The following is a 72,089-nucleotide window of genomic DNA, read 5'->3' on the forward strand; positions in this document are numbered from 1 at the left end:
TTCGATGGCGCAAGATATTAGTGCCGGTGCTGCTGCTCATATTTTTACTAGGATAGGTTTTGCTATTGCTAGAGGTGTGGGGGCTCAGATTGTCTCTAGACTTCCCACTAATTTTTTGTAAGTTTTAAAACTTTTAAGTTTTTTTTTTATTATAATAATAATAATAATAATAATAATAATAATAATAATAATAATAATAATAATAATAATAATAATAATAATAATATAAGATGTATCGTATATGTGTGTGAGAAAACAGAACCGAAGTCGAGCTTTTATATAGACTTGGCCAGCAATATGGTGCCATGCGATCGCATGGCTTCCAAGCCTTTCTCCCATGCGATAGCATGGGCAAGATTTCCAGCTCACGATCTTTTAACATTTAGCTTGTCGACATAATATTATATAATATATATAATATATTTAATTTATATAATTAATTATATATTATATTAAATTCACATGCATAGTTGACTTGTAATTTTTGTTCCGATAAGTCGTACGTTTTTACTCGACTTATGTCCCAGTTCCGGTTTCTCGAACGCATTTTCGTACACTTAGAAAACTCGCTTTTTACGTTTCGTGACTCGTACCTTTGTTAAAATATAGTCTTAAATTATCCCTAAACCATACCACTCGAGGTATAACTTATACATTTGAGTGTTTTGGTCATTTACTTCTATAAATCATCGTCTCGCTATTTGTTAATATATATATATATATATATAATACATACGTTTTCATTTTGAAATAGTGTTTTACTGTAGCAATTCACTGTAGCAAAGTCAATTTCACTGTAGCAAATAGTGATTTTTGAAAACACTGTAGCATTTTGGGTACTGTAGCAATTTGAAAATACTGTAGCAAATTAGTGTTTTACTGGTTCATCTTAAACGCTTTAGTTAATTTATCTAAATATCAATCGAATCAATAAACGAATGTTACTATCGTTTACTAAATAACTTGAAATTATATATATGTATATATCTTTTTAATATACATAAATCATTTTTTAAATACACATAAAATTTAATAATAAATATTTCAACTTATCATATATATTCAAATAGATATTTAAACCAATAAGTTTAATGTACGGTATCAAACAATTAATACATTGTTACCTTTTCAAGTTATAGTATATATGTATATATTTACATATAATTGTTCGCGAATCGTTGAAAACAACCGAAGAGTATTTAAATATATAAAAGTAGTTCAAAAATTTTAAGATTCAGTTTTACAGACTTTGCTTATCGTGTCGGAAATGTTAATCATACAAAGATTAAGTTTAAATTTGGTCAGAAATTTCCGGGTCATCACAGCTATGTAGAGTACTTATGTTAATGTTTGCTTTCTTATGTATTTTTATTGTTTGATCCCTCTAAATAGGTTTGACGAATATTTGATTTGTGATGCCATTGCTTCTTTTTTTAATAGATGGTTTTATCCTAACATATCAGATTTAACCCTTTGGTTTCGACTTATGAATGAATGTATTTTACAGAGATGGTATTACAATTTCAAATGGTATTACAGAAATAGAATGGATGTGATAAACTATGATAAACTTTGTATTTCGTATTAGAGTAACCACATATTTTCAGTAAGTGCAGAAGTATAGTTATTTTATTCAAAGTCGTGTAGATATTTTAGAAATTAGTTGCATAGCTATACATCATAGTGAAAGAGTTTGTTGTTTTCGGGTGGTAAAAATACTCATTATATCATGATATTTCATTTCGGAAAGCACCTACTATAGTACATTACGTCTTCATATTGCTGGAAAAAGTTTGCGAGCTGGAAGCTAGGTAACTAAATAAATATAAATAATTAAGTTTATAGCCAAAAACTATTAGGCAGTACATAATCAACTACGCTTCCTGCTTCTCTTTAGTCAAATAAATACAGTAATGTTGACTTTTTGAGCTCGAAGTCCGACTTAATGAGTTAGATATGGTTGAAAAAACCAAACAACTAAAAGAATGTGAAGATAACCGAGGTTTACCTTGGTTTGAAAGGTGACACAGCCCAAGGTAATATATGCCATCCCATTTCGTTATCATACATCTAAAAAATGATATTGGTAAATGGCATTTTGTCCCCGGGGATAGGCCGATTACATTACGATACAAGCAGATTATGGTTTCTTTTCTTCAGCTTCTATTCATCTTCTCATGGTCCCGTGTTTTCTTTATGCTTTGCGACTTCCAGGAGTTTTTGCGACTTGATTTTTTGTGCTGGTAATTCTGTTGTTGTACTTTTAATTTTTATTGTTTCCTTTTTTTTTGTTGCTTGAATTTTCTTTGTTCAGGTATCTTTGAATGACGTCCCTGTTGAACAGCTATTTAACAGTTGTATGGCTTCTCCTCTTATTAATGAGTCGGGTACTCCTATTGTATTGGCTAATCTGAGGGAACATATCTTAAATTGTCATGAACCTATGCCTTTTGCTTCGAGTGCCAGAGGTGCTTCGGATAGTAACGCAAATGTTTCAGGTACTATTATCTGTTTTATTTGGTTACCATTGTCATGATGTTATTTGTGTGTCAATTGTAATTTCATTTTGATGATCTAAGCAGTTACAAATGTTACCTGCAATGATTTTCCTGTCCAACGCTTGATGGAACATCCATTAGAGTATTATAGTGTTTTTTTCTATTGTTGATATTTCCGCGTCATCGATTCCTGTTGTAACTACTCTACCTGCTCCGGCCTCGCCTGTATTGGTTTCGATATCCAACAATCCTTCACTACCAGAATAGAGCGTTTGTTCCAGGTGTTATCATGTTTCTTTTTTTTCTTATTTACTTGCAAAATGTTGATCACTATATTTCACACTATTAAAATGCAGCCACTAACAGTTGCCTTTATTCTACACAAATGATAACGAATATTGAGAATATTCAACAGGCGATTAATTAGGAAGTTGTTGAACAATTTTTGTGTTCTAATGTGCTATGTGAGTACTCTAAATATATATATGTATGTATATATATATATATATATATATATATATATATATATATATATATATATATGTGTGTGTGTGTGTGTGTGTGTGTGTGTGTGTGTGTGTGTGTGTGTGAAGTGGGTATTTTTTTTTGCCAGGTCAGTGTGCGTATGATGGTGAAAAGGTTAAGGGTGGTTGTTTTTCGCTTTAAATTGATAATGGCGGTGGCAACGTTAAGGCAAACCCACCGCCATTCATTGCGATCACGACTTAATTTATATTAAAAAAAAAATTTATTCGTGTAATGTAATCTTTACAATCAGGTACTAAACAATGTCTATCTTTGCCTGATATTATAACAGTAAGCAAACCTGAATAGTAACCTGGTATCGAGCCTTAGTAGGGCGGGCCCGCAATTAGTTGCCGAGCAACCCGGGTTCGATTCAGATGAGGGGGAGGTTTTCTTCAAAATTCCCGCGATTAGTTGCCAAGCAATCCGCGATCGATCCTTGGACTTTCCTACCTAACGTGCGTGGGTGCAAATGAGAGCATTCAATGCCTCACAAGCAGTTAAAAAAAAAAACAGTAAGCAAAAATGTAATTAAATTTTTCACCCCTTTCATAACTTTGAGTTTTTCCCCATTTTGATTCACTGTTGCACTTAACATTTTTTGGTATATTCAGGTTTTTGGTGTAAAAGTTCTGCTACATATCTGCTTTTGGTCTCTCTGTATGCAAATTTCCTTGCACGTGTTGCTTTATAATCTACATAATTTCTACAGTTAAGGCTTATATTTGATATCAATATCTGTATGCTTAAAACTATCATCTCTAACGATTCCATGAGTTTCTAATTGTGATGACCCGGAAATTTCTGACCAAATTTAAACTTTATCTTTAAATGATTTAATGTTTCCGACACGATAAGCAAAGTCTATGAAGTTGAATCTCAAAATTTTAGAACTGTTTTATGTATTAAATTACATTTGACTGCTCTCGACAATTCATGAACAATTATATGTATGTATATATATATATATGTACAAGTAAAAACGACTTTCCTACAGTAAAACACTATTTGCTACAGTAAAACACTATTTGCTACAGTGAAACCGTATTTTGCTACAGTGCTACAGTGAAACGACTTTGCTACAGTAAAACACTATTTGCTACAGTAAACACTATTTGATGTCGACGAACTAGCAAACAAAAACAGGATAAGGCGGCCATGCGATCGCATGACAAAAACACTGAAAATTCATGCGATCGCATGAGGTACTGTAGCATGCCACATACTATAAAAGCTCGATCTGGTCTCCACATATTATTATTATTTATTATATTATTATTATTATTATTATTATTATTATTATTATTATTATTATTATTATTATTATTATTATTAAGATTAATATTATTATTATTAATCTTATTATAATATTATTATTAGTAGTATATATACATAAAATACTACGATGAGGTTATGAGCGTGTCACCTTCAAAATGGGTTTTTGAGCGGGATAGAGCTAAGAAAATTATGGGTTATTGCCAAGGAGGTTATGGGTAATGTTCGAGGGTATATTTGTGAATCAAATCTAGTGTTTATCATCTCTGTTGCGTCTATGTACTTTCCTACAATATTGAATCTCAATATTGATACGTAAGCACTCATATTTTATCTTTTATACATTAATTGTGTATCCATGTCTAGTGCTCGAGTATATATATTTATGCATGCTTGTATGCTAAATTTTGTCGTTAAACAGTTATGATGAATCACGAAGTAAATACATATATTACTGATAAAAGGTATATGATATGCATGTTTTTGGAAAGTTGACGAAAAATCAATAACTTTTCATTTAGATATCGAATAATTTCGATGAATGGATTAAAAGATATGATCAACTGAATTATGATTGACGTTAATTGAAATTGCTTTTGAATCTATAATTAAGATTTAAACAACTTGTTTACGAGATTGATAAAATGGATTTTTGAATATTACCAACCGAGTAAATAACTCCTTATATAAGGTATGTCTCGTTTTGTTGAACTATTGTCAAAATTGACTTTTTGAAACTACTTTGGATAACTTTTGTATGTCAATCTCGAGCATTAGGATTGTGATACACTATGACTAGACCTAGCTTGATAGACATTTATTGACCAACATATATTGTTTAGGTTGAGATCTACGGTTATTTGGTAATCCGAGTTTCAGTCACATTTTGGTGAACGACTTTATATGCTGCTAAGGTGAGTTTCATTGATCCCTTTTTAATTGCTTTTGCAATCTATATTTTTGGGCTGAGAATACATGCACTTTATTTTAAACGCAATGGATACAAGTACATACTAAATTCTACACTGAGTTTGAACCGAAAATCCCTTAGGTTTGGTAACTGTTAACTGCCAGTTATAAGAACTGGTGGGCGCGAGTAGTTGTATATGGATCCATAGGGCTTGATATCCCTGTTCGAGCTAGAGCACTAGCCTTTTAACGGACGTATGCTATTTGAGAAGCGTACACATTGGTTTGCGTGTATTATTAAGATGATTATACAAAGGGTACAAATTATATATACGTTAAGTTTAGTTACCAGGGTGCTCAATTTCGTAGAATATTTTGATAAACGTTTCTGGATTGAACAACTGAAATCTTGTGATCTACCTTTATATACAAATTATGCGCAACATTAAAACTATGAACTCACCAACCTTTGTGTTGACACTTTTAAGCATGTTTATTCTCAGGTTTCTAGAAGCCTTCCGCTATTTGCTTATATGTGATACAAGCTATGTGCATGGAGTCATACATGCTTTATTCAAGAAAATTTTGCATTCACAAAATCATCACCGTGTATCTTATTTTGACTTCATTGTCAACGGATGTATTATGGTAAACTATTATTTATGGTGATTGTCTATATGTAGAAATCATCAAACGTTGAAAACCTTAGAAATTGATATTCATTTATTGTGTACCTTTTGAAAAGAATGCAATGTTTACAAAACGTATCATATAGAGGTCAAATACCTCGCAATGAAATCAATGAATGACGTGTTCGTCCATATGGATTTGGAGCGATCGTCACACTAATCCCATTATGTACATGTGGGTTATTAAAGGTAAAATTTATATCTACTTCTCTACCATGCTTTAAAAAGTTGTAAGGAGTTACAATTTCCAAGAATGCAGTCTCAACCAAACTAGAATCAAGTAAACATAAGGTACATGGCATGCCAGCCATCCCTATCTGAAATGAATACTTACAAGTTGATAGGATACTAAATTACGAAACATAATCTTCAAAACATACCTTCATATGCAGTTATCATCGTATGGTAAAGAGACGACATGGAAAAGAAGTGCATTAGGAGTACAAAGACTCTTGATTCCACGATTTTGTACCGACACACCAAGTTCATGTTTAATGACTATAGGCAATCATGTATATAGACATAGTTTGTATATCAGTATCACATATTATTTAAACAGATTAACTACATAGTTTGTATATCAATATTGAAATGTCCCGTTCTTATTGATTAAAAACGTTCCATATTAATTGATTTCGTTGCGAGGTTTTGACCTCTATATAAGACGTTTTTCAAAGACTGCATTCATTTTTAAAACAAACCATAACCTTTATTTCATAGATAATGGTTTTAAAAAGCTTTACGTAGATTATCAAATGATGATAATCTAAAATATCCTGTTTACACACGACCATTACATAATGGTTTACAATACAAATATGTTACAACAAAATAAGTTTCTTGAATGCAGTTTTTACACAATATCATACAAGCATGGACTCCAAATCTCGTCCTTATTTAAGTATGCGATAGCGAAAGCTCTTAATAATCACCTGAGAATAAACATGCTTAAAACGTCAACAAAAATGTCGGTGAGTTATAGGTTTAACCTATATATATCAAATCATAATAATAGACCACAAGATTTCATATTTCAATACACATCCCATACATAGAGATAAAAATCATTCATATGGTGAACACCTGGTAACCGACATTAACAAGATGCATATATAAGAATATCCCCATCATTCCGGGACACCCTTCGGATATGATATAAATTTCGAAGTACTAAAGCATCCGGTACTTTGGATGGGGTTTGTTAGGCCCAATAGATCTATCTTTAGGATTCGCGTCAATTAGGGTGTCTGTTCCCTAATTCTTAGATTACCAGACTTAATAAAAAGGGGCATATTCGATTTCGATAATTCAACCATAGAATGTAGTTTCACGTACTTGTGTCTATTTTGTAAATCATTTATAAAACCTGCATGTATTCTCATCCCAAAAATATTAGATTTTAAAAGTGGGACTATAACTCACTTTCACAGATTTTTACTTCGTCGGGAAGTAAGACTTGGCCACTGGTTGATTCACGAACCTATAACAATATATACATATATATCAAAGTATGTTCCAAATATATTTACAACACTTTTAATATATTTTGATGTTTTAAGTTTATTAAGTCAGCTGTCCTCGTTAGTAACCTACAACTAGTTGTCCACAGTTAGATGTACAGAAATAAATCGATAAATATTATCTTGAATCAATCCACGACCCAGTGTATACGTATCTTAGTATTGATCACAACTCAAACTATATATATTTTGGAATCAACCTCAACCCTGTATAGCTAACTCCAACATTCACATATAGAGTGTCTATGGTTGTTCCGAAATATATATAGATGTGTCGACATGATAGGTCGAAACATTGTATACATGTCTATGGTATCTCAAGATTACATAATATACAATACAAGATGATTAAGTTATGGTTGGAATAGATTTGTTACCAATTTTCACGTAGCTAAAATGAGAAAAATTATCCAATCTTGTTTTACCCATAACTTCTTCATTTTAAATCCGTTTTGAGTGAATCAAATTGCTATGGTTTCATATTGAACTCTATTTTATGAATATAAACAGAAAAAGTACAGGTTTATAGTCGGAAAAATAAGTTACAAGTCATTTTTGTAAAGGTAGTCATTTCAGTCGAAAGAACGACGTCTAGATGACCATTTTAGAAAACATACTTCCACTTTGAGTTTAACCATAATTTTTGGATATAGTTTCATGTTCATAATAAAAATAATTTTCTCAGAATAACAACTTTTAAATCAAAGTTTATCATAGTTTTTAATTAACTAACCCAAAACAGCCCGCGGTGTTACTACGACGGCGTAAATCTGGTTTTACGATGTTTTTCGTGTTTCCAGGTTTTAAATCATTAAGTTAGCATATCATATAGATATAGAACATGTGTTTAGTTGATTTTAAAAGTCAAGTTAGAAGGATTAACTTTTGTTTGCGAACAAGTTTAGAATTAACTAAACTATGTTCTAGTGATTACAAGTTTAAACCTTCGAATAAGATAGCTTTATATATATGAATTGAATGATGTTATGAACATCATTACTACCTTAAGTTCCTTGGATAAACCTACTGGAAAAGAGAGAAATGGATCTAGCTTCAATGGATCCTTGGATGGCTCGAAGTTCTTGAAGCAGAATCATGACACGAAAACAAGTTCAAGTAAGATCATCACTTGAAATAAGATTGTTATAGTTATAGAAATTGAACCAAAGTTTGAATATGATTATTACCTTGTATTAGAATGATAACCTACTGTAAGAAATAAAGATTTCTTGAGGTTGGATGATCACCTTACAAGATTGGAAGTGAGCTAGCAAACTTGAAAGTATTCTTGATTTTATGTAACTAGAACTTGTAGAATATATGAAGAACACTTAGAACTTGAAGATAGAACTTGAGAGAGATCAATTAGATGAAGAAAATTGAAGAATGAAAGTGTTTGTAGGTGTTTTTGGTCGTTGGTATATGGATTAGATATAAAGGATATGTAATTTTGTTTTCATGTAAATAAGTCATGAATGATTACTCATATTTTTGTAATTTTATGAGATATTTCATGCTAGTTGCCAAATGATGGTTCCCACATGTGTTAGGTGACTCACATGGGCTGCTAAGAGCTGATCATTGGAGTGTATATACCAATAGTACATACATCTAAAAGCTGTGTATTGTACGAGTACGAATACGGGTGCATACGAGTAGAATTGTTAATGAAACTGAACGAGGATGTAATTGTAAGTATTTTTGTTAAGTAGAAGTATTTTGATAAGTGTATTGAAGTCTTTCAAAAGTGTATAAATAAATATTAAAACACTACATGTATATACATTTTAACTGAGTCGTTAAGTCATCGTTAGTCGTTACATGTAAGTGTTGTTTTGAAACCTTTAGGTTAACGATCTTGTTAAATGTTGTTAACCCAATGTTTATAATATCAAATGAGATTTTAAATTATTATATTATCATGTATGAATATCTCTTAATATGATATATATACATTAAATGTCTTTACAACGATAATCGTTACATATATGTCTCGTTTAAAAATCATTAAGTTAGTAGTCTTGTTTTTACATATGTAGTTCATTGTTAATATACTTAATGATATGTTTACTTATCATAGTATCATGTTAACTATATATATATCCATATATATGTCATCATATAGTTTTTACAAGTTTTAACGTTCGTGAATCACCGGTCAACTTGGGTGGTCAATTTTCTATATGAAACATATTTCAATTAATCAAGTCTTAACAAGTTTGATTGCTTAACATGTTGGAAACATTTAATCATGTAAATATCAATCTCAATTAATATATATAAACATGGAAAAGTTCGGGTCACTACAGTACCTACCCGTTAAATAAATTTCGTCCCGAAATTTTAAGCTGTTGAAGGTGTTGACGAATCTTCTGGAAATAGATGCGGGTATTTCTTCTTCATCTGATCTTCACGCTCCCAGGTGAACTCGGGTCCTCTACGAGCATTCCATCAAACCTTAACAATTGGTATCTTGTTTTGCTTAAGTCTTTTAACCTCACGATCCATTATTTCGACGGGTTCTTCGATGAATTGAAGTTTTTCGTTGATTTGGATTTCATCTAACGGAATAGTGAGATCTTCTTTAGCAAAACATTTCTTCAAATTCGAGACGTGGAAAGTGTTATGTACAGCCGCGAGTTGTTGAGGTAACTCTAGTCGGTAAGCTACTGGTCCGACACGATCAATAATCTTGAATGGTCCAATATACCTTGGATTTAATTTCCCTCGTTTACCAAATCGAACAACGCCTTTCCAAGGTGCAACTTTAAGCATGACCATCTCTCCAATTTCAAATTCTATATCTTTTCTTTTAATGTCAGCGTAGCTCTTTTGTCGACTTTGGGCGGTTTTCAACCGTTGTTGAATTTGGATGATCTTCTCGGTAGTTTCTTGTATAATCTCCGGACCCGTAATCTGTCTATCCCCCACTTCACTCCAACAAATCGGAGACCTGCACTTTCTACCATAAAGTGCTTCAAACGGCGCCATCTCAATGCTTGAATGGTAGCTGTTGTTGTAGAAAAATTCTGCTAACGGTAGATGTCGATCCCAACTGTTTCCGAAATCAATAACACATGCTCGTAGCATGTCTTCAAGCGTTTGTATCGTCCTTTCGCTCTGCCCATCAGTTTGTAGATGATAGGCAGTACTCATGTCTAGACGAGTTTCTAATGCTTGCTGTAATGTCTGCCAGAATCTTGAAATAAATCTGCCATCCCTATCAGAGATAATAGAGATTGGTATTCCATGTCTGGAGACGACTTCCTTCAAATACAGTCGTGCTAACTTCTCCATCTTGTCATCTTCTCTTATTGGCAGGAAGTGTGCTGATTTGGTGAGACGATCAACTATTACCCAAATAGTATCAAAACCACTTGCAGTCCTTGGCAATTTAGTGATGAAATCCATGGTAATGTTTTCCCATTTCCATTCCGGGATTTCGGGTTGTTGAAGTAGACCTGATGGTTTCTGATGCTCAGCTTTGACCTTAGAACACGTCAAACATTCTCCTACGTATTTAGCAACATCGGCTTTCATACCCGGCCACCAAAAATGTTTCTTGAGATCCTTGTACATCTTCCCCGTTCCAGGATGTATTGAGTATCTGGTTTTATGAGCTTCTCTAAGTACCATTTCTCTCATATCTCCAAATTTCGGTACCCAAATCCTTTCAGCCCTATACCGGGTTCCGTCTTCCTGAATATTAAGATGCTTCTCCGATCCTTTGGGTATTTCATCCTTTAAATTTTTCTCTTTTAAAACTCCTTGTTGCGCCTCCTTTATTTGAGTAGTAATGTTATTATGAATCATTATATTCATAGATTTTACTCGAATGGGTTCTCTGTCCTTCCTGCTCAAGGCATCGGCTACCACATTTGCCTTCCCCGGGTGGTAACGAATCTCAAAGTCGTAATCATTCAATAATTCAATCCACCTACGCTGCCTCATATTCAGTTGTTTCTGATTAAATATGTGTTGAAGACTTTTGTGGTCGGTATATATAATACTTTTGACCCCATATAAGTAGTGCCTCCAAGTCTTTAATGCAAAAACAACCGCGCCTAATTCCAAATCATTCGTCGTATAATTTTGTTCGTGAATCTTCAATTGTCTAGACGCATAAGCAATCACCTTCGTTCGTTGCATTAATACACAACCGAGACCTTGCTTTGATGTATCACAATAAATCACAAAATCATCATTCCCTTCAGGCAATGACAATATAGGTGCCGTAGTTAGCTTTTTCTTCAATAACTGAAACGCTTTCTCTTGTTCATCATTCCATTCAAATTTCTTCCCTTTATGCGTTAATGCAGTCAAGGGTTTTGCTATTCTGGAAAAGTCTTGGATGAACCTTCTGTAGTAACCAGCTAGTCCTAAAAACTGGCGTATGTATTTCGGAGTTTTCGGGGTTTTCCTCTTTTCAACAGTTTCTATCTTTGCCGGATCCACCTTAATACCTTCTTTGTTCACTATGTGACCGAGGAATTGAACTTCTTCCAACCAAAATGCACACTTTGAAAACTTAGCGTACAATTCTTCCTTCCTCAATACTTCTAACACCTTTCTCAAATGTTCACCGTGTTCTTGGTCATTCTTTGAGTAAATAAGTATGTCATCAATGAAAACAATGACAAACTTATCAAGGTATGGTCCACACACTCGGTTCATAAGGTCCATGAATACAGCTGGTGCATTAGTTAAACCAAACGGCATGACCATAAACTCGTAATGACCGTAACGTGTTCTGAAAGCAGTCTTTGGAATATCAACTTCTTTCACCCGCATTTGATGATACCCGGAACGTAAGTCAATCTTTGAATAAACAGACGAGCCTTGTAGTTGATCAAATAAGTCGTCGATTCTCGGTAGTGGGTAGCGGTTCTTGATGGTAAGTTTGTTCAACTCTCGGTAGTCGATACACAACCTGAATGTACCATCTTTCTTCTTGACAAACAAAACAGGAGCTCCCCACGGTGATGTGCTTGGTCGAATGAAACCACGCTCTAAAATTTCTTGTAATTGGCTTTGCAGTTCTTTCATCTCGCTGGGTGCGAGTCTGTAAGGAGCACGAGCTATTGGTGCAGCTCCTGGTACAAGATCTATTTGAAATTCAACGGATCGATGTGGGGGTAATCCCGGTAATTCTTTCGGAAATACATCGGGAAATTCTTTTGCAATGGGAACATCATTGATGCTCTTTTCTTCAGTTTGTACTTTCTCGACGTGTGCTAGAACAGCATAGCAACCTTTTCTTATTAGTTTTTGTGCCTTCAAATTACTAATAAGATGTAGCTTCGTGTTGCCCTTTTCTCCGTACACCATTAAGGGTTTTCCTTTTTCTCGTATAATGCGAATTGCATTTTTGTAACAAACGATTTCTGCTTTCACTTCTTTCAACCAGTCCATACCGATTATCACATCAAAACTCCCTAACTCTACTGGTATCAAATCAATCTTAAATGTTTCGCTAACCAGTTTAATTTCTCGATTCCGACATATATTATCTGCTGAAATTAATTTACCATTTGCTAATTCGAGTAAAAATTTACTATCCAAAGGCGTCAATGGACAACTTAATTTAGCACAAAAATCTCTACTCATATAGCTTCTATCCGCACCCGAATCAAATAAAACGTAAGCAGATTTATTGTCAATAAGAAACGTACCCGTAACAAGCTCCGGGTCTTCCTGTGCCTCTGCCGCATTAATATTGAAAACTCTTCCGCGGCCTTGTCCATTCGTGTTCTCCTGGTTCGGGCAATTTCTAATAATGTGGCCCGGTTTTCCACATTTATAACAAACTACATTGGCATAACTTGCTCCGACACTACTTGCTCCGCCATTACTCGTTCCGACACCATTTGTTCCTTTCGTTCTATTAACCCCTGGTCCGTAGACCTCACACTTCGCCACGCTATGACCATTTCTTTTACACTTGTTGCAAAATTTGGTGCAAAACCCCGAGTGATACTTTTCACACCTTTGGCATAGCTGCTTCTGATTGTTGTTGTTGTTGCGGTTATTATTGTTGTTGGGATAATTGTTGTAGTTGCTGTTGTTGTTGTTGTTGTTGTTGTTGTTGTTGGGCCATTTGTTGTAGTTGCGATTGATGTTGCGATTGTTGGGGTAATTGTTGCGATTATTGTTGTAATTGCTGTTGTTGTTGTATTGGTGATTCTTATCACCGTTTTCCTCCCACTTTCTTTTGACTTGCTTTACATTGGTCTCTTCAGCAGTATGTTCTTTAATTCTTTCTTCAATCTGGTTCACTAGTTTGTGAGCCATTCTACATGCCTGTTGTATGGAGGCGGGCTCATGTGAACTTATATCTTCTTGGATTCTTTCCGGTAATCCTTTCACAAACGCGTCGATCTTCTCTTCCTCATCTTCGAATGTTCCCGGACACAATAAGCACAATTCTGTGAATCGTCTTTCGTACGTGGTAATATCAAATCCTTGGGTTCGTAACCCTCTAAGTTCTGTCTTGAGCTTATTGACCTCGGTTCTGGGACGGTACTTCTCGTTCATCAAGTGCTTGAATGCTGACCACGGTAGTGCGTACGCATCGTCTTGTCCCACTTGCTCTAGATAGGTATTCCACCATGTTAACGCAGAACCTGTGAAGGTATGCGTAGCGTACTTCACTTTGTCCTCTTCAGTACACTTACTTATGGAAAACACCGATTCGACCTTCTCGGTCCACCGTTTCAATCCGATCGGTCCTTCGGTTCCATCAAATTCCAAAGGTTTGCAGGCAGTGAATTCTTTGTAGGTGCATCCTACACGATTTCCTGTACTGCTAGATCCAAGGTTATTGTTGGTATGTAGCGCAGCCTGTACTGCGGCTATGTTTGAAGCTAGAAAAGTACGGAATTCCTCTTCATTCATATTCACGGTGTGTCGAGTAGTCGGTGCCATTTCCTTCAAAATAGTCAAATGGAACAAGTTAATCATACAGAATATTAAGAGTAGTTAATAGTATTTCGTAGCATAATATGAACTCATTTATAAAAGCTTTTTCTTCATATTAGCGTTTTATAAGTTTAAATTCGGGTAGTACCTACCCGTTAAGTTCATACTTAGTAGCTAATATACAATTCAACTACTACAATTCTATATGAAAAACTGATTATAATAATATTTCGCGTTCAAACTTTTTCACAATATTTTACAAACTTACAATACCGCTTATTTTACATATAGCATGAAATATAGCACACAATAAATTTGATACAAGATGGTTGTGAAGATAATTCTAGCTAGTACACAAGTCGTTCAGCAAAGGCAATAAAGACACGTAATTCATACGTCCAGAAACAAGTCATGCATTCTGGTTTTACTAGGATTACTTCCCATCCTTGGTCTTGTGGAACATAACCGTTATGGCCATTGATAAGACAGCGTGTTGTAACGTCGTCAAAGGGACGAGGGTTACGTAATGTCCAACAGTCCCGTAACAATCTAAAAACCTCATTTCTTACCCCAATTACCGACTCCGTCACTTGTGGGAACGTTTTGTTTAATAGTTGTAGCCCGATGTTCTTGTTCTCACTTTGGTGAGAAGTGAACATTACTAATCCGTAAGCATAACATGCTTCTTTATGTTGCATGTTAGCCGCTTTTTCTAAATCACGAAGTCCAATATTCGGATATATTGAGTCAAAATAATTTCTTAACCCATTGCGTAAAATAGCATTTGGGTTCCCCGCAATATATGCGTCAAAGTAAACACATCGTAACTTATGGATTTCCCAATGTGATATCCCCCATCTTTCGAACGAAAGCCTTTTATAAACCAAGGCATTCTTGGAACGTTCTTCGAATGTCTTACAAACTGATCTCGCCTTAAGTAGTTGTGCCGAAGAATTCTGACCGACTCTAGACAAGATTTCATCAATCATGTCTCCGGGTAGGTCACTTAAAATATTGGGTTGTCTATCCATTTTGTATTTTTATACTGTAAAATAGACAAGAGTTAGATTCATAAAAAAAAATACTTATTAATACAAGCAATTTTTACATATATCATAAAGCATAAGCACACTATATTACATATATTACACCACACGAATACAACTATCTTATTCCGACTCGCGTGTTTCTTCTTCTTCGGTTTTGGTTCGTTTTGCCAAGTTTCTAGGGATATATGATGTTCCCCTAATACGAGCTGTCGTGATCCACATTGGTTTAGAAAAACCTGGTGGTTTAGAGGTTCCCGGGTCATTGTTACAAGTTAAGGACTTCGGGGGTTGACGATACATATAAAGTTCATCGGGGTTGGAATTAGATTTCTCTATTTTTATGCCCTTTCCCTTATTATTTTCTTTTGCCTTTTTAAATTCAGTTGGGGTAATTTCTATAACATCATTGGAATTCTCGTCGGAATCCGATTCATCGGAGAATTGGTAATCCTCCCAATATTTTGCTTCCTTGGTGGAAACACCATTGACCATAATTAACCTTGGTCGGTTGGTTGAGGATTTTCTTTTACTTAACCGTTTTATTATTTCCCCCACCGGTTCTATTTCTTCATCCGGTTCCGATTCTTCTTCCGGTTCCGATTCTTCTTCCGGTTCCGACTCTTCTTCCGGTTCCTCTTCGGGAACTTGTGAATCAGTCCACGAATCATTCCAATTTACATTTGACTCTTCATTATTATTAGGTGAGTCAATGGGACTTGTTCTAGAGGTAGACATCTATCACATAATATCAAACGCGTTAAGAGATTAATATATCACATAATATTCACATGTTAAAAATATATAGTTTCCAACAAAATTTGTTAAGCAATCATTTTTCAAGTAAACACGGTCGAAGTCCAGACTCACTAATGCATCCTAACAAACTCGATAAGACACACTAATGCAAAATTCTGGTTCTCTAAGACCAACGCTCGGATACCAACTGAAATGTCCCGTTCTTATTGATTAAAAACGTTCCATATTAATTGATTTCGTTGCGAGGTTTTGACCTCTATATAAGACGTTTTTCAAAGACTGCATTCATTTTTAAAACAAACCATAACCTTTATTTCATAGATAATGGTTTTAAAAAGCTTTACGTAGATTATCAAATGATGATAATCTAAAATATCCTGTTTACACACGACCATTACATAATGGTTTACAATACAAATATGTTACAACAAAATAAGTTTCTTGAATGCAGTTTTTACACAATATCATACAAGCATGGACTCCAAATCTCGTCCTTATTTAAGTATGCGATAGCGGAAGCTCTTAATAATCACCTGAGAATAAACATGCTTAAAACGTCAACAAAAATGTCGGTGAGTTATAGGTTTAACCTATATATATCAAATCATAATAATAGACCACAAGATTTCATATTTCAATACACATCCCATACATAGAGATAAAAATCATTCATATGGTGAACACCTGGTAACCGACATTAACAAGATGCATATATAAGAATATCCCCATCATTCCGGGACACCCTTCGGATATGATATAAATTTCGAAGTACTAAAGCATCCGGTACTTTGGATGGGGTTTGTTAGGCCCAATAGATCTATCTTTAGGATTCGCGTCAATTAGGGTGTCTGTTCCCTAATTCTTAGATTACCAGACTTAATAAAAAGTGGCATATTCGATTTCGATAATTCAACCATAGAATGTAGTTTCACGTACTTGTGTCTATTTTGTAAATCATTTATAAAACCTGCATGTATTCTCATCCCAAAAATATTAGATTTTAAAAGTGGGACTATAACTCACTTTCACAGATTTTTACTTCGTCGGGAAGTAAGACTTGGCCACTGGTTGATTCACGAACCTATAACAATATATACATATATATCAAAGTATGTTCCAAATATATTTACAACACTTTTAATATATTTTGATGTTTTAAGTTTATTAAGTCAGCTGTCCTCGTTAGTAACCTACAACTAGTTGTCCACAGTTAGATGTACAGAAATAAATCGATAAATATTATCTTGAATCAATCCACGACCCAGTGTATACGTATCTCAGTATTGATCACAACTCAAACTATATATATTTTGGAATCAACCTCAACCCTGTATAGCTAACTCCAACATTCACATATAGAGTGTCTATGGTTGTTCCGAAATATATATAGATGTGTCGACATGATAGGTCGAAACATTGTATACGTGTCTATGGTATCTCAAGATTACATAATATACAATACAAGATGATTAAGTTATGGTTGGAATAGATTTGTTACCAATTTTCACGTAGCTAAAATGAGAAAAATTATCCAATCTTGTTTTACCCATAACTTCTTCATTTTAAATCCGTTTTGAGTGAATCAAATTGCTATGGTTTCATATTGAACTCTATTTTATGAATCTAAATAGAAAAAGTACAGGTTTATAGTCGGAAAAATAAGTTACAAGTCATTTTTGTAAAGGTAGTCATTTCAGTCGAAAGAACGACGTCTAGATGACCATTTTAGAAAACATACTTCCACTTTGAGTTTAACCATAATTTTTGGATATAGTTTCATGTTCATAATAAAAATAATTTTCTCAGAATAACAACTTTTAAATCAAAGTTTATCATAGTTTTTAATTAACTAGCCCAAAACAGCCCGCGGTGTTACTACGACGGCGTAAATCTGGTTTTACGATGTTTTTCGTGTTTCCAGGTTTTAAATCATTAAGTTAGCATATCATATAGATATAGAACATGTGTTTAGTTGATTTTAAAAGTCAAGTTAGAAGGATTAACTTTTGTTTGCGAACAAGTTTAGAATTAACTAAACTATGTTCTAGTGATTACAAGTTTAAACCTTCGAATAAGATAGCTTTATATGTATGAATCGAATGATGTTATGAACATCATTACTACCTTAAGTTTTCTGGATAAAACTACTGAAAATGAGAAAAATGGATCTAGCTTCAAAGGATCCTTGGATGGCTTGAAAGTTCTTGAAGCAGAATCATGACACGAAAACAGTTCAAGTAAGATTTTCACTCGAAATAAGATTGTTAAAGTTGTAGAAATTGAATCAAAGTTTGAATATGAATATTACCTTGAATTAGAAAGATAACCTACTGTAAGAAATAAAGATTTCTTGAGGTTGGATGATCACCTTACAAGATTGGAAGTGAGCTAGCAAACTTGAAAGTATTCTTGATTTTATGTAACTAGAACTTGTAGAATATATGAAGAACACTTAGAACTTGAAGATAGAACTTGAGAGAGATCAATTAGATGAAGAAAATTGAAGAATGAAAGTGTTTGTAGGTGTTTTTGGTCGTTGGTATATGGATTAGATATAAAGGATATGTAATTTTGTTTTCATGTAAATAAGTCATGAATGATTACTCATATTTTTGTAATTTTATGAGATATTTCATGCTAGTTGCCAAATGATGGTTCCCACATGTGTTAGGTGACTCACATGGGCTGCTAAGAGCTGATCATTGGAGTGTATATACCAATAGTACATACATCTAAAAGCTGTGTATTGTACGAGTACGAATACGGGTGCATACGAGTAGAATTGTTAATGAAACTGAACGAGGATGTAATTGTAAGCATTTTTGTTAAGTAGAAGTATTTTGATAAGTGTATTGAAGTCTTTCAAAAGTGTATAAATAAATATTAAAACACTACATGTATATACATTTTAACTGAGTCGTTAAGTCATCGTTAGTCGTTACATGTAAGTGTTGTTTTGAAACCTTTAGGTTAACGATCTTGTTAAATGTTGTTAACCCAATGTTTATAATATCAAATGAGATTTTAAATTATTATATTATCATGTATGAATATCTCTTAATATGATATATATACATTAAATGTCTTTACAACGATAATCGTTACATATATGTCTCGTTTAAAAATCATTAAGTTAGTAGTCTTGTTTTTACATATGTAGTTCATTGTTAATATACTTAATGATATGTTTACTTATCATAGTATCATGTTAACTATATATATATCCATATATATGTCATCATATAGTTTTTACAAGTTTTAACATTCGTGAATCACCGGTCAACTTGGGTGGTCAATTTTCTATATGAAACATATTTCAATTAATCAAGTCTTAACAAGTTTGATTGCTTAACATGTTGGAAACATTTAATCATGTAAATATCAATCTCAATTAATATATATAAACATGGAAAAGTTCGGGTCACTACAAATATCACATTTTATTTAAACAGATTAACTACAGCCACATGCATATCCTTTGGTAAAATGCCCCGGTAACCCTTTATTACATCCTTTTGCAGACTCTAACGTACTCCAGAAATGCTTTTGTAACAATATACATACTCCATTAATCCTTTTGTAACAATATACATACAATATACTCAATTATGATGTAACGCAATGTCCAGCAAAAACCGCTGCATCGCGCGGGCTCCAACTCTAGTTTTATATTATTCGCTAAAACTTTCAAGTTGTAAAATAATTTATTTAATTAACTCTTTAATTTTTAAACAAGACACGATATAGGCATACACAAGTAGGTAATTGCACGAGGCTCATAATCTACAAGCTACGACTCAATTTATTCTAACTTGTATATAAGTTTTTGTTCTATAGATTCATGATACTAACATACTTAAAATTTTTGTACACAAAATATAGTCATTGAACATGAATCACAAAATTTTAGTATATAAAATTTACGGCCCTGAAACTTGTTGGAGGTTTTATTAATTTTTCGTGTGGGGTAAATAATCGATAGCCGGATAAATCACTGAATCGTGGTATCACTTTCCGAAAGTAATTATTCGATCCTTATTGTCTGGGTTACACGAATATCACTTTGGGATAAGACAGAGATTAATTCTTGTTTTTGGCACAAAACAAGAATCCTTTTGCTTAAGAGTATTAAGGTGTTTTCTTTGTATGTGTTTGTATTACTTCTTCTCTTTCACTACTTCCTCATGAATGATAATCCATCTGATAATATAGGCACCCACAATTATTGGTAAAGATATATATAATATCAATTGACCTATTGATAATATATATCTTCCGTAACTTTCACAAGTGGTTTCATGAACTAATAATATCATTTCCATTATCATAAAAAAAGGTTGTTACTTTTCCATAACACTAGTAATACTTTTCATTATCAAATGAAAGTAATTGCAAATATTATTCTTCCACTTATTAAAGCAAAAGGGAAATATGATTACATGAACAATACTTCCATGAAATGGTTACAAGTATTAGAGTAAAAGTGGTTACATAAATAATACTTCCACCATAACACTAGTAATACTTTTCATTATCAAATGGAAGTAATTGTAAGTATTATTCTTCCACTAGGTAGCATGAAAATTCCTTTAGTGAAATTTCAAACTGACTAAATTAGACTTTTTTGCTCAGTTGGTCCCTCTATTATACCCCAAATCGCTGGTTTGGTCCCTCAGTTTTTAATTTGGCAATCAGAGTCCCTTTATTATTTTAATTTTGCAATTGGAGTCTTCCGTCTAACGGACATCCAAATCGAACGTTAACTCCCATCACGTGAGTTACACGTGATGGGTAATATCGGAATTAATTTTAATTCTTGGTACTGAATAAACCCAAACGGGTATGGTCCCCCACTTTTATCCACCGATTTTCACACTCATCCCTCCAAATAGTGTTAACCACGAAGTAAAACCTAAAAGCAAAATTGATTATCAATGGATGATTCAATGGATGATTCATGGACTATTCGTACATCAGAAACTGATCAAAAGGCTATCGACCAATTATACGGTATGTTTTATGCACCCAAAGCTCATAATTCTGTGGAACCCTAAATATTATTAGGTAATTGTTTTGTTAACTTTAATTTTTTACACATTTTTCAGATGTATACCCTGATTTGTTCACGATTGTGTTACATCATGGTGGATATTTTAGAATGGGTAGTGAAGTTGTGTACACAGAAGGTAAAATTGATTACATTGATTTTTTTGACATTGAAAAGTTTTGTTTAGGACAACTGGATTCAGTCATGCAAGAATTAGGTTATGATCCCACCAGGTCTGTGGTATATCGTTTTCTTAAACCCAATACAAACATGGATACTGGGTTAAATCTTTTAAATGATAATGAACATAGGGACTATTTGCTTAGTTGTCTAGAAGATGGTGATGTGATTTATAGGCAAATTGATGTGTATGCTGAACATGAGGATATTAAAGGGAAGAGGTTATGGTCAGAACATGTGTGAGTGTTTCAACAGATGGTTAGTTGATGCACGTGACAAACCCATAGTTACAGCTTTAGAATACATCCGAGAGTATTGCATGAAGAGAATTGTTAATGTAAAGAAAAACATTTCCAAGACTAATGGCCCTTTAACACCTGCAGCCACCAAATTGTTTGAGAAAATCAAATCTGAGGCTCACCAGTGTACTGTCTTATGGGGTAGAGATCAAAGGTACCAAGTGAGTGGAAAAGTTAATCAATATGTTGTGGATATGGAGACTAGATCATGTGCTTGTAGAAAGTGGGAACTAACAGGGATACCTTGTAAGCATGCAATTGCAGTGTTTTATAACATGAGTGAAAATGGTTTGGAAACTGGTGAACCAGAAACATGGGTTCATCCAGTGTATTTGTTAGATACATGGATCAAAACTTACCAATACACCATTGAGCCATTGAATGGGAGAAGCTTATGGCCAAAGGCAGAAGGCATGTTCACTCTGGTATCACCAAAGACTATTTCCACACCTGGTCGTCCAAAAAAGAAAAGAAGGTTGTCCAAAAATGAAGTTGATGTCATTGGTGATAGTGGTAAACTTAGCTCAAAAGGTATGCTCATTTTATTTATTAATTACATCTAGTACCATTTCAATTAATATGGTATTTATTTTGTTAATATTTATAGGCAAGCTAAAGAAGTGTGGCACATGTGGTACTTATGGACACAATAAGAGTACTTGTACAGGTGAGAAGAAAAGAAGTGGGAATGTGGATAACAAGTGGACAAAAAAGACAGTGAAAGTTAAGCTATCTTCAAAGAAGACAATGGTAGTTGGAAAAGGGAAGAAGAAGAAGTGAATGTTGGTGGTGGTTTGTGTTTTAATCATGTGTTTTATGTCTACTTAAAACTTGTTATGTGACTTGGTACAATGTTTGTATTTTATTAAGGTGTGTTGTTGTCTTTTGGTAAGTTTAAGCACATTTGGTAACTGGTACTACGTACTTATGTTGACTTTTGGAATCTATGACATTTGGTAATGCTTGTATGTTTGTCATTTCACTTTAGTTACAATGTATTGTCTGTATGTTTGTCATTTCACTTTAGTTACAATGTATTGTCTTGTGTTTTTGGTTACACTGTATGACTTTGGTTACAATTTATTGTCTACACTTGGAGTCATTGTCTTGTGTTGTAAGGTTACTGATACAGATATAAAACAGATGCAAAATTTAACAAAACAAGCTTCATTCCATTACCATTACCATTTTACAAAGTACATCATACATACACCACAATTTCAATGACTAAAAAAATAAATACCAAACACAATCCAGCTAAATATACACATCATCTTCCAATTCGTCTCTCTTTTTTCTGCATCTTTGAGCTTTTCATCCACTTCCATTTTGGCATTCATAAGTGTAGCTAGGGCATTGATTGTATTTGGAGGATCATACCAAGCAAAGAAGTCGCACCTAGTGATCTGAGCAACAACATAAACAGGAAATGCTAACATCTTGTTAATTATTTCATAAAATTCGAAACAACATAAACAATCTTACCTTTTTTTCACATGTATAGAATCGACGTCCAGGGTTAGATTCAGTGCCAGATATTCGAATTACACAAGGTCGACCACACCAGCATTCCATTGTTATCGATTTGTAGCTCCAATTTCTGATTAATACGTTATGTAAATGAATTAGGGTTTCAAGTGAGAAGAGAGTGAAAAGCGGAGGATGAAAGTGGGGACCTTACCCGTTGGCGTTATTAAATACCAAAAAAAAAAAATTTAATTCCGATAATACCCATCACGTGTAACTCACATGATGAGAGTTAACGTTCGATTTGGATGTCCAGTTGACGGAGGGACTCCAATTGCAAAATTAAAATAATAAAGGGACTCTGATTGCCAAATTAAAAACTGAGGGACCAAACCAGAGATTTGGGGTATAATAGAGGGACCAACTGAGCAAAAAAGTCACTAAATTATGATAGTAAATAATGGAAAATCACTTTTGGATCCGAGTAATCTATCACTTAATGGGTGTACACTCAATACCTCCAAACCCATTTACTATTGTAGATTAAAACCCACAATTACACTAAATTTTTTCCAACAAAACTAACTATTTGTAATATTAGTTCTATATTTATATCAAAGGATCGAACCAATAATTAAGCCAAACTTGTGTTGAGAATCGAACTTTGGTTGACAGTACCTCAAATTGTATCGCACCTCATACCACTCAAGCAGACTTCGTTGGTTATATCAAAGGATCTTTGATTTAGCAATATTAAAGATAACTTATTAATTTTAAAATTGTTAAGTTGTGACTACTTGTTTGACGTTCTAAAAAACTTACGTATTCAATTATTTATAAAAAATTTTTGGCTTAGGGTGTGTCTGGTCGCGCACATTGTTGGAGCTTATGGGAGGTTAAGCTTATTTTTTCCATAAGCATAAGCTAGTAGCATTGTTTGAATGCCATAAGTTCATTTTAATCAATTTGTAACAATAAGCTCCAACTCCAGCTGCTTTTCACTAAACACTTATTAAAAAATAAACTTTAGCTTTCAGCTTCAAAAATAAGCTCCAGCTACAATTTTCAATCACCAGCTCCAGCTCCAGCTCCAGCTATTAACACCAAACACACCATTACTAGATAAGTTTAATCTAAATATATCTTTATGAATTTTACTGTATTATCTTTTTCAATTAAAAAGAACTTTCTAAACAGCAAGATATACATATAACGCTCAAAAACTATATCGGATAACATAAAGTATAGGAATCTCAATTACCCATGACTCATCAAAATCAGAATGGACGAATCAACATCCAGAAGCCACATATGTGTTACACGCGTCAACAAACCAGGACACGTGTCACCTTACCACATCTCATGCATCCCTATATAAACACTAACCTTAATCACCAGCAAATTCATCTCACTCAATACTTCAAAGACAAATTGAATACACGTTTGAAAATCAAACTCACATTGTAGTACCTATTAACAATGGCGTCTCAGAATCAGAGTTACAGAGCTGGAGAAGTCAAAGGTCAAACTGAAGAAAAAACGAGTCAAATGATGGACAAAAGTCGACAGATGAAAGACGAAACCGCCAGTTACTTGTCCGAGAAAACAGGGCAGGCAAAGGACAAGGCCGGGCAGATGAGTCAGTCGACGAAAGAGACGGCGGAGGCCGGAAAATATAAGACCGGTGGAGTGATGCAGAGGACGACGGAGCAAGTGAAGAATATGGCTCAAGGTGCTGCTGACAAGGTCAAAGATACGTTTGGTATGGCTGGCAGCGGTGAGGATGATGATGAGGCGGTGGATGTCGGTGGTCGCACGGCAGCTGGAACCACCACTACCACCACCACTAGGAGCCGGAGGAACAACTTCTAATCGTTTTCTGTTTGTTACTCTTGTTTTCTCTTCTTTTGTTGATTTTAATGGCATTGTGGTTTAATGTTGTTTGCTATGATCCGGGTCGGGTTGACCGACCCAGTGATCCGTTTTAAGTTTACGGCGTCGGGTGGATGTATGGTACATTCATGTAGTTGCCATCGTTTCGTTTTAATTATAAAATAAAATTTTCTTTTTTATAGTCTGTACTTTTAATTGTTGTGAGAGGTTGGAATCAAAAGCAAAGTCAAGATCTTTATTAGATGATTTTAGAAATATACATTTACATCTTGAGGCTTTTAGTTTTTGTTTGAAGGGGATGAAAATTTACTTGAGAGTGAACGGTATGGTAACTTAAGGTCTTAAAACGAGTTAATTATCAATTATCAATTACGTAGTATCTCTTATAAATCATATACGAAGTACGTCATGTCATGTTGTCAATTATTACCACGCCCTAACTGATCGGCTAATATCAATAAAAATAAAAAAATAAACTTAATTAAGGTATACATGTGTGGGTATCCAATTAACAAAGAGTTCACAAAAAGGGTGATTTTAGCTTAGTTTAAAATTGTTAATGCTATTATGGATGTGTTTCGGATGGGTTTGGATGAGTTAGATGGAATCTGTAATCGGTGTTTATTTTTTAAGCTAGAAAGTTTAAAAAGTTGTGAATATTTATAAGAAAAAATATAAGAATTGTAAATAATATATTAAATGATTTTTAGTAATTTTATGTATATAATTACCAATTTTTTTATAAGCTACTAAGTAGTTTAAATAGTAGAGTTTATATTTCAATACGCTATTAATAAAGCTTCAATAATTTTGTATGTTATAATAATTCACATAAGATGGATCTAACGGATATGATTGATTTAATATGATAAATCAAAACATAAAATTATTTTTATTACATAATTCTATCAAGGTGAGTACAAGGAATTTTAACAGCGCTTGTAACGCGATTTGAGGTGCTCCAAGTGTACCTAACACGCGAGTGTACCTAGTTAGTGGCGTGGCGTAACTTGAACTCATAGGGGCGAAATAATGGCGTAACTTGAACTCACAGGGGCGAAACAAGTGATAGAATTTTTTTTTTTGTTCTTATGTGTGTGTTACTTGCATTTAAATTGAGTCAAAACCTTGAAATACTTGTAAAGCATGAACATGGGGTTAGAGACCACACAAGTACCAAATGAATAAGCATGGGAGGTGGTCATGGGGCTCCTCAAAACCGCCACCCCATGTCTTATAATAATCACACTAATTTTTTTTTATAAACATGTAATAAAACTATGCAATTATTAATAATACTTGCAAGTTTTATAAACCCTTTTATAAGGGAATAAAAAAACCGTTACTTTTTAGTAAAAGAAAAAAAAATTAGTAAAAGAAAAAAAATTAGTGTAAATTTTTTTCGTGGGGCAGACACCCTCCTGAGCATGCCTATCTTCCGCCCCTTGTATCTAGCACGCCAGTAACGCGCCATAATGGAGAAGGTGATGAATAGGTGTACGTTGAGTTGGTTTTCGGTTTAATTGGTCTAATCAGTTTGATAATTCGCTTTTTTATATAAAAAAAAAGTTACCAATAATCAAACCAAATTAGCGAAACTAGGAGCGAGGATAAAATAAAATTTATTCCTATATTTATATTTATTTTTCACTTTCGTTTCATTCAAACGTCTAATTATATTTTGACGCATCAGCAATACCATCTTTCAACACTTATTCCACTATGTTGTTTCATCCCACCGTCTTTCCACGTTACTAACATCTTCTAAAAAAACTCCATCAACCTGTCATGTCACCACTACCGCTACACGCAACAAATAGTCTAAGTAGTTCTACTCTACATTTTCTTCGTTATTTTATCCCTTCAAGCATAAATATTATGGTGTATATAGTATTACTTCACTCTCTTGAATGTTTGCGGGTTAATTTCATATACGTTATAACCTTGTGTTATAGTTCATGTGGTAGTGATCTGCCTCTTTTAATGAGAGGTCGGGAGTTCGACTCCCGTAGAGTGCGACATTGCACACAAAGTAGCCATTAACCCTTGAAATCCATATCGAATGGTGCCTTTCGCACATCGCGTTGCGAGGGGCCGTGGGGGAGGGGACCGCCCATGATCTTGGATTGGGTCGTGTCTCCTGAGCGGCAGTAAGGGGCGGATTATGCAATCGCGGGAGATGAATGCATGAGTAGTTTAGTCTCTCTGGATGATCCCATATTGTTATTTAAAAAAAAAAAAAAGAATTCTATACATTATTTCAAAGCTTTAGCATATTTGAGCATATGAAAACAAAAAAAAAACTTAAACTCGTATAAAGTAACATAAATTTGTCATCAAAATAAATAAATAAATAAATAAATCTATGGAACGATTTCATGTAGTTAAGCCGGTTATTGTAAACACAGCCCAATATCTGAAAACTATTGGGCCAAATGTATTGGCCACCTCAGAAAGTCGTGGGTGACGTGTACCCTTCATTTCAACACGCCTATTTAAGTAAAATATAATTACGAATTATTTATTTAAAATATTTAAATAAATACAATACAATCATGTATCCTACGCATTCTCTGTGAGGACTACACGAGGCTGCTGCTTCATCATCTTCTTCTCTTTCAAAAACTAAAATAGTAAATATAAATAATTAATAAATTATAATATAAAAAAGTACATTTTTGACACAAAATTACAGAAATCAGTTCATCGGTGAACAATCAGGTATAATAATATAATATCAACTTTTACTTTCATCAATTAAATTATTTGTTAATTTACTATTTTTCGAATACTGTTAATCACATCGTTTGTTACGAGTTAGATTTTGTTTTTTATGTTTGGATCTAGTAAATTACATGATATGTTAATGCTCTATTAGTTTGTTTTAGTTCCGTTTTGAATATTATTTATAATTCAGAGTAAATAATTGTGTGGTAGAATTTGAGGAAGAACTTTAGCTGGAGGTGGTACCCTAAGGTTATGTTTTGTGGATTTATTTTTAGGTTGTAAATTGTAAAATTGGAAATTGAGCGACATCTGTTAAATCTGGGGACTTTGTGAGCCACTAAGTTGTATTTTTAAGTTAGAGTCTTGATTTATATGCTATGAATACCTTAAATTAGTTTGATTAAAGGTAAAAAGGTAAAAGGTAGAAGGTTCTCCTGTTCGGCCTACCCAGGAGGGCGAGTAATCCGACCCCATACTCTGATGTATGCAGCCGACTCGATGGCTGTTTTCAACCCTTTCCTTTCCTGGCCACCACAAAATATTTTCGTAGACAGGATTTGAACCTGAGACCTCTTGCAAGGAACTAAGGGCCCCAACCAATGGCTATTTGGTGATGGAACCTAGACAGGATTTGTTTGTTTAACCTCTTAATTTATGATTATTCCGTATTTTGGGAGATTGTTATATTTTGGTATAAGCAATTTTCCTTTATGTATCTATATAAATATATAGTTAGTGATGATAGTAGTGGAATTGTTACATTTTAGATATGGCTAGCTAGGTATAGTATATCATCATATACAAATTTGTAAACCAAAACACTAGGGGCTGTTTACTTTTTTCTGTATTAGGAAATGGGTGAGGGGTTTTTGATTCTATGTCTCCTTCTAAGCAGACGAAATTCAAATTAAGTGACAGATAAGTGATAGATGAGTGACAAATAAACAACAATTTTACTTACTGAATTAAGAACCGTAAAAAACGGATCATTAAGCGGAAAATAAACAGGCCCTGCCATTGTAATTGTATGATATTCTTTTATGGATTTGTAATTGTATGATCATCCGAATATATCCACATTTAGATAAATTTCATCTAATAAATCGCTCTTGGTTTTCTTGATAACCAGTGAAGATGCCTAAAGAACGAAGGTCTTCGTCTCTTGACAAGTGTAGGGTGTCGCCGTACACCCGTGGCTACAAAAATGCTGAAAAAGAGAAGACCAAAACCCCCGCTCTACCAATCGGAGATGAATACGAATGGGAAGAAGCTAGATGCCCAATTTGTATCGAGCACCCTCACAATGCTGTTCTTTTACTTTGTTCTTCTCGTGAAAAAGGTTGTCGCCCGTACATGTGCGACACAAGTTCCCGTCATTCAAATTGTCTTGATCAGTTTCAAAAGTCATCTATGAATGCAACCACACAAACAAAGCTTGTTTGCCCTCTTTGCAGGGGACAGATCAACGGGTGGATTTTGGTGGACCCCGCTCGCAAATTCATGGACTCGAAAACTAGAAGTTGTTCATTGGAGACGTGTGATTTCACTGGAAACTATTTACAGTTACGTAAACATGCCAGATGTGAACACCCGTGCGTTCGACCAACAGCTGTAGACCCTGAACGTGAACTCGAGTGGAGAAATTTAGAAGAAGATTTGGAACAACAAGACATGATTAATATGCAGTTTGAATTCGATGATGATGATGGCACCATTTACATGGATGATGTTTCTGAGATTGCTAGCCCAATTTGGGATCATGATTTGGATTTTTTGAACTTTTTTAGTTCATTTGAATCAGAGTTTGATAGTGTTTTTCCTGATGTTGAATGGTCAGATGAAAGTAGTATCTTGTTTGAAAATTGGGATGATGAGTTTATCTTATCATCATTCAATGAGTTGGATAATACAGAATCTGCTAGGTCAAGTGGCCCGGTCCGTACTAGTAACATGATGTCAGCAAGACCAGGAGATAATGGCTCGACCACTAGGCGCAGAAATAGTACACGTCGCAGACCAAGGTCAAATAATTTACCGAATTTAGGTAACCGGTCTGAGCAGGTGACTACATTGGTTGATTTCCATGAGCTCAGCTCAAACCTGCCGTAGTTTACATGTACATTTCGCGGGCAACGTTTCGTGGGTTCTGGTGTAACGCTTAATGATATTATTTTAATCCTTTATAATAAATAAATGAGGGGTTGGTACTTGGATGATCTTTCTTTTATTTTAAAACTTAACTTGCTGTCTGGCCATATTTGTATTCTGATTTACATCTTGAACTGTACAACTTTTAGTTATTTATGGATTCATTTTCTTTTGTTTCTGAAAGTGAGAAAGCTTTGTTCTTTTGCACTTCTTATTTGTTTTCCTTATGAGCTAACTCTAAATTTACTAATCAAGAAACATGCTATTGAACAACATTATATAACATACACCTACTCACATAGAACCTGTACTGTCGATTAGTTTGAGCTTGATCAGATTTTAGCTTATAAATATTTAACTCGAATTATATGGAGCATTTTAGTACTACTATATATGTTTATGCATGTAACGTGTGTGTGTGTATCAATATTGAGATCAGATTAAGCTTGTTTCACTCTCATCAGTTTGTATTGTTTTACTGGAGACTGTATAATTGCAATGGTAAGATCCAACAAGAGGTACAAAATTGGAGGTGAGATACCAAACAAATTGACACTATAAACTAGTATCTGATAAACACATGAAACCACGAATTATAGGGGTGTTTAGATTGGCATATTAAAATTGGTTGTATTTAGCCATCCGATAAGTACAAAGTTCACTAGGTAATTCAATCCATCCGATAAGTACAATACAATACAAGCAACTACTAATATCTCTCTTTTATTGACCTATTAAGTACTCTTTTTTAATTACTTTCTCCATTGATCGAACTAATAAATAGGGAAAAAATTATCCTCCTACAGTCCTACCCATGTACTAAAATAGTTGGTTAAACACTCGAAAGTTACTTGAGGCAGGTTTTTTTAATCGGGTTTAAGTATGGAATTACGTAAACCCGACCCAAACCTGGGTTGATGCCATCCCTAATTCCTACCTTAACATACACTATAAACATGTGAAGAAAACTGTGCCTCTCGTAGTGTAATTGCGAAGGTTAAAAAAGCTATGGCGGAAACTGTGCCTCTGGTTCCAAAGACGTTAAAGTTTTTCCCTGTCTAGGTAAAACATGCGAAAAAAACTGCTTGAAATCTTGGAAGTTCTGTCAGAGAAATAATGTTGCTTTTGGGTGTTTGGCATGCAATCATTTGATAACAATGACGATGTGATTGATTTTGTTCCAAGATCGAGTTCACCAGCGATTGGAGATTTATTTGTTGGTTCTGTTCGTATTCTCACTTCTGTTTCGGTCCCATAAGGTGTTAATCGGATTAAGATTTCGTCAATTGATTGTTTGCTTTCGGTCTTCTACTCTGTCGATGAGCTAGAGGATGAACCGGTCACTGAGGTTTCTAAGTCTGAGTTAATTGTTAATGGTGAAGATGTTGCTGGTATTAGAACTGTGCATGGTAATGGACCTGTTGTTTTAAATCTTTCTGGTTATGGGCCTTATCATATTGATAAATTAGGGCCTTCGAATTTCCTTGTTGGGCCAACTCATGTTGGCGTTAACGGTTTGAAGGATGGAGTGGTTAAGGGCCCAAGTGACTTTCGGTCCGTAGCTTCTAAATTCGACAAATCTAATGGAAAAATACCTTTTATTCCCGACCCCATTGCGGCCTTCATTAATATTATCGAAAATATGGAAGGCGTTCAAAAAGGTGCCGTGTCCAATTCAAGCAAACCATCTTCTGTTTTGGTGCAAGATAGAAAGCCGAGGATCGAAAGAAAAAAGAACATGTCTCATGAAGAGGAGTTTGGCGATTTTATCAAAGAAGCTTGAGCGTTTTGTGTTTATGGTGATGGCGGTTTTTTTGTTGTTTTTTGATGAATATGATGAGTCTTAATCTTCCTATTACCAGTTAGATTGGAATTCATTTTTTTCGTTTGAGTTTTTGTTTCATAGTCCTTTTACCTCTAATGTTTGAGTAGGTTTTATTTAGTTGTGCTTGGGTTGCTCGGTTTGATAAATCAGTTTCATTTTTGATGAACCTTCTTTCATTATATACAAGTTTATCCGTTTTTTTTTTTTTTTTTTTTTTTTTTTTTTTTGCTAAAAAAGAAAAGGAAAAAAAAAAAAAAAAACTACTCCGTATAAACTATAAGGCTCAATTCCTGTTTTGGGCCTCTTTAACATAAATCGCAGCTTAGACTTCTCTTCGTTTTTTCGCGACGCAATCGTAAAAACAGAAAACGAAGAACAAGCAACAACATCAACCGTCATAAATCCCACTCTTGTACTGGTAATACTTCCCTTGATCTTTATCCTCATTAAATTTTCATCCTAGAAATGATTGATTAACTGTCAATTTTGATTTTTTTTTTTTTTTTTTTTTTTTTTTTGTTAGCTACTGAATCGTCAATCTCCGTAATACGATGGCAAAGGCGTTATCAAATATGCTATTTAACAGCTTTAGGGCAACTCAATCTGCTCGTGCATCTGCATCGGTATGTATTTATAATTTTGAATTTTAATTTAATATTTAAGGAATTATATTTTGGGCCAATTCTAAATACTTCCTAGTCCCATTTTAATTGTCCCCTTTGGATGAATGTCAATCTTGCCTTTATATTCAAGGCACATTTATTGATTTTTTTTCTTAAAATAAATAATCGATTATAATAGATGAGTGTAATTCAAGGATTTCAATAGATATTTTATGCAAGCTAGTATAATTTCATTGGGAAAACAAAAATAATAATTTCGTTGGACAAACAAAAATAGTAACATGGAGAATTAAATTGAGACGGAGGGAGTAGTTCAATTTAAACTACTTTTTCTTTTGCCAATAAATGGTTATGATAACATTAGTGTATTCGTTAAGGTTAAGTGTCTGGTATTGTGTGGCATTAGCCGTATCGTATCTGATTAATGACACGTACTAAGAAGTATTGAAAATTTGATATAAATAAGTTTTAAAATTTTAATGCATACAATAGAATTTCTGGAAAAGATTAATATCATTTTCATACATTAAGCCCTTCAATTGATGTATAATAATAAATAAATATTGAAGCTGGATGCATTTTGGTATTATTCTGTAAGTAATTTATATATATGGTTGAATTTGTTAGGTTTCCGGAGCAATTGTGCAGCATAGCACGCTGTTTTCGACTAGTGTGCCAAATGATCCTGATACACATGATGATTTTAAGCCTACTAATAAGCTTGAGAACTCTGATCTTACTCTTAAGGACATCGTTGAGCAGGTTAGTGGTTGTTAATGACTTTGTTATGAAAGTCTTTGTATTACGGAGTAACATGTTTTATGTCAATATAATAGTTACATTTGTTAAGTTGTAACTTGTAGGATGTCAAGGATAACCATGTGATGATTTACATGAAAGGGGATCCGGAACAACCCCGTTGTGGTTTCAGCTCGTTAGCAGTGAGAGTGCTGAGTGAATATCGTAAGTGCTTAATTGATTATGCATATATTGATATACTTCTTGTTTGAAGAATTTATATTCTATGATACATACAGCTGCAGTTCATCTCTAAAAATAGTGTCATTCTTAGATGTATGTCTTGTTATAGATTCCAATGTTGTAAAAGAAAAGTAAAAATATTTTTCACCTATAAATGGTAATTATATAGATCACCCTTTAGTTGATTTCCTGGGTTTCTTGGTTAACCTCTAGTTGAAGTCTTGAACCGTGGGGCCATTGGCCTAGCGGTATCGAGGTAATCCATCAATCTTGAGGTTGCGGGTCCAAGTGGATGAGACTATTTGTAAATATAGTATCAGCAATGCAATTTTCTGGTTCTTGTCAATTGGACTCTACAATAGGCCTTTATTCTGCTTCTATCTCCATTTGGGGTTATATTATTTTTTTTTACTCTTGGGTGAATTTTTGCAGGGGTTCCTATACATTCTAGAAACATATTGGAAGACCCTGAGCTTAAGAATGCTGTAAAAGCTTTTAGGTACAAGCACTTCACTTGTTATTAGTTTGCCAAACATACAAATATTGCATTATCTCTTGTCCATTTTCAAAATTTGGGTGACTTTGGGCTTGTTTGACTTGTACCCTTTTTACACTAGAAAAATGCCACCTTGAATGTTTATTACTCTTTGTGCAGCACTTGGCCAACATTTCCTCAGATATTCATCAATGGAGAATTTATAGGAGGATCGGACATTATCCTCAATATGCATCAGGTGAGTCTGCATTTTTGGTCAATCGTGTTCTATGATGTCTCACATGTTTTACAATGTGATAAACATGGTGCTTATAATGTTTTGGCTTTGTGCAGAATGGTGAACTGAAGGAGAAGCTAAAGGCCAGATCCTCCGAGTAGGGAAAGGTCAAATCTCGTTTGTGGCTCGTGTTGCTGAACATTGTTGGAGTCATCATGTTTTGAGTCGGTATACCTTTAAAATTGTGATTCCTGAGTGTTGTTCTTAACTCCTTTTACCATGACTGTATAATAAGGTTACTTTACTGTTTAACAGTTTATTGTGTTTTTGATTTAAAATGAATTCCTTATTAACTCCTTGTTAATTTCAAATAAAAAGGATTAATATTCCGATATGTTTTACGAGATTCTCATTTTAACCGTCCACCAAAACATTATACCCAGCTTCCCACCTATTTTGCCACATAACCTCACATCATAGCCCTATGAGTTGTCTAAGTGAATAGATTATATGACTGATCAATGGTTATGGCCTTATGGCATTCGTGATTTATTTGTCAAAAGCGAATAAACGTTACTGAGTTAATTCGACGAAGAGACTAATCAATATTCAATAGTTATGGCCTTATGGCATTCGTGTTTTATTTGTCAAAAGCGAATACACGTTACTGAGTTAATTCGACGAAGAGACTAATCAATATTCAATAGTTATGGCCTTATGGCATTCGTGTTTTATTTGTCAAAAACAAATAATGATATTAATTCGACTATAGAACATTGTACGAACTTGGGTTGCCACCGTTCACCATTGTGAACCAAGGAGTTGGAGTAGTGGCGGTCATATGGGAGATTAGGGTTCGATTACCGCTCGCTGCAAAATTTCCTTTGTTGTTTCCTGCCCATTCCATGGGTCTTGAAGGTTGCGGAGATCTTGCGTTCGAACCTCACCGAGGGGATTTTACCACACACGATGTCCGTATGGATTCGTCATGGGGGTTTCTCCCAAGGGCGGTAGCACTGTAATAGCTCGACCAAGGAAATGATCGGATGAGTGGGCTCCGATATAGTGTTAAAGGCCCCGTCAGTGACTCCCCACCGCCGTTTCTTTTTTTTTTTTAAATCACCATTGTGAAAAAAAAAAACTCCACTAAATAGTTAAATATTATATCATTCCTGGTGCGAAATATGAATTCAGTATGTTTTTTACCTTGCCAGAAAAATCATGAATGGTGGTACCACAGATTAATTTAGCAGCAAGACAAAAAAGGAATTTGGTCACACACACACACACAGAGTTGATGAAACATTGAAGAATCTTTAAAAGCCTAAACTCGCCAGCAATTATTTTGATTGCATTGAAGCAATGACATCCACAATTTGAATATATGGCATGCCCAAAGTCCAAAAATTCGCAGTGTAAAAAATGTATGCATGATTTGATTCACAGCCAAAAAGCAAAAGTAAATATATGAAACAAACAAAACACAGGACCCTCTAAATCCTGATGCTGCAGAACTTCATAGTCTTGTTATCTCGCCAGATCTTTATACCAGCATATTAAAGGTGGAAATGCAATCAGTCATGATGTCCGTGTTCATCTTCATCAAGATGGTCTGGAAGTCCACCGGGCCCCACTACTTCCAACTGTAGAACAAGAAGTAATCTTAATTAATAACTCATGCATTGTTGGGTTTAATTACTACTTTTCCTGGAAGCAAACACTCATTTAAACCAAACTAATGCATAGATTTTAATATATAAATATGACATGTTTAAGTGTTTCCTAATATTATATACTTAGAAAAATAGAAGTTTAATATCCACGCCATCTTAAGAAAGTTATAATTCCCTAAAAGGTTAAGCCGCACTCACCTTGAAATATTGGGAGCATACTGGGCACTCATGTGGCTCGTCTTTCTTTAGCCAAAACCAAACAACATCATGCTCATCCTCTGTATGTAAAAAACAAAGAACTTTCAATAAAATATGACACACGAGAACAATGATGTGCTTTCAAAAGTCAAAGCATACAATCCATAGAATAACAGAAAAGGGGCTATAATTGACTGACCGCCTTCTGCCCCAGGGCAACCAACAATTCTTTGATCATAGTAAGATTTGACAATAGCAGGAGCTTCCTAGAGACAGAAAAAACAGCACACGAGATCACAGCTTCAGCAAAAGTTCATATGTTAAAGATATGTTCATAGTTTCATATATTATATTCTGTATTTTGGTAAACGATTTATGCAAATGTTCTTAATTATCAAAGTTACCAAGCTAGTGTTGATCAAGTATAAAATTGATACCGTTAAATGTTAAAAATTCTAAAGAAACTGAAGCCAGTTATGGAGCATTGTATAGTCGTTTTCGATTTCTTAAGACAATTAAAGAAGAAAAGATATTCTTCTCTGTTTTTACTCAGCTAGTTTACAGCCTGAATAGATACAGAGTGGCCCTATTGTAGGTGGCTAGGAACAAAACTACACTGTTTTTATTAATCAAAACTGTAACTTCCTAGCTTAACAAGAGGCTAATTTTTAGGTTTACTTAAATTATTTTAAAAAATTATTTAAACTAATTTGTTTAGAGTTTCGGTTGATACAAATGAATTAACTTACTGTAAGAGTTAATTAAAACTCTGAAGTCATAACGAGAATAATACAAGTCGCTATGATTTCAGATTTGTGGTATCTGAATATAGGAGAGATAACATGAGTAATATATCTAAACTACAACCTAGTTTTGCTTATGAAAAGCTGAATTGTAATGATCATGTGTCCTCCCTAAAGCGCACTAACCAGTAAAGTCCAATGTAATTTCTTAGCAAAGGTACGACGCAAGAGCAAATTACAGTTTTAACAAAGACACCACATTAAAACAACTATACAATTCTTAGTAACCATATGACAACAGATAAAGGATACAGTTATGCGGAAACAAATTGTAATATACTAACTATATGATTTTTAGCAATTTTGAGAAAGTAGTGTATCCCCAAACAAGCAGTTAAATCAAACATTTATATTCAAGTATCTGTCACAAAGTCTAACATTTATTCATAAACGAACGGAAATAAAATGTGTGCTCACAAAATAACACAAATTCTTACAACAAACTGTCATTAATAATTTTACCTATCAGTTAATCCTCACCTGGTATACAAAAATATGTATCACATTCTAATTCAAGTTAACATGGTTTTGATTCTTCAGCAATTGCAAAATATGATCATTCAAATCACCAACACATATCATCATATATTCAAATGTACTGTAACAAACATCCACATAATAATCGATTTGACTCGATTATAATTGTACTTGCCTTGGTACCAAAAGGACCTTCAGGATGATTGATATCCAGAATATCACGTCCCTAATTATCAACAGATAACAATCACTGTTAACCTCAGTATATATAAAACAGAAACAATCATATACATGAACGTATATTGATTGATTATACCATTAGACAAAATTAATAAATAAATAAAAATAATAATAAACTAACCTGTAGCTCAGCTTCAAGCTCTTCACGCTCGTGACCAGTGGCAATAGGCATCACATCCTCAACTTTTTTGGATACATTTCCTATCGTATAAATACATACAGACATATGTAAACATATAAATAAATGCATATATGCATATCAGAACAATTAGACGAATTAAATTCAGATCTGAGGAGAATATATAGAGATACCTGAAAAGTGACGAGATACGATAGTCGCGGACGGACGGAAAGTCGACGGAGAAATCGACGGAGTAACGATACGATTAGTACCGACAGCAGATCGGAGAGTTAATAATTTAGATGAGACTCGTCTCCACATGGTTTCACGTTCACCGGAACCCTAGGTTTCGGCTGCTTTTTGATCTGAATAGGCGACCGAAACTTTTGACTATTTATTTTATCACGATGTGAAATGTGAAATGAAAATCACCCTGAAAAAAATGAAATATGACATAAGTAACATACAGAAATATGTGGGATGAAAAAGATAAAAATTAGTTAAACTTCCCGTTACCACTGACTAAAATAATTTTAAAGACTATTACGTATTAGGGTGTGTAGCAAAATCATAGAACTTATTAATAGCTTATTAGAAATATAATCTCAAAAAATATAAACTACATAAAATAATTTATGAGTTTATTTAGCATACTAGTTTATGATGGCTTATAATTTTTCGTAACCTCGAGTAGTAATATTATTTAGTAGAAGTTTATTTAAGAACTTACTAAAAACATAAACTCTGAAAAAATAACTTCCTCAAAGTAACTTTAAAAGGAAAAATTACATCATAAATATTGTTTTACGGGTGTGTTTTGATGAGCTAGTTTGTAGGTAGAGTTAGAGCTAAAGCTAGTAATTATACCTTATATCTAATTGAGATACTCCAACTGAATAATACTATTTTAACTATCTCAAACTCACACTAAGACCCTCAAACTTTATCCAACGTACAAATCGGCCCCCTCCCCAATACTACTATTTTGGACTATTTCAATCTCACACTAAGGACCCCAAACTTTATCCAAAGTATGAATCGGCCCCTCCCCAATTTTTCTAAAAAAACCCCACCCCCTCGAGAAAATACAAAACACCCCTCAAACCTACCCCCTTACCCCGACCCGACTCGCCTCCCTGTTATTATAACTATAATAATATTATATAATATATTTCGTTCTTTCACCTTTTTTTATTTTTTTTATTTTTTTTGTTTTCACCTTAATTTTCCTTTTTCCAAAAAAAACCCCAAACTTTGTTCAAGAATTAAAACCGCCCCCTAAACAGGAGAGTAAAGTGTCAAATAACCATTTTCATAAAAAAAAATCTTAACTAAACTCCACCTAAATATTCAACGGGTTATATCTGTAGTGACCCGAACTTTTTCATATTTATATATATTAGATGAAATTGATATTTACATGAATAAGTGTTTCCAACATGTTAAGCAATCAAACTTGTTAAGACTTGATTAACTGAAATAGGTTTCATATAGACAATTGACCACCCAAGTTGACCGGCGATTCACGAACGTTAAAACTCGTAAAAACGACATGACGATATATATATATATATATATATATATATATATATATATATATATATATATATATATATATATATATATATATATATATATATATATATATGGATATACATATTGTTAACATGAGATTATGATAAGTAAGTATCTCCATAAGTATATTAACAATGAGTTATATACATAAAAACAAGACTACTAACTTAAGGATTTCGAAACGAGACATATATGTAACGATTATCGTTGTAACGACATTTAAATGTATATATATCAAAGTAAGATATATTAATATATCATAATATCATGATAATATAATAATTTAACATCTCATTAGATATAATAAACAATGGGTTAACAATATTAAATGAGATCGTTAACTTAAAGGTTTCAAAACAACACTTACATGTAACGACTAGCGATGACTTAACGACTCAGTTAAAATGTATATACATGTAGTGTATTTAGATATATTAATATACTTTTGGAAGACTTCAAGACATATATCAAAACACTCATACTTAACGAAAATGGTTACAGTTACATTCCCATTCTTTTTTCATCAAGAATTCTAGTCGTATTCGTACCCGTATTATACACAGCTTCAAGACGTACTTACTATGGGTATATACCAATAGGAACTAGCATGGGATTCCACTCTTGATTATGTCATACATGACTAATCAATTTTAACTTCTACCATGAACTAGTCAACTAACTAGAACTCCTTTTAACCCCACTTACCACTCACCACTTACCACTCATCATTCACTCCATTTCACTTCCAATTCTCTTTCTAATTCTCTCTCAACACACACACACACACACTAATGAACGAATTTTGTCAGTAGCTAATCATCATCTTCATCAAAAATTACTCCAAGAATCAAGCTATAATCATCTTAGGAAGAACACTTCAAGAACACTTCGAAAATCCTTTCAAGTTTACTAGTTTACATCCAAGCTTTCTAATCCATTCCAAGTAATCATCTAAGATCAAGAAACCTTTGTTATTTACAGTAGGTTATCTTTCTTAATCAAGGTAATATTCATATTCAAACTTTGATTCAATTTATATAACTATAAACTATCTTAATTCAAGTAAAAATCTTACTTGAACTTGTTTTTGTGTCATGATCCTACTTCAAGAACTTTCAAGCCATCCAAGATCCTTTGAAGCTAGATCATTTCTTGTCACTTTCAGTAGGTTTACCTACTAAACTTGAGGTAGTAATGATGTTCATAACATCATTCGATTCATATATATAAAACTATCTTATTCGAAGGTTTAAACTCGTAATCACTAGAACATAGTTTAGTTAATTCTAAACTTGTTCGCAAACAAAAGTTAATCCTTCTAACTTGACTTTTAAAATCAACTAAATACATGTTATATATCTATATGATATGCTAACTTAATGATTTGAAATCGGAAAACACGAAAAACACCGTAAAACCGAATATACGCCGTCGTAGTAACACCGCGGGCTATTTTGGGTTAGTTAATTAAAAACTATGATAAACTTTGATTTAAAAGTTGTTCTTCTGGGAAAATGATTTTTCTTATGAACATGAAACTATATTCAAAAATCATGGTTAAACTCAAAGTGGAAGTATGTTTTCCAAAATGGTCATCTAGACGTCGTTTTTTCGACTGAAATGACTACCTTTACAAAAACGACTTGTAACTTATGTTTCTGACTATAAACCTATACATTTTCTGTTTAGATTCATAAAATAGAGTTCAATATGAAACCATAGCAATTTGATTCACTCAAAATGGATTTAAAACGAAGAAGTTATGGGTAAAACAAGATTGGATTTTTTTTTATTATTGTAGCTACGGGAAATATTGTAACAATTCTATACAAATCATAACTTAACAAACTTATATTGTATTATTCATGTATTCTAATATATATTATGTAATCTTGAGATACCATAGACACGTATACAATGTTTTGACATATCATATCGACCCATCTATATAATATATTTTGGAACAACCATAGACACTCTATATGCAGTAATGTTGGAGTTAGCTATACAGGATTGAGGTTGATTCCAAAATAATATATATAGTTTGAGTTGTGATCTAGCCTGAGGCTTGTATACACTGGGTCGTGGATTGATTCAAGATAATTTATATTTATTTATTTCTGTACATCTAACTGTGGACAACTAGCTGTAGGTTACTAACGAGGACTGCTGACTTAACAAACTCAAATCATTAAAACGTAATAAAAAATGTTGTAAATATATTTTGATCATACTTTGATATATATGTACATATTTGTATAGGTTCGTGAATCGATCAGTGGCCAAGTCTTACTTCCCGACGAAGTAAAAATCTGTGAAAGTGAGTTATAGTCCCACTTTTAAAATCTAATATTTTGGGATGAGAATACATGCAACTTTATAAATGTTTTACGAAATAGACACAAGTAAATGAAACTACATTATATGGGTGAATGATCGAAGCCGAATATGCCCCTTTTTAGCTTGGTAGCCTAAGAATTTGGGAACAGACCCCCAAATTGAAGTGAATCCTAAAGATAGATCTATCGGGCCCAACAAGCCCCATTCTGGAATTTGGAATGCTTTAGTACTTCGAAATTATCATGTCCGATGGGTGTCCCGGAATGATGGGGATATTCTATATGAGTAACATCACCATCAGCCCGTAGTATGATATTGTCCGCTTTGGACACAAGCCGATCACCGACGGGCTACCCGCGCACGAGTACAACCCCGGATCGCACTTCTACCTCACGGATTTGCTTCTCGGGTAAACACCCTCAAAACGCGTCATACCAGAAGAGGTATCCACACCCTTATAAGGAGTGCTTTGTTTTCCTCTCCCACCGATGTGGGACGAGTCTGTTACAACTCTCCCCCCCTTCGGGACACTGCGTCCCTGTAGTGCACATCGATGCGGGCCCCAGCTCTGGTACCATAAGTAACATCACCATCAGCCCGTAGTATGATATTGTCCGCTTTGGACACAAGCCGATCACTGACGGGCTACCCGCACACGAGTACAACCCCGGATCGCACTTCTACCTCACGGATTTGCTTCTCGGGTAAACACCCTCAAAACGCGTCATACCAGAAGAGGTATCCACACCCTTATAAGGAGTGCTTTTGTTTTCCTCTCCCACCGATGTGGGACGAGTCTGTTACAATATGCATCTTGTTAATGTCGGTTACCAGGTGTTCACTATATGAATGATTTTTATCTCTATGTATGGGATGTATTGAAATATGAAATCTTGTGGTCTATTATTATGATTTGATAATATATAGGTTAAACCTATAACTCACCAACATTTTTGTTGACGTTTTAAGCATGTTTATTCTCAGGTGATTATTAAGAGCTTCCGATGTTGCATACTAAAATAAGGACAAGATTTGGAGTCCATGCTTGTATGATATTGTGTAAAAACTGCATTCAAGAAACTTATTTTTGATGTAATATATTCTTATTGTAAACCATTATGTAATGGTCGTGTGTAAACAGTATATTTTAGATTATCATTATTTGATAATCTACGTAATGCTTTTTAAACCTTTATCGATAAAATAAAGGTTATGTTTGTTTTAAAAATGAATGCAGTCTTTGAAAAACGTCTCATATAGAGGTCAAAACCTCGCAACGAAATCAATTAATATGGAACGTTTATAATCAATATGAATGGGACATTTTAGTTGGTATCCGAGCGTTGGTCTTAGAGAACCAGAAATTTGCATTAGTGTGTCTTATCGAGTTTGTTAGGATACACTAGTGAGTCTGGACTTCGTTCGTGTTTTCTTTAAAAACCATTGCTTAACACTTTTGTTGGAAACTATATATTATTAACATGTAAATATTATGTGATATATTAACCTCTTGATGTGTTTGATATTGCGTGATAGATGTCTACCACTAGTACAAATCCCATCGATTCACCTAATAATAATGAAGAGTCGAATATATTTTGGGAAGATTCACAAATTCCCGAAGAAGAACCGGAAGAGGAGGAATCGGAAGAGGAGGAACCTGAAGAAGAAGAAGAACCGGAAGAGGAGGAATCGGAAGAGGAGGAACCAGAAGAAGAAGAGGTTCCGGAGGAAGAAATATTGATACCTACAGTAATTCGATTAAATAAAAGAAAATCATCAGCCAACGGACCAAAGTTAATAATGGTCAATGGTGTTTCCGCCGTGGAAGCAAAATATTGGGAAGATTACCAATTTTTCAATGAATCGGATCCCGATGAGGATTCCGATGATGTTATAGAAATTACCTCGACCCAATTTAATAAAGCGAAAGAAAATAATAAGGGAAAAGGTATAAAAATAGAGAAACCCGATTCCAACCCCGATGAACTTTATATGTATCGGCAACATCCGTATTTCCTAAAATGTAACAATGACCCGGGAACCTCTAAACCACCAGGTTTTTCTAAACCATTGTGGAAAACAACGACACGTATTAGAGGAACACCATATATTCCTAGAAAATTAGGAAAACGAACCAAGTCCGAAGAAGAAGAAACCAGTGATTCAGATTAGAGGGTTGTAATCATGTTGTGTATGTATTGTAGTGTGCTTGTACTTTTATGTTCTATGTAAAAATTGCTTGTATTGTTTGTTAATTATCTTTTACGAATCTAATCCTTGTCTATTTTACAGTATAAAAACAAAATGGACGTTAAGGGTAGACAACCGAATATTTTAGAAGACCTACCAGAGGATATGATTGAGGAAATCTTGTCTAGAGTCGGTCAGAGTTCATCAGCACATTTAGTTATGGTGAAATTAACTTGTCAAACATTTGAAAGACTTTCTGGAAATGCCTTAGTTTATAAAAGGCTTTCCTTTGATAGGTGGGGTATATCACATTGGGGAGACCATAAGCTACGCCGTGTTTTCTTTAAAGCGTTAAATGCGGGGAACCCAAATGCAATTTTACGCTACGGGTTACGAACCTATTTTGACTCAACATATCCCAATATAGGATTTTGTGAGTTAGAAAGAGCTTCTAACATACAACATAAAGAAGCATGTTATACTTATGGGTTAGTGATGTTCGCATCTTATCAAAGTGAGAAAAAGAATATCGGGTTACAACTTTTAAATAAAACATTCTCACAAGTGACGGACTCAGTAGTTGGGGTAAGAAACAAGGTTTTTAGATTGCTACGAGGCTGTTGGGCATTACGAAACCCTCATCCTTTTGACAACATTACAACATGCTGCCTAGCCAATGGTCATAATGGTTACTTTCCACAAGATCAAGGATGGGAAGTCGTCTTAGTAAAACCTGAATGCATGACTTGTTTCTGGACTTATGAATTACGTGTCTTTATTTCCTTTGCTGAACAACTTGCGTATTAACTAGTTTTATCTTCAAAACTGTTCTGTATCAAAGTGTAATATATTTCATGTTATATGTAATATAGCGAAGTTGTAAGTTTGAAGAATAATTGTATGTGTTATATTATTAAAATCAGTTTTTCATATGGAATTGTAGTAGTTGTTTTGTATATTAGCTACTAAGTATGAACTTAACGGGTAGGTAGTACTCGAATTTAAACTTATAAAACGCTAATATGAAGAAAAAGCTTTTATAAATAAGTTCATATAATGCTACGAGATACTATTGACTACTATTAAATTCTATATAATTAACTCAATTCTTTTGGCTATTTTTTGAAGGAAATGGCACCGGCGACTCGTCAGAATTTGAACATGAGCGAGGAAGACTTCCGAGTTTTCCTTGCAGCAAACATAGCCGCAGTACAGGCTGCGATGCAAAATAACAATAACTCTGGATCTAGCAGTGGAACTAATTCCACAAGAAATCGTGTAGGATGCACCTACAAAGAATTCACTGCCTGCAAACCTTTGGAATTTGATGGAACCGAAGGACCAATTGGATTGAAACGGTGGACCGAGAAAGTCGAATCGGTGTTTGCCATAAGTAAGTGTACTGAAGAGGACAAAGTTAAGTACGCTACGCATACCTTCACAGGTACTGCGTTAACGTGGTGGAACACCTATCTTGAACAGGTAGGACAAAATGCTACTTACGCACTACCGTGGTCGGCATTCAAGCAATTGATGAACGAGCAGTACCGTCCTAGAAACGAAGTCAATAAGCTCAAGGTAGAGCTTAGAGAGTTACGAACACAAGGGTTCGACATTACCACATATGAACGACGATTCACAGAGTTGTGCCTATTATGTCCAGGAACGTTCGAAGATGAAGAAGAGAAGATCGACGCGTTTATAAAAGGGTTACCAGTAAGGATTCAAGAAGATGTGAGTTCACACGAGCCCGCTTCCATACAAAAGGCAAGTCGAATGGCTCATAAACTCATAAATCAGGTTGAGGAAAGAATTAAAGAGTAGGCGGCCGAAGAAACCAACACTAAATAACTCAAGAGAAAGTGAGAAGAAACCAGTGACAAGGGTCACCAATACAACAACAACAACAACAATTACAACCACAACCGCAACAATAATCGCAACAATAACCGCAATCCTAACAATAACTACAACAAACGTCCCAACAACAACAACTACAACAACCGTTCCAACAACAATAACAATCCCAACAACAACCTCAATAACAACAACGGCAACAAAAATCAAAAATGCCAAAGGTGTGAAGAGTACCACCAGAATGGGTTCTGCACGACATTTTGCACCAAGTGTAAAAGAACTGGCCATGGTGCGAAAAAGTGTGAGGTCTACGGACCAAAGTTTAACAGAACTAAAGGAACAAATAGTGGCGAAATAAGTAATGCCGCCTTTGTTTGTTATGGATGTGGAAAACCGGGCCACATTAGAAGTAATTGCCCGAATCAGGGGAATACTAATGGGCAGGGCCGCGGAAGAGTTTTCAATATTAATACGGCAGAAGTGCAGGTAGACCCGGAGTTTGTTACGGGTACGTTTCTTATTGATAATAAATCTGCTTATGTTTTATTTGATTCGGGTGCGGATAGAAGCTATATGAGTAGAGATTTTTGTGATAAGTTAAGTTGCCCATTGATGCCTTTGGATAGTAAATTTTTACTCGAATTAGCAAACGGTAAATTAATTTCAGCAGATAATATATGTCGGGATAGAGAAATTAAACTGGGTGATGAAACGTTTAGGATTGATTTAATACCAGTCAATTTAGGGAGTTTTGATGTAATAATTGGCATGGACTGGTTGAAGAAGGTGAGAGCAGAGGTCGCTTGTTACAAAAATGCGATTCGCATTATGCGTGAAAAGGGAAAACCTTTAATGGTGTACGGAGAAAAGAACAATGCGAAATTAAATCTTATTAGTAGTTTGAAGGCGCAAAAACTAATAAGAAAAGGTTGTTACGTCATTCTAGCACACATCAAGGAAGTTAAACCTGAAGAAAAGAACATCAGTGATGTTCCCGTCGCAAAAGAATTTCCCGATGTATTTCCGAAAGAATTACCGGGATTACCCCCACATCGATCTGTTGAATTTCAAATAGACCTTGTACCAGGAGCTGCACCAATAGCTCGTGCTCCATACAGACTCGCACCCAGTGAAATGAAAGAATTACAAAGTCAGTTACAGGAACTTTTAGAGCATGGTTTCATTCGACCAAACACATCACCATGGGGAGCTCCTGTTTTGTTTGTCAAGAAGAAGGATGGTACATTTAGGTTATGTATCGACTACCGAGAGTTGAACAAACTTACCATCAAGAACCGCTACCCACTACCGAGAATCGACGACTTATTTGATCAACTACAAGGCTCGTCGGTTTATTCGAAGATTGATTTACGTTCTGGGTATCATCAAATGATGGTGAAGGAGGATGATATTCCAAAGACTGCTTTTAGGACGCGTTACGGTCATTACGAGTTTATGGTTATGCCGTTTGGGTTGAATAACGCACCAGCTGTGTTCATGGACCTCATGAACCGAGTGTGTGGACCATACCTTGACAAGTTTATCATTGTTTTCATCGATGACATACTTATTTACTCAAAGAATGACCAAGAGCATGAAGAACATTTGAGAAACGTGCTAGAGTTGTTAAGAAAGGAAAAACTGTACGCTAAGTTTTCAAAGTGTGCATTTTGGTTGGAAGAAGTTCAATTCCTCGGTCACATAGTGAACAAAGAAGGTATTCAGGTGGATCCAGCAAAGATTGAAACCGTTGAAAAGTGGGAAACCCCGAAAACTCCGAAGCACATACGCCAATTTTTAGGGCGGGCTGGTTATTACAGGAGATTCATCCAAGATTTTTCCAAAATAGCAAAACCCTTGACTGCATTAACGCATAAAGGGAAGAAATTTGAATGGAAGGATGAACAAGAGAAAGCGTTTCAATTGTTGAAGAAAAAGTTAACTACGGCACCTATATTGTCATTACCTGAAGGGAATGATGATTTTGTGATATATTGTGACGCCTCAAAGCAAGGTCTCGGTTGTGTGTTAATACAACGAACGAAGGTAATTGCTTATGCGTCTAGACAATTGAAGATTCACGAGCAGAATTATATGACGCATGATTTGGAATTAGGCGCGGTTATTTTTGCATTAAAGACTTGGAGGCACTACTTATATGGGGTCAAAAGTATTATATATACCGACCACAAAAGTCTTCAACACATATTTAATCAGAAACAACTGAATATGAGGTAACGTAGGTGGATTGAATTGTTGAATGATTATGACTTTGAGATTCGTTATCACCTTGGAAAGGCAAATGTGGTAGCCGACGCCTTGAGCAGAAAGGACAGAGAACCTATTCGAGTAAAATCTATGAATATAATGATTCACACTAACCTTACTACTCAAATAAAGGAGGCGCAACAAGGAGTTTTAAAAGAGGGAAACTTAAGGGATGAAATACCCAAAGGATCGGAGAAGCATCTTAATATTCGGGAAGACGGAACCCAGTATAGGGCTAAAAGAATTTGGGTACCAAAATTTGGAGATATGAGAGAAATGGTACTTAGAGAAGCTCATAAAACCAGATACTCAATACATCCTGGAACGGGGAAGATGTACAAGGATCTCAAGAAACATTTTTGGTGGCCGGGTATGAAAGCCGATGTTGCTAAATACTTAGGAGAATGTTTGACGTGTTCTAAGGTCAAAGCAGAGCATCAGAAACCATCAGGTCTACTTCAACAACCCGAAATCCCGGAATGGAAATGGGAAAACATTACCATGGATTTCATCACTAAATTGCCAAGGACTGCAAGTGGTTTTGATACTATTTGGGTAATAGTTGATCGTCTCACCAAATCAGCACACTTCCTGCCAATAAGAGAAGATGACAAGATGGAGAAGTTAGCACGACTGTATTTGAAGGAAGTCGTCTCCAGACATGGAATACCAATCTCTAATATCTCTGATAGGGATGGCAGATTTATTTCAAGATTCTGACAGACATTACAGCAAGCATTAAGAACTCGTCTAGACATGAGTATTGCCTATCATCCACAAACTGATGGGCAGAGCGAAAGGACAATACAAACGCTTGAAGACATGCTACGAGCATGTGTTATTGATTTTTTAAAAAGTTGGGATCGACACCTTCCGTTAGCAGAATTTTCCTACAACAACAACTACCATTCAAGCATTGAGATGGCGCCGTTTGAAGCACTTTATGGTAGAAAGTGCAGGTCTCCGATTTGTTGGAGTGAAGTGGGGGATAGACAGATTACGGGTCCGGAGATAATACAAGAAACTACCGAGAAGATCATCCAAATTCAACAACGGTTGAAAACTACCCAAAGTCGACAAAAGAGTTACGCTGACATTAAAAGAAAAGATATAGAATTTGAAATTGGAGAGATGGTCATGCTTAAAGTTGCACCTTGGAAAGGCGTTGTTCGATTTGGTAAAGGAGGAAAATTAAATCCAAGGTATATTGGACCATTCAAGATTATTGATCGTGTCGGACCAGTAGCTTACCGACTTGAGTTACCTCAACAACTCGCGGCTGTACATAACACTTTCCACGTCTCGAATTTGAATAAATGTTTTGCTAAAGAAGATCTCACTATTCCGTTAGACGAAATTCAAATCAACGAAAAACTTCAATTCATCGAAGAACCCGTCGAAATAATGGATCGTGAGGTTAAAAGACTTAAACAAAACAAGATACCAATTGTTAAGGTTCGATGGAATGCTCGTAGAGGACCTGAGTTCACCTGGGAATGAGAAGATCAGATGAATAAGAAATACCCGCACTTATTTCGAGAAGATACGTCAACACCTCCAACTTATTTAACGGGTAGGTACTGTAGTGACCCGAACTTTTCCATATTTATATATATTAGATGAAATTGATATTTACATGATTAAGTGTTTCCAACATGTTAAGAAATCAAACTTTTTAAGACTTGATTAACTGAAATAGGTTTCATATAGACAATTGACCACCCAAGTTGACCGGCGATTCACGAACGTTAAAACTCGTAAAAATGACATGAAAATATATATATGGATATACATATTGTTAACATGAGATTATGATAAGTAAGTATCTCCATAAGTATATTAACAATGAGTTATATACATAAAAACAAGACTACTAACTTAAGGATTTCGAAACGAGACATATATGTAACGATTATCGTTGTAACGACATTTAAATGTATATATATCATATTAATATATATTAATATATCATAATATCATGATAATATAATAATTTAACATCTCATTAGATATAATAAACAATGGGTTAGCAATATTAAATGAGATCGTTAACTTAAAGGTTTCAAAACAACACTTACATGTAACGACTAGCGATGACTTAACGACTCAGTTAAAATGTATATACATGTAGTGTATTTAGATGTATTAATATACTTTTGGAAGACTTCAAGACATATATCAAAACACTCATACTTAACAAAAATGGTTACAGTTACATTCCCATTCTTTTTTCATCAAGAATTCTAGTCGTATTCATACCCGTATTATACACAACTTCAAGACGTACTTACTATAGGTATATACCAATAGGAACTAGCATGGGATTCCACTCTTGATTTTGTCATACATGACTAATCAATTTTAACTTCTACCATGAACTAGTCAACTAACTAGAACTCCTTTTAACCTCACTCACCACTCACCACTTACCACTCACCACTTACCACTCATCATTCACTCCATTTCACTTCCAATTCTCTTTCTAATTCTCTCTCAACACACACACACACACACACTTATGAACGAATTTTGCCAGTAGCTAATCATCATATTCATCAAAAATTACTTCAAGAATCAAGCTATAATCATCTTAGGAAGAACACTTCAAGAACACTTCGAAAATCCTTTCAAGTTTACTAGTTTACATCCAAGCTTTCTAATCCATTCCAAGTAATCATCTAAGATCAAGAAACCTTTGTTATATACAGTAGGTTATCTTTCTTATTCAAGGTAATATTCATATTCAAACTTTGATTCAATTTCTATAACTATAAACTATCTTAATTCAAGTAAAAATCTTACTTGAACTTGTTTTTGTGTCATGATCCTACTTCAAGAACTTTCAAGCCATCCAAGATCCTTTGAAGCTAGATCATTTCTTGTCACTTCCAGTAGGTTTACCTACTAAACTTGAGGTAGTAATGATGTTCATAACATCACTTGATTCATATATATAAAACTATCTTATTCGAAGGTTTAAACTCGTAATCACTAGAACATAGTTTAGTTAATTCTAAACTTGTTTGCAAACAAAAGTTAATCCTTCTAACTTAACTTTTAAAATCAACTAAAAACATGTTATATATCTATATGATATGCTAACTTAATGTTTTGAAACCGGAAAACACGAAAAACACCGTAAAACCGGTTATACGCCGTCGTAGTAACACTGCGGGCTGTTTTGGGTTAGTTAATTAAAAACTATGATAAACTTTGATTTAAAAGTTGTTCTTCTGAGAAAATGATTTTTCTTATGAACATGAAACTATATCAAAAAATCATGGTTAAACTCAAAGTGGAAGTATGTTTTCCAAAATGGTCATCTAGACGTCGTTTTTTCGACTGAAATGACTACCTTTACAAAAATGACTTGTAACTTATGTTTCTGACTATAAACCTATACTTTTTATGTTTAGATTCATAAAATAGAGTTCAATATGAAACCATAGCAATTTGATTCACTCAAAACGGATTTAAAACGAAGAAGTTATGGGTAAAACAATATTGGATTTTTTTTTATTGTTGTAGCTACGGGAAATATTGTAACAATTCTATACAAATCATAACTTAACAAACTTATATTGTATTATTCATGTATTCTAATATATATTATGTAATCTTGAGATACCATAGACACGTATACAATGTTTTGACATATCATATCGACCCATCTATATAATATATTTTGGAACAACCATAGACACTCTATATGCAGTAATGTTGGAGTTAGCTATACAGGGTTGAGGTTGATTCCAAAATAATATATATAGTTTGAGTTGTGATCTAGCCTGAGGCTTGTATACACTGGGTCGTGGATTGATCCAAGATAATTTATATTTATTTATTTCTGTACATCTAACTGTGGACAACTAGCTGTAGGTTACTAACGAGGACTGCTGACTTAACAAACTTAAATCATTAAAACGTAATAAAAAATGTTGTAAATATATTTTGATCATACTTTGATATATATGTACATATTTGTATAGGTTCGTGAATCGATCAGTGGCCAAGTCTTACTTCCCGACGAAGTAAAAATCTGTGAAAGTGAGTTATAGTCCCACTTTTAAAATCTAATATTTTGGGATGAGAATACATGCAACTTTATAAATATTTTACGAAATAGACACAAGTAAATGAAACTTCATTATATGGGTGAATGACCGAAGTTGAATATGCCCCTTTTTAGCTTGGTAGCCTAAGAATTTAGGAACAGACCCCCAAATTGAAGCGAATCTTAAAGATAGATCTATCGGGCCCAACAAGCCCCATTCTGGAATTTGGAATGCTTTAGTACTTCGAAATTATCATGTCCGATGGGTGTCCCGAAATGATGGGGATATTCTATATGCATCTTGTTAATGTCGGTTACCAGGTGTTCACTATATGAATGATTTTTATCCTTATGTATGGGATGTATTGAAATATGAAATCTTGTGGTCTATTATTATGATTTGATAATATATAGGTTAAACCTATAACTCACCAATATTTTTGTTGACGTTTTAAGCATGTTTATTCTCAGGTGATTATTAAGAGCTTCCGCTGTTGCATACTAAAATAAGGACAAGATTTGGAGTCCATGCTTGTATGATATTGTGTAAAAACTGCATTCAAGAAACTTATTTTTGATGTAATATATTCTTATTGTAAACCATTATGTAATGGTCGTGTGTAAACAGTATATTTTAGATTATCATTATTTGATAATCTACGCAATGCTTTTTAAACCTTTATCGATAAAATAAAGGTTATGTTTGTTTTAAAAAAGAATGCAGTCTTTGAAAAACGTCTCATATAGAGGTCATAACCTCGCAACGAAATCAATTAATATGGAACGTTTATAACCATTATGAACGGGACATTTTAGTATCTTCTCTCTCGCAACGAGTTAAATTTTTCCGACACCATCGTTAAACTCGAAATAATTTTAGGAACACAATGTCACTAACTATACGCAAAATGAAATCTTTTTAAAAAACGCTAAATATTTGAGGTACTTTTCATTCACGTTGATTTTGCGTTAAATTTTTAAAAGTCGAGAATTCCATAGCGAAACGCGGAGATGCACATAGCACATATATTGTTAATTTAAAATAACATTCAAATCTTTCACGAATTATACCTTTTAGTTCGACTCGAGTTGCGCTTCAACGACATCATCGTTAGCCATGAAATAATTTTACAAACTAAACGCACTAAAATACATTGAAAATCGAACCCCCGGCACGAAGCGAGGGTTCGTAAACTAGTTGAAACTAAATGATGAAGTATATTTTCCAAGTTAGAAGTTGAAGCTTATTAATGTACATTAACTTAAAAAGAGAAATAAATAAATGTAAAATAGTATACTAAAATGCTTTTTAATAATTACGGAGTATATGTTTCACAAACCCTATTTTTTTATAAGCTATCTCAAATAGCTTATATTTGTAGAGCTTATAAGTATGTTTGGCACGCAGCTTATTAGAGCTTACGATAACTTATGTGTATGTTTGGCAAAACTAGGTGATAACTGATATATTGACATGCGTACTCTTGCGCCAGGCACTCGTGTGTATCACGTGATGGGCGCACGTTCATTTGGTTCATCCCGCGTATAAATAAGGGCGCACAACATAGCTTTGTTTGGTGCGCACGAAATGAAATGTCCCGTTCATATTGATTATAAACGTTCCATATTAATTGATTTCGCTGTGAGGTTTTGACCTCTATATGAGACGTTTTTCAAAGACTGCATTCGTTTTTAAAACAAACCATAACCTTTATTTTATCGACAAGGTTAAAAGGACACCACCTAGATTATCAGAAATGATAATCTAAAAATATCACACTTACATACTACCAATACATGTTGGTTTACAATATTAATATGTTACAACAAAGTAAATCTCGAATGCAGTTTTAAATAATATTATACAAGCATGCTGACACCATATCTTGTCCATATTTTAGCATGCAACAGCGGAAGTATAGCAACCCAGAAATTTTCGACAAAATTTAAACCTAATTTTTAAGTAATTCCAACGATTCACCAACAATTATTTGAAAATAATTATGTATTAGTATTATTAATAATATTGTTTTAAACAATATTATCATTAATTACTTTATATCATTTACAATCATTATTATTATCAGTATTATTATTATTATTATTATTATTAATATCATTAATATAATTACTAATATATTATTTACATCATCATTATTAATACAACTTATTATTAATAATAATAATATTATTATTAATACTAGTATTGATATTGATAATTATCATTATTCTTATTACTATGAAACTAAGAAAAATTATTATTATTATCATTATCATTTATCATTTATTATTATTATGATTATTAGTATCATTAACATAATCTATTGTTATTATTATTATTATTATTATTATTATTAATATTATCATTATTAGTATTATTATTACTAATATTATTGTTATATACTTATTATCATTATTATTGATATTATTATTAATTATCATCTTTTAATATCATTTGATATCATTCTTATTATTAACATTATTTTGATATTTAGTAATATTGTTATTATTATTTATCATTATTATTTATTATTATTAATATTATTATTATCAGTATTTTTATTATATTTATAAAAAAAATATATATATATGTTATCTGTTATGCTAATCCAGTCAGATACCTAAATTAGGTAAACTACTTTAATCTGCTTTTTATTTTTTTAATTTGATCGAAATTGTATCTGCTTTCCATTTTTTTACCTCATTTTATTTTTCTGTTTGATCCATCTGAGTCGACAACCATAAACAGCATTATAAAATCGATCATATGGTGTTGTATAAACCAGTCGACCTTCTAATATTATTATCAATCACACAATACCATTTAATTAAAGAATTAAATAAAAAAAATAAAATAAAGAAAAACCCGTCAAAGAACTCCGTTCTTGTTTCTTTTTAGCCAAATCACGAATACGAACCAATTCTCAAAAAGTAATAATGCAAAGTTGTTAGTAATCGTTCATTGAAAATATCTGCAAATTATCAAATTCCAATTTCAATTATCGAGTTCAAATTTTCGAGTCAAAGATTATTTCTAAAAAGTCAAACTTTCTGTTCTTCGCGAAATTTGAATTCGTTTTAATGTTTCCAGTTCAATTGATGATTCATAAAAATTTTAGGAGTGATTTACAAACTATTTTGTGTAGAAATCGTGGGTTAAAACGATCTAAATTTCAGAATTACAATTTGTGTCCATGGGGTTCTTCGTAAGCTTCTGTCATTGTTACTGCTTATTTATTTTTTTCTGCTCCTTTTCGATTAGATACCACAGGAGATCATTCCTGTTACAATTTCAAATCCTAAATAATCAATTATTTTCGCTGTTTGGACTTTAGATCATCTGGTCTGTTACGATTATGGTTATGAAGAAGAAAGAAGAAACAGAAAGTACGGTTAAATAAGTAATGGTCTGTGTTTAAATCAGAAAAGTAGGGAGCAGCGGAGTGGTTTGTGTGTTTGTGTTGAATGAGAGGTCACGGGTTCGAGCCCAGTCATGGGAAATTTTTTTTTTGGAAAAAGCTTTATAAGGTAGATCTCATAATATTATTTTTATTATTATTATTATTTTCATTATTATTATTGTTATTATTATTAGTATTATAACTATTACTATTACTATTACTATTATTATTATTATTATTATTATTATTATTATTATTATTATTATTATTATTATTATTATTATTATTATTATTATTATTATTATTATTACTAACAAAAGTATTGACTATAAATTATTATTATTATTATTATTATAATTGTAGTTACAATTATAATTAATATTATTACTATTGTTAAAATAATTATTATTATTACTATGATAATGTAATTTAATATAAATATCATTAAAATGAGTATAATTATCATTAGTAGTATTATTATTACCAAAAATTATTATTATTTTTACAAAAATATCGTTATTATCATTCTTACTACTAATATCATTATTATTACTATTACTATTGTGGATATTACAAAATTTTTTAATACTATTGTAAACATATAACGTTTTAATTATTCTTATTATTAGTATTATAAGAACTTTCATTTTTATTATTATTATTATTATTATTATTATTATTATTATTATTATTATTATTATTATTATTATTATTATTATTATTATTATTATTATTATTATTATTATTATTATCATTTTTACTACTAGTATTATTATTGTTATTACAAAATAATACAACTCTTTATTCATTAACTTTATTAATATTATCTTATCAAATAAATACTTATATATAGAACATATATAAAAGTATATAAACAGAAGTATATAACAAGTGAAATAATATATATAAACTTATTCGATTACGAGTATATGTGTTAATATATATACTTGATATATGTTCGTGAATCCGAGGACAACTCCGCACTTGTTTCAATACCGTCATACGCATATTTACTACAAACTATCGTATCGTATCGTGAGTTTTCATAGCTCCCTTTTTATCTATATTTTTAGGCTGAGAATACATGCGCAACTTTTATAACTGTTTTACATGTTAGACACAAGTACTCAAACTTTTATGCTGAATACGTGCTTTGTCATGCTAAATCCCTGCCGTAATATCGTTAATTGCTTGGTGAATGCAAACTTAGTTATTATGAATAGTGCTATTGAGAGTAACGTCTCTAATCATTTGACCTCTGGTCTTTGGTTACATAATAATGATTCAAACTGACACTGACTGTTCAAGGTGTCTCGGGGTAAAAATACTGTTTAGTCGCGATATTACAAACAGCAACTCTTTTCAGATTGATATGATGGGTATCAATCAGCTTTAAACTGAAATCTTGTGGTCTAATGCTATTATTGAAAACTGTGATTTATAATAAACTTATGAACTCACCAACCTTTTTGGTTGACACTTTTTAGCATGTTTATTCTCAGGTACTTAAATATTACTTCCGCTGTATATCTGCTGCTTTGATGATGATTGCTTGCTATGCTTGGAGTCTTCATTACATATCATATCAATTAAAGACATTTAATGTTCTAAATACAATGTAATCTATTTATCTTCCGCTGCAAAACTCAATAAAACGTCTCATATAGAGTCGTTCTCGTTTATACAACTGTGATTTGATATAATTAGTCACAAATACCCCAGGCCCTATTTGGGGGTGTGACAGTTTGATATCAGAGCAGGTTGTTGTAGAGAATCAGGATTGCATTTTATGTGTGCCTTATACGATTAGGTACCTTAGCAATGTAGGACTACAACTTTCCTTGACCGTAGTGCCTTTAATTGTTGCCTTTAATTGTTAATGCTACACTATACTTTAGAAACTTTACTTATCTTAGAATATCAAGCCAATCTAAGAACTCTACTCACTCTCCTAAGCACTATGCAATTCCACCACCACATTTAAATGCGACACCATGATTTCTAAAATTCTCGACATTCCTTTGTTATCTATCATGGTTTTGTGTATTACGTATGTATTACATGAAATGTTATCCATGATTTTTGAAATCTCTACTATTCATATTCATTACTTTCAAAATCTTTGCTTTCTCATTATTTTTTATCATTGAATTTTCTTGACGAGTGGCGTCTACGAAACTCTAGAATGGAAGGGTTTGGATTACCGATTTAAAGGATCCTATAGCTCAAGCCCTAGACCTGAATAGGCTATTACGAATTGAAAGTCTTTAATCGAAAGATTATCAGATTACATACTTATTATTTGTAATCTCAACACGTCATACCGCTATTATTACATAAATGGAGGACACATCATATCTTATCGTATCTTATCATATCTATCCCAATAGACTTGTCTAACACTTTTCCTAAATTTCCTCCGTAAATTACGGAAATCTTTTTGCTATATATACGTATTCAAGGAGATGAATATATCATTCAGTATCTAGCACCCATTTCATATCAAACCCTATTCCAAACACATAATATGGATTTCTCACCCGATTCCTCAAGTTCTTCTAGCTCCGAAGATAGCGTGACGGGAGCACACCCACCAATCAATTACCGTGATTTCTTCAGAAAATGGGGATGGGTTCGCGAAATACTCACCCTATGGAGAAATGAAGAAGGTACTCCTTATCATGAGCCAAAGTTACCACCAAACGTCAGAGTACTCGATTCACTTATCGGAGAACCTGTTCGCAATACCGTTTTCACTCTTTTCGCAAGGATTTCCCGCCTCGAAGGTCGACTCGATGTAGCCCAAGACAGTATTCGTCCTCTACTCCCAAATTCTAACCAGATAGGGTTATTAGAAGAAGTTAGAAGACTTCTAACTAAATATCAAGAATTGACAAACCTTACAGAGGAATGGATAGAACAAATCCATAGACTCGAGCGTAAAGTAGAAACCTTGGAGGAAACAGTTCACGATTTGGAAGCTAGGCTCACACCTACTACCCAAGTACCACAAGCAACACTAGCAACATAACCAGCAGTACCATCAGTACCACCAACATCACCACACCACAAGCACTGTAAGCACCATCAGCATCACCACCAACAGCATCAGCTTCACCAACAAAAACATCCGCATTCCATGCCTCAACACCACAATCTGTACCTCAAGCATCAATATCATACGCCCCGTAGATACCAAGGAATATTAGTAATAATGAGTTAAGATGTATTGACTCATTCTTCCTGAAGAATTATATATGTATACTTAATATATATGTATATGATTTAGAACAATAATATATCTTTTCGTACTAAGCTATTACGTGTGAATCTTAACTGGTATGTACTACTTGGTTAATTCATATCACTAATATGCAATGATGTACATCCTTCATTAATAACTTAACAATCGTTAATCACTGCTTCAGCACAATAAACTCCATTTCATAAGTGTATTATTCAATTACATGTTTGATTTTACATTTCTATTTTTGATGTACTTGAAACTTTCTAGAAAACATCATTCGTGCCTTGTGAAGTTCACAAGAATTCCACGAGCATCAACAATCATACACCGAGGTATATCAATAATAATGAACGATGAAGTATTGATTCATAACTTCATTAAAGAAATATTCCGCGACGATTATGTAATCTCTCAAGTTTTTGAAGACTATTTATTCTCGTTTCAAACCGCAAATCAAATGAGTTTAACTCATTAAATCTATATTATATCTGAAGAATACATATATGAACGTATATCTTCATAAAGACTGTAATTAAAACTCTTTTGTACAAACTGTTAATTGTGAAAATATTTTAACGGGTAGGTAATACCCGAGAAATATTTATATCTTACATTAATATGTTACATTGTACATTCCTCAATTATGATTCTCATGAATTACATTCATTCGTATTCTATGATGAATTATCACATCAAATCACCGAACTTACCATTCATTACTTTTGAAATCAACAACATCTATTCGTTAACTGTTAGATCCGTAGACGATTACAATCAACGTTTAATCATTTAAAAAACGAAATTTCTTGAAACCATCTCGGATTGATAACTGATGATTCAAATATGGTTGCATTAAATGCAGAGGAAACAGCAAAATTGTAGATGGTCTTAATGACCAAAAGCTTAACCATAAAGAATGATACGTTAGAAAAGCTCAATAGAAAATTTGGAACTGAAAAACGGATTGAGCAAACTATGAAGGAGGCTGTGGACAAATCACAAAGAATAAACCTGCTTTCAAAGAATTCAAATGATTCAGTATCTGCTGAAGTCATTAACGAGTACCTTGCTCCTGACTCTAAACCTTTACGGACAAATCTTCTTTATCATCCTTCGATCTTAGAAATTCTAAGATATCACCGTATCTTTCGTTATAAATATCCTCTATATTTCTGAAGATATCTTTATAACGATTCTTGTCCGTAATTAATTATCTCTTTGCGATAACTTTATCACATCATAAAGGAAACTGTTTTAGTTTCTATATTCAAGTTTAAATTATAAATGTTTTGAAAAAGTGTTGGGAATCGAAGCATGAGTTAGTATAATATAATGACGTCAGGCCAACGTGATTATATTATAGTAAGTCATGCTAAATTTTTAATGGAAAATGATGATTCATAGACTTTATAATCATCATTTGCCATGTTACACGACTCTTACATTCTACTTAATCTCTGAACATATCAAGAACATATATTCTTGATAGTTCTATCCTCAATAATTCTAGTAATTTAACAAATCAATCGTGATATTTCAATTCCTTCCTGCTTAGAACACTAGGTTCATTTGAAACTTCATACCTACGAATTCTGGACCGTTACTTGCTTTACAAAAGCATGAAGCTTCGACATATAAGGGAAAATATAAAGCCCGATAACGACACAGAAATTACAAACTGTGTATATCAATACGTATAGAAATATAAAGACACGGGAGAACTAAAAATACAATAAATCCTAGAGCATAATAGAAGTAAACAGACTCCTCTGGCGGGAGTTGGAAAAGAAGGAAGATTGTGGCGATAACCAATATAAGGTCAAGAACAAGAACTGGATTGAGCATATTAACAAATCTTTTGGAAGTATGAATTGAGGAAAGAAAGTATAAAAGTGATGAAGATAATGAAACGGAAGAAGCTAATTTATAGCGAAATTCCAGACACAGCAATCGAGGCAATTCACCGCATTCAATTAAAGAAAATCCTAATTTCCTTAATTACCGGAGAATCAAATCTTATAGATTACGAAGATATCCTTTAATCCCTTGAATTCTGGAAATCAATCGTGACTATGTCAAAAATTTAAGGCGAACATTTAATTTCCTCATTTTACTCTTTCGTGATAGCTTCACTTATACTCTTTCTATAATCGAATCATTTTATCCATGTTGTTTAATGTCGATAAAACTCTAATTTCCAACTCATATTCATCATTCTTGTTGTAAAGAATGACGATCTCTATCAAACTTCCTGACTATGATTTTCATGAACTCCTCTCTGTTTTATCTACCCTAATATTGTGGCATAAACGCTCAAGATTTAAATAAGCTCACTATTATTCATAACCCATTTCATGTGTATTGAAATGCTTGTATTGCGTCATCATCTCTTTCTGAGAAAACCTAATCAATGATACTCTTGTTAAATCCTTTAGATAACCTCCGCATTAATAATGAAATGCACTTCGTAGAATTTATGGATCGTAAGATTTAAACTCTTGAAACAAAATAATATTCTATCCGTTGGAATTCACGCAAGGCCCCGAGTATACCTGGGAACGTGAAGACCAAATAAAATGAAAATATTCTCACCTGTATCCAAACAACGCCGATTGATGGCAACAACTAAATTTCGGGACGAAATTTCTTTTAATGGGTAGGTACTATAACAACCCAGAAATTTTTGACAAAATTTAAACCTAATTTTTAAGTAATTCCAACGATTCACGAACAATTATTTGAAAATAATTATGTATTAGTATTATTAATAATATTGTTTTAAACAATATTATCATTAATTACTTTATATCATTTACAATCATTATTATTATCAGTATTATTAATATTATTATTATTATTAATATCATTAATATAATTACTAATATATTATTTACATCATCATTATTAATACAACTTATTATTAATAATAATATTTTTATTATTAATACTATTATTGATATTGATAATTATCATTATTCTTATTACTATGAAACTAAGACAAATTATTATTATTATCATTATCATTTATCATTTATTATTATTATGATTAATATGATTATTAGTATCATTAACATAATCTATTATTATTATTATTATTATTATTATTATTAATATTATCATTATTAGTATTATTATTACTAATATTATTGTTATATACTTATTATCATTATTATTGATATTATTATTAATTATCAACTTTTAATATCATTTGATATCATTCTTATTATTAACATTATTTTGATATTTAGTAATATTGTTATTATTATTTATCATTATTATTTGTTATTATTAATATTATTATTATTAGTATTTTTATTATATTTATAAAAAAAATATATATATATATATGTTATCTGTTATGCTAATCCAGTCAGATACCTAAATTAGGTAAACTACTTTAATCTGCTTTTTATTTTTTTAATTTGATCGAAATTGTATCTGCTTTCCATTTTTTATCTGTTTTTATTTTTCTGTTTGATCCATCTGAGTCGACAACCATAAACAGCATTATAAAATCGATCATATGGTGTTGTATAAACCAGCCGACCTTCCAATATTATTATCAATCACACAATACCATTTAATTGAAGAATTATATCAAAAAAATAAAATAAAGAAAAACCCGTCAAAGAACTCTGTTCTTGTTTCTTTTTAGACAAATCACGAATACGAACCAATTCTCAAAAAGTAATAATGCAAAGTTGTTAGTAATCATTCATTGAAACTATCTGCAAATTATCAAATTCCAATTTCAATTATCGAGTTCAAATTTTCGAGTCAAAAATTATTTCTAAAAAGTCAAACTTTCTGTTCTTCGCGAAATTTGAATTCGTTTTAATGTTTCCAGTTCAATTGATGATTTATAAAGATTTTAGGAGTGATTTACAAACTATTTTGTGTAGAAATCGTGGGTTAAAACGATCTAAATTTCAAAATCACAATTTGTGTCCATGGGGTTCTTCGTAAGCTTCTGTCATTGTTACTGCTTGTTTATTTTTTTCTGCTCCTTTTCGATTAGATACCACATGAGATCATTCCTGTTACAATTTCAAATCCTAAATAATCAATTATTTTCGCTGTTTGGACTTTAGATCATCTGGTCTGTTACGATTATGGTTATGAAGAAGAAAGAAGAAACAGAAAATACGGTTAAATAAGTAATGGTCTGTGTTTAAATCAGAAAAGTAGGGAGCAGCGGAGTGGTTTGTGTGTTTGTGTGTTTGTGTTGAATGAGAGGTCACGGATTCGAGCCCGGTCATGGGCAAATTTTTTTTGGAAAAAGCTTTATAAGGTAGATCTCATAATATTATTTTTATTATTATTATTATTTTCATTATTATTATTGTTATTATTATTAGTATTATAACTATTACTACTACTATTATTATTATTATTACTAACAAAAGTATTGGCTATAAATTATTATTATTATTATGATTGCAGTTACAATTATAATTAATATTATTACTATTTTAAAATAATTATTATTATTACTATGATAATGTAATTTAATATAAATATCATTAAAATGAGTATAATTATCATTAGTAGTATTATTATTATCAAAAATTATTATTATTTTTACAAAAATATCGTTATTATCATTCTTACTACTAATATCATTATTATTACTATTACTATTACTATTGTGGATATTACAAAAATTATTAATACTATTGTAAACATATAACGTTTTAATTATTCTTATTATTAGTATTATAAGAACTTTCATTTTTACTACTATTATTATTATTATTATTATTATTATTATTATTATTATTATTATTATTATTATTATCATTTTTACTACTAGTATTATTATTGTTATTACAAAATAATACAACTCTTTATTCATTAACATTATTAATATTATCTTATCAAATAAATACTTTTATATAGAACATATATAAAAGTATATAAACAGAAGTATATAACAAGTGAAATAATATATATAAACTTATTCGATTACGAGTATATGTGTTAATATATATACTTGATATAGGTTCGTGAATCCGAGGACAACTCCGCACTTGTTTCAATACCGTCATACGCATATTTACTACTAACTATCGTATCGTATCGTGAGTTTTTATAGCTCCCTTTTTATCTATATTTTTGGGCTGAGAATACATGCGCAACTTTTATAACTGTTTTACATGTTAGACACAAGTACTCAAACTTTTATGCTGAATACGTGCTTTGTCATGCTAAATCCCTGCCGTAATATCGTTAATTGCTTGGTGAACGCAAACTTAGTTATTATGAATAGCGCTATTGAGAGTAACGTCTCTAATCATTTGACCTCTGGTCTTTGGTTACATAATAATGATTTAAACTGACACTAACTGTTCAAGGTGTCTCGGGGTAAAAATATTGTTTAGTCGCGATATTACAAACAACAACTCTTTTCAGATTGATATGATGGGTATCAATCAGCTTTAAACTGAAATCTTGTGGTCTAATGCTATTATTGAAAACTGTGATTTATACTACGTAATAAACTTATGAACTCACCAATCTTTTTGGTTGACACTTTTTAGCATGTTTATTTTTAGGTACTTAAATATTGCTTTCGCTGTATACCTGCTGCTTTGATGATGATTGCTTGCTATACTTGAAGTCTTTATTACATATCATATCAATTAAATACATTTAATGTTCTAAATACAATGTAATCTATTTATCTTCCGCTGCAAAACTCAATAAAACGTCTCATATAGAGTCGTTCTCGTTTATACAACTGTGATTTGATATAATTAGTCATAAATACCCAGGCCCTATTTGGGGGTGTGACAGGAAGCTCTTACTAATCACCTGAGAATAAACATGCTTTAAACATCAACAAAAATGTTGGTGAGTTATAGGTTTAACCTATATATTTATCAAATCGTAATAATAGACCACAAGATTTCATATTTCAATATACATCCTGTAGTGACCCGAACTTTTCCATGTTTATATATATTAAATAAAATTGTTATTTACATGATTAAGTGTTTCCAACATGTTAAGCAATCAAACTTGTTAAGACTTGATTAATTGAAATAGGTTTCATATAGACAATTGACCACCCAAGTTGATCGGTGATTCACGAACGTTAAAACTTGTAAAAATTATATGATGACATATATATGGATATATATATAGTTAACATGATATTATGATAAGTAAACATATCATTAAGTATATTAACAATGAACTACATATGTAAAAGCAAGACTACTAACTTAATGATTTTGAAACGAGACATATATGTAACGATTATCGTTGTAACGACATTTAATGTATATATATATATATATCATATTAAGAGATATTCATACATCATATTATCATGATAATATAATAATTTAAAATCTCATTTGATATTATAAACATTGGGTTAACAACATTTAACAAGATCGTTAACCTAAAGGTTTCAAAACAACACTTACATGTAATGACTAACGATGACTTAACGACTTAGTTAAAATGTATATACATGTAGTGTTTTAATATGTATTCATACACTTTTGAAAGACTTCAAGACACTTATCAAAATACTTCTACTTAACAAAAATGCTTACAATTATATCCTCGTTCAGTTTCATCAACAATTCTACTCGTATGCACCCGTATTCGTACTCGTACAATACACAACTTTTAGATGTATGTACTATTAGTATATACACTCCAATGATCAGCTCTTAGCAGCCCATGTGAGTCACCTAACACATGTGGGAACCATCATTTGGCAACTAGCATGAAATATCTCATAAAATTACAAAAATATGAGTAATCATTCATGACTTATTTACATGAAAACAAAATTACATATCCTTTATATCTAATCCATACACCAACGACCAAAAACACCTACAAACACTTTCATTCTTCAATTTTCTTCATCTAATTTATCTCTCTCAAGTTCTATCTTCAAGTTCTAAGTGTTTTTCATAAATTCTACAAGTTCTAGTTTCATAAAATCAAGAATACTTCCAAATTTGCTAGCTTACTTCCAATCTTGTAGAGTGATCATCCAACCTCAAGAAATCTTTCTTATTTACAGTAAGATATCTTTCTAATACAAGGTAATACTCATATTCAAACTTTGATTCAATTTCTATAACTATAACAATCTTATTTCGAGTGGAAATCTTACTTGAACTTGTTTTTCGTGTCATGATTCTGCTTCAAGAACTTTCAAGCCATCTAAGGATCTTTTGAAGCTAGATCCATTTTTCTTATTTCCAGTAGCTTTATCCAGAAAACTTGAGGTAGTAATGATGTTCATAACATCATTCGATTCATACATATAAAGCTATCTTATTCGAAGGTTTAAACTTGTAATCACTAGAACATAGTTTAGTTAATTCTAAACTTGTTTGCAAACAAAATTTAATCCTTCTAACTTGACTTTTAAAATCAACTAAACACATGTTCTATATCTATATGATATGCTAACTTAATGATTTAAAACCTGGAAACACGAAGAACACTGTAAAACCGGACATACGCCGTCGTAGTAACACCGCGGGCTGTTTTGGGTTAGTTAATTAAAAACTATGATAAACTTTGATTTAAAAGTTGTTCTTCTGGAAAAATGATTTTTCTTATGAACATGAAACTATATCCAAAAATCATGGTTAAACTCAAAGTGGAAGTTTGTGTTCTAAAATGGTCATCTAGACGTCGTTCTTTCAACTGAAATGACTACCTTTACAAAAATGACTTGTAACTTATATTTCCGACTATAAACCTATACTTTTTCTTTTTAGATTCATAAAATAGAGTTCAATATGAAACCATAGCAATTTGATTCACTCAAAACGGATTTAAAATGAAGAAGTTATGGGTAAAACAAGATTGGATAATTTTTCTTGTTGTAGCAACGTGAAAATTGGTAACAAATCTATATTAATCATATCCTAGCTAACTTATATTGTATTATATATGTATTCTAATATATTATGTAATCTTGGGATACCATAGACACGTATGCAAATGTTTTGACATATCATATCGACCCATGTGTATATATTATTTGGAACAACCATAGACACTCTATATGCAGTAATGTGGGAGTTAGCTATACATGGTTGAGGTTGATTCCAAAAATATATATACTTTGAGTTGTGATCTAGCCTGAGACGTGTATACACTGGGTCGTTGATTGATTCAAGATAATATATATCAATTTTTTTCTGTACATCTAACTTTGGACAACTAGTTGTAGGTTACTAACGAGGACAGCTGACTTAATGAACTAAAAACATCAAAATGTATTAAAAGTGTTATAAATATATTTTGAACATACTTTGATATATATGTACATATTTGTTATAGGTTCGTGAATCGACCAGTGGCCAAGTCTTACTTCCCGACGAAGTAAAAATCTGTGAAAGTGAGTTATAGTCCCACTTTTAAAATCTAATATTTTTGGGATGAGAATACATGCAGGTTTTATAAATGATTTACAAAATAGACACAAGTACGTGAAACTACATTCTATGGTTGAATTATCGAAATCGAATATGCCCCTTTTTATTAAGTCTGGTAATCTAAGAATTAGGGAACAGACACCCTAATTGACGCGAATCCTAAAGATAGATCTATTGGGCCTAACAAACCCCATCCAAAGTACCGGATGCTTTAGTACTTCGAAATTTATATCATATCCGAAGGGTGTCCCGGAATGATGGGGATATTCTTATATATGCATCTTGTTAATGTCAGTTACCAGGTGTTCACCATATGAATGATTTTTATCTCTATGTATGGGATGTATATTGAAATATGAAATCTTGTGGTCTATTGTTACGATTTGATATATATAGGTTAAACCTATAACTCACCAACATTTTTTGGTTGACGTTTTAAGCATGTTTATTCTCAGGTGATTATTAAGAGATTCCGCTGTCGCATACTTAAGTAAGGACAAGATTTGGAGTCCATGCTTGTATGATATTGTGTAATAACTGCATTCAAGAAACTTATTTTGTTGTAACATATTTGTATTGTAAACCATTATGTAATAGTCGTGTGTAAATAGGATATTTTAGATTATCATTATTTGATAATCTACGTAAAGCTTTTTAAACCTTTATTGATGAAATAAAGGTTATGGTTTGTTTTAAAATGAATGCAGTCTTTGAAAAACGTCTCATATAGAGGTCAAAACCTCGCAACGAAATCAATTAATATGGAACGTTTTTAATCAATAAGAACGGGACATTTCACATCCCATACATAGAGATAAAAATCATTCATATGGTGAACACCTGGTAACCGACATTAACAAGATGCATATAAGAACATCCACTATCATTCCGGAAAATCCTTCGGACATGATAAAAACGAATTCGAAGTACTAAAGCATCCGGTACTTTGGATGGGGTTCGTTAGGCCCAATAGATCTATCTTTAGGATTCGCGTCAATTAGTAGATCGGTTTACTAATTCTTAGGCTACCAAGCAAAAGGGGCATATTCGGCTTCGATCATTCACCCATATAATGTAGTTTCATTTACTTGTGTCTATTTCGTAAAACATTTATAAAACTGCATGTATTCTCATCCCAAAATATTAGATTTTAAAAGTGGGACTATAACTCACTTTCACAGATTTTTACTTCGTCGGGAGGTAAGACTTGGCCACTGGTCGATTCACGAACCTATAACAAATATGTACATATATATCAAACTATGTTCAAAATATATTTATAACATTTTTAATACGTTTTAATGTTTTAAGTTTATTAAGTCAGCTGTCATCGTTAGTAACCTACAACTAGTTGTCCACAGTTAGATGTACAGAAATAAATCGATATATATATCATCTTGAATCAATCCACAACCCAGTGTATACATGTCTCAGGCTAGATCACAACTCAAAGTGTATATATTTTTAGAATCAACCTCAACCCTGTATAGCTGACTTAAACATTACTGCATATAGAGTGTCTATGGTTGTTCCAAATAATATATATACATGGGTCGATATGATATGTCAAAACATTTGCATACGTGTCTATGGGATCCCAAGATTACATAATATATTAGAATACATGTATAATACAATATAAGTTAGCTAGGATATGATTAATATAGATTTGTTACCAATTTTCACGTAACTACAACAAGCAAAATTATCCAATCTTGTTTTACCCATAACTTCTTCGTTTTAAATCTGTTTTGAGTGATTCAAGTTGATATGATTTCATATTGAACTTAAGTTTATGAATCTAAACAGAAAAAGTATAAGTTTATAGTCAGAAATACAGATTACAAGTTGTTTTTGTAAAGGTACCCATTTCAGTCGAAAGAACGACGTCTTGATGACCATTTTGAAAAACATACTTTCACTTTGAGTTTAACCATGATTTTTGGATATAGTTTCATGTTCATAAGAAAAATCATTTTCCCAGAAGAACAACTTTTAAATCAAAGTTTATCATAGTTTTTAATTAACTAACCCAAAACAGCCCGCGGTGTTACAACGACGGCGTATATCCGGTTTTACGGTGTTTTTCGTGTTTTCAGGTTCTAAATCATTAAGTTAGCATATCATATAGATATAGAACATGTATCTAGTTGATTTTAAAAGTCAAGTTAGAAGGATTAACTTTTGTTTGCGAACAAGTTTAGAATTAACTAAACTATGTTCTAGTGATTACAAGTTTAAACCTTCGAATAAGATAGTTTTATACATATGATTCGAATGATGTTATGAACATCATTACTACCTCAAGTTTTGTGGATAAACCTACTGAAAATGAGAAAAATAGATCTAGCTTCAAAGGATCCTTGGATGGCTTGAAAGTTCTTGAAGCAAAATCATGACACGAAAACAAGTTCAAGTAAGATTTTCACTCGAAATAAGATTGTTATAGTTATAGAAATTGAATCAAAGTTTGAATATGAGTACTACCTTGTATTAGAGAGATATCTTACTGTAAATAATAAAGATTTCTTGAGGTTGGATGATCACTTGAAATGGATTTGCAAGATTGAAAGTAAACTAGCAAACTTGGAAGTGTTGTTGGTGTGTTCTTGAGTAGTTGTTTTATAACTTGGTTTATGTATGGATTTATGAACTAGATTGAGCTATATTTTGTTAAAGATGATGAAGAACACTTAAAACAATGGAAGAACACTTGAGAGAGTTTAGTTTGATGCATAAAAATTGAAAAGTGAAAGTGTTTGTGAGTGTGTTAGAAAACGTGATTTGTATGGTGTCATATAGTCTCCATTAGTTTATTGTTTTGTTAGATATTTTTTGCTAGATGTTAAATGATGGTTCCCACATGTGTTAGGTGACTCAAAAGGGCTGCTAAGAGCTGATCATTGAAGTGTATATACCAATAGTAAATACATTTAGAAGCTGGGTATTGTACGAGTACGAATACGGGTGCATACGAGTAGAATTGTTGATGAAAATGAACGAGGATGTAATTGTATGCATTTTTGTTAAGTAGAAGTACTTTGATAAGTGTCTTGAAGTCTTTCAAAAGTGTATGAATACATATTAAAACACTACATGTATATACATTTTAACTGAGTCGTTAAGTCATCGTTAGTCGTTACATGTAAGTGTTGTTTTGAAACCTTTAAGTTAACGATCTTGTTAAATGTTGTTAACACATTGTTTATTATATCTAATGAGATGTTAAATTATTACATTATCATGATATTATGATGTATTAATATATATTAATATGATATATATACATTTAAATGTCGTTACAACGATAACCGTTACATATATATCTCGTTTCGAAATCCTTAAGTTAGTAGTCTTGTTTTTACATATGTAGTTCATTGTTAATACACTTAATGATATGTTTACTTATCATTTATCATGTTGGTGTGTTGTTGGTGTGTTCTTGAGTAGTTGTTTTATAACTTGGTTTATGTATGGATTTATGAACTAGATTGAGCTATATTTTGTTAAAGATGATGAAGAACACTTAAAACAATGGAAGAACACTTGAGAGAGTTTAGTTTGATGCATAAAAATTGAAAAGTGAAAGTGTTTGTGAGTGTGTTAGAAAACGTGATTTGTATGGTGTCATATAGTCTCCATTAGTTTATTGTTTTGTTAGATATTTTTTGCTAGATGTTAAATGATGGTTCCCACATGTGTTAGGTGACTCAAAAGGGCTGCTAAGAGCTGATCATTGAAGTGTATATACCAATAGTAAATACATTTAGAAGCTGGGTATTGTACGAGTACGAATACGGGTGCATACGAGTAGAATTGTTGATGAAAATGAACGAGGATGTAATTGTATGCATTTTTGTTAAGTAGAAGTACTTTGATAAGTGTCTTGAAGTCTTTCAAAAGTGTATGAATACATATTAAAACACTACATGTATATACATTTTAACTGAGTCGTTAAGTCATCGTTAGTCGTTATATGTAAGTGTTGTTTTGAAACCTTTAAGTTAACGATCTTGTTAAATGTTGTTAACACATTGTTTATTATATCTAATGAGATGTTAAATTATTACATTATCATGATATTATGATGTATTAATATATATTAATATGATATATATACATTTAAATGTCGTTACAACGATAACCGTTACATATATATCTCGTTTCGAAATCCTTAAGTTAGTAGTCTTGTTTTTACATATGTAGTTCATTGTTAATACACTTAATGATATGTTTACTTATCATTTATCATGTTTATCATAGTGTATCAATATATTAATATGATTCATAGGTATTTAGTAAGACGTTGTTATAACGATAATCGTTATATATATATCATTTCGAGTTTCTTAATTCAATAAACTCATTTTTATGTATATCACTCATTGTTAATATACCTAGTGAGATACTTACTTATCATACTATCATGTTAACTATATATATATATATATATATATATATATATATATATATATATATATATATATATATATATATATATATATATATATATATATATGTCATCATATAGTTTTTACAAGTTTTAACATTCGTGAATCGCCGGTCAACTTGGGTGGTCAAATGTCTATATGAAACCTATTTCAATTAATCAAGTCTTAACAAGTTTGATTGCTTAATATGTTGGAAACATTTAATCATGTTAATATTAGATATCATTTAATATATATAATTATGGAAAAGTTCGGGTCACTACAGTACCTATGTAGTGACCCGAACTTTTCCATGTTTATATATATTAATTGAGATTGATATTTACATGATTAAATGTTTCCAACATGTTAAGCAATCAAACTTGTTAAGACTTGATTAATTGAAATAGGTTTCATATAGACAATTGACTACCCAAGTTGACCGGTGATTCACGAACGTTAAAACTTGTAAAAACTATATGATGACATATATATGGTTATATATATAGTTAACATTATATTATGATAATTAAACATATCATTAAGTATATTAACAATGAACTACATATGTAAAAACAAGACTACTAACTTAATAATTTTGAAACGAGACATATATGTAACGATTATCGTTGTAACGACATTTAATGTATATATATCATATTAAGAGATATTCGTACATCATAATATCATGATAATATAATAATTTAAAATCTCTTTTGATATTATAAACATTGGGTTAACAACATTTAA

The 72,089-nt window shown here is 32.6% G+C and overlaps 5 protein-coding genes across 5 annotated transcripts; 4 read left to right on the top strand and 1 right to left on the bottom strand.

Annotated features, from left to right (window-relative positions):
* The first annotated feature begins 21,795 nt into the window (after window positions 1-21,795).
* On the top strand, window positions 21,796-22,636 carry LOC139873018 (uncharacterized). The gene is made up of 2 exons (XM_071860944.1): window positions 21,796-22,196; window positions 22,273-22,636. The coding sequence occupies exons 1-2, from the start codon at window positions 21,860-21,862 to the stop codon at window positions 22,443-22,445; spliced, it is 510 nt and encodes a 169-aa protein (XP_071717045.1). The 5' UTR covers window positions 21,796-21,859; the 3' UTR covers window positions 22,446-22,636.
* A 1,921-nt stretch (window positions 22,637-24,557) lies between these two features.
* LOC139873533 (uncharacterized) lies at window positions 24,558-25,202 on the top strand. Its single transcript, XM_071861457.1, has one exon. The coding sequence runs from the start codon at window positions 24,612-24,614 to the stop codon at window positions 25,002-25,004; it is 393 nt and encodes a 130-aa protein (XP_071717558.1). The 5' UTR covers window positions 24,558-24,611; the 3' UTR covers window positions 25,005-25,202.
* A 2,379-nt stretch (window positions 25,203-27,581) lies between these two features.
* Window positions 27,582-29,970, top strand: LOC139872862 (uncharacterized). The gene is made up of 2 exons (XM_071860793.1): window positions 27,582-27,746; window positions 28,882-29,970. Exon 2 carries the CDS (start codon window positions 28,887-28,889, stop codon window positions 29,859-29,861), a length of 975 nt encoding a protein of 324 aa, XP_071716894.1. The 5' UTR covers window positions 27,582-27,746; window positions 28,882-28,886; the 3' UTR covers window positions 29,862-29,970.
* A 2,045-nt stretch (window positions 29,971-32,015) lies between these two features.
* On the top strand, window positions 32,016-34,436 carry LOC139873192 (monothiol glutaredoxin-S15, mitochondrial-like). The gene is made up of 7 exons (XM_071861125.1): window positions 32,016-32,143; window positions 32,249-32,348; window positions 32,976-33,110; window positions 33,212-33,311; window positions 33,762-33,828; window positions 33,985-34,063; window positions 34,159-34,436. The coding sequence occupies exons 2-7, from the start codon at window positions 32,277-32,279 to the stop codon at window positions 34,201-34,203; spliced, it is 498 nt and encodes a 165-aa protein (XP_071717226.1). The 5' UTR covers window positions 32,016-32,143; window positions 32,249-32,276; the 3' UTR covers window positions 34,204-34,436.
* A 934-nt stretch (window positions 34,437-35,370) lies between these two features.
* On the bottom strand, window positions 35,371-38,001 carry LOC139872607 (cytochrome c oxidase subunit 5b-1, mitochondrial-like). The gene is made up of 6 exons (XM_071860521.1): window positions 37,746-38,001; window positions 37,555-37,634; window positions 37,369-37,419; window positions 36,113-36,179; window positions 35,914-35,993; window positions 35,371-35,685 (listed from the first exon to the last, which is right to left on the bottom strand). Exons 1-6 carry the CDS (start codon window positions 37,873-37,875, stop codon window positions 35,617-35,619), a joined length of 477 nt encoding a protein of 158 aa, XP_071716622.1. The 5' UTR covers window positions 37,876-38,001; the 3' UTR covers window positions 35,371-35,616.
* Window positions 38,002-72,089: the final 34,088 nt, after the last annotated feature.

Source organism: Rutidosis leptorrhynchoides, chromosome 10, assembly GCF_046630445.1.
Source record: "Rutidosis leptorrhynchoides isolate AG116_Rl617_1_P2 chromosome 10, CSIRO_AGI_Rlap_v1, whole genome shotgun sequence".
NCBI lineage: Eukaryota > Viridiplantae > Streptophyta > Magnoliopsida > Asterales > Asteraceae > Rutidosis > Rutidosis leptorrhynchoides.

Coding starts and splice junctions, on each gene's coding strand:
- LOC139873533 (XM_071861457.1), top strand. CDS start 24,612: ATGGCGTCTCAGAATCAGAGTTACAGAGCTGGAGAAGTCAAAGGTCAA.
- LOC139873018 (XM_071860944.1), top strand. CDS start 21,860: ATGGAGACTAGATCATGTGCTTGTAGAAAGTGGGAACTAACAGGGATA. Junction 22,197..22,272: donor TGGTAAACTTAGCTCAAAAG/GTATGCTCATTT, acceptor TAATATTTATAG/GCAAGCTAAAGAAGTGTGGC.
- LOC139873192 (XM_071861125.1), top strand. CDS start 32,277: ATGGCAAAGGCGTTATCAAATATGCTATTTAACAGCTTTAGGGCAACT. Junction 32,349..32,975: donor CTGCTCGTGCATCTGCATCG/GTATGTATTTAT, acceptor TGAATTTGTTAG/GTTTCCGGAGCAATTGTGCA. Junction 34,064..34,158: donor TTATCCTCAATATGCATCAG/GTGAGTCTGCAT, acceptor GGCTTTGTGCAG/AATGGTGAACTGAAGGAGAA.
- LOC139872862 (XM_071860793.1), top strand. CDS start 28,887: ATGCCTAAAGAACGAAGGTCTTCGTCTCTTGACAAGTGTAGGGTGTCG.
- LOC139872607 (XM_071860521.1), bottom strand. CDS start 37,875: ATGTGGAGACGAGTCTCATCTAAATTATTAACTCTCCGATCTGCTGTC. Junction 36,180..37,368: donor AAGGTCCTTTTGGTACCAAG/GCAAGTACAATT, acceptor TTCTGTCTCTAG/GAAGCTCCTGCTATTGTCAA. Junction 35,994..36,112: donor TTGCCCTGGGGCAGAAGGCG/GTCAGTCAATTA, acceptor TTTTACATACAG/AGGATGAGCATGATGTTGTT.